Raw genomic sequence first — 71477 nt, 5'->3', positions numbered from 1 at the left:
GGAGGGAGGTCACTCGAGAGTTTTATCTTATATTACTTGGTGGAAACAAATGAAAAACAATGTTTTGTTTTATTTTTTTACTCACTTGCTCGATCATTGTCACATGCTTTATTAGGTCAGGAAATTACTACAGAAAATAGAAATGTCCATCTGCCTATTCATCTTAATGCTTTACATTACATGTCATTTAGCTGACGTTTTTATCCAAAGTGACTTACAATAAGTGCATTTTAACCGTAGAGATACAAACTCAGAAGAACAATCTTGGTAATTGGTAAATAAGCCAATTTACAACTTTCTGAAGTCTGAAGATGTAAAGGCTCTCTGTGGTCCTGATGTCATCACAGAGCTCCTTCCACCATTTAGGAGCAGGACAGCAAAGAGTTGTGATCTAGTCGAGCGTTTTGCTCTCAGAGAGGGCATCTGAGTCCCCAGCTCTGCAAGGACCCTCCGTTTAAGTTCTGGTTCTTCTGAGCTGAGTTCCTGAATGTTTCCTGGTCTTCTGGTAGCAGCTAAATGGATTATCATCCTCTGTGGGAGCCTTCATTTGGATCTACAAAATACTGTGGCGTGTGTGGCTGTAGAACAGCGTTGGACAGAGGGTCCATCGGTAATCACATACTGTCTGGCTTTCTGTGGCTCGGCTTAGTGTGTTTCTCTACCAGCACACAGCCATTCACAGAATACTGACAACATAATGGCTACCAGATGGCTCGCCATGCATTTACCTGTTCTCTGTCTCTCTTCCTCACATGAGGGAGAATGTAGAAATGGCTTGTTGTAGTTTTTCTTAGCACTTACACCCCCACTCCAGGAAGTGTGTGTGCATGCACATGTATGTGTGTGTGTTAGGTCAAAGCGGGAGCTGAGGTAGACCACAGCCTCGGGCAATGAAACTTCATCCTGTTTAGAAGAATAAAATTGAAAATTCCTAAATTCCACCGTAACCCCTTTTGAAGGTGTGTATTTGTGTGTGTGTGTGTGTGTGTGTGTTTGTGTGCTACCACATGATGAGTAATCAGGCGTATTTTTTGCTACTACTGAAATCCCTGCTGACTACTAAATCTCGTTTAACTTAAGTCAAGCCATGTTGGTTAAGTACTTGTCACCTTTTCACTCTTGATGTGTTGAGATTGGTTCACTACGGGACGATAGATATAAGAAAATAGTTTGAAGTGGTGTCTAAAAGCTCCCGGGCTCGTTTCTCAATGTAGTGTTGAAGTTATACTATGAATCCACTTGAGGAAAGTCAACTTCTGCTTTTGACCCTTAACAAACTATTTAGGAGTAGTGCCACAGTTGAGAAGTACAAAAAACCTTCTCCAAACCTTCAAAGATATCTAACTTGGCAGTGTGGGAGGTAAATGATGATGACTCATGATGGGAAACCTCTAGTAGAACATGCAAGCCCTAACATGACCTGGTTAAAAGTTAATGTGCTCATTTTATTTAGCTAACAAATACACTCAGAGATGATTATTGTGTGCTGAGTGAGCATTTATTAGCGGATAAACAGAGGAGGCTGGACGCGGATGACTCTCACCTGCGTCAGGAGGAGAACAGGATTCGGGGGGGTTCTTAATGACGTTTGTGTATTGTGGTACTGAGCTTGCAGTCTGCACCAGGCTGGAGGTTATGACCACAGAGCAGAACTCCCTCCTCCTACTCCCCCCCCCACTCTTCTCCCACCACTCCTGGGCAACGCAATGCTACAGTAAAAATGATCAAGTTGCGACACCAGTTGGTGTTTATATTTAGTGATGTTTGGGGCGGGGGGGGGGGGGGGGGGGTTGAAAGGTGGATTCTGGCTACACTTTGACAGACACTCTGAGGTCCAACATAAGCAATTATTTGGGTTGCTATTTTGGAATATGTTTTCAATGTACAGATATTGGTCCATATACAGTAAACATACTCAGCTTGCCACTACTTTAAAGTACAAGGTGTGTGGGCTCACCTTGGTGACAGGAAGCTCTGTTCTCCTGAAGCAGAGTCAACACAAGTCAAATCTCATGGGAGGGTCTTAACTCTTTTCATACTGAAAATAGTTACAGCAAAAAACAAATACAAAACCTGGTTTAAAAAAGCACCCCAAATCAGTGACCATAACATCCTGCTTGTCTTTTAGGATTAGCTCGGACCTAGTGCACCGAGTACAGGGGAGAAAGCGAAAGGAAGAGTTTGTGTTCTTAAATGGCTTCCAAATGGCTATTTTAAATGGAAAACTGTTCAACTTTTTGTAATAAAACCAAACTTATTTGCGTAGAATATTTGCCTCCAGTAAATTGACCCTGTTAGGGGAAAACTAGAGTTAGTCACACAACATACTAATTAATATAGTTCGGGTTCCTCCTAACCCTCAAAAGGACGTGGCGTTGTCAGGTTTGAAGGGTTTTATGCGGCTCTGGCACTACAGTAGGAAACACACTTGTAATCTCAGCTGGAAACAGCTATGGGTTGTGCAGAAAGAGCTACAGAATGTGACTCTGGACATTTGCACTACGGCCACTAGAAATGGATGATCTTCAAATGAGCGAATACCACCCGCTCTCTGGTGGGCATCAGCATTTCACCTTTCGACAGATCCTGCCTTCCTACTGGGAGAAAAATGTATCAAACACAAACCCCAAAAGCTTCTTATTGAATCTTAACCTTCATAAACAAGTATAATCACTGTAATATGCTGTACTGGGTAATTAGGCAGGCATGTTGTCAAATTAGAACCAAATAAGAAGTTATAAACTCTTTTCCTTCCGCCTCCACTAAGCCACAACAAGTATTCACAGCCCACCAAACGGCTCCACATTCAAACAACAAACAAGTGCATTTTTCTTTCTCACAAACACTCCCACTGTCCCTCTACCTACATTACACATGAGGAACACTGCGTATGAAGAGTGCTGACAGGATGGTTTACCAACCGCCTCAACTACTGTAAATTTAAACATGTTTATAGGTTAGTATTTCAACTAAAGGCCTAAACAAGGGTGTAACCTGTGAAGCCTTAAAATATATTTCTGTTCCACATGCTCTGTTGTTGTGGATGAAGCTTTTTTTTATCCATTCATGACAATGGCCAAGTTAGAGAAAAGATCCCCATTTATTGTCTAATAGGGTTCTAATTCTAAGGTTAAGTGTGAGTTTAATTTTTTCCAATTTGAAGAAACCCGAAATGTCTATAACGGAATCTATCAAGTTATACATAGGACAATTATGGACATAGCTAAAATTGAGTGGAGTGTGACAGGTAGGCTGTTTTTTTACAGCCTGTACTATTGTCCATACACACCTTCACCCACAGCTGTTGCTGCAGTGGCTACAAAGCCACAAATCTCATCAGATACAGTTTGAGAGAAACGGAAACATTACTTATTAAACAAACTTAGCTGGGGCTTTTATGGGCCAACAGCTTGATAAGGCAAACAGTCAGGCAGGGGAGTGCTGTCGCATGTGGTTCATAAAAAGGTGAACCCATTCAAAGGTGTGTGCATATTTAAGGTATAACAGCAGTGTTGGCGAGCATATTTTCCATTGTCTAGTTAAATCCTTCCAGGTGGTTTGTTGAGGATCTTCTCAAATGGTTTCAGAATATTGTACATACCTTGATAGCATTATGCAAAATATATGCAAATCTAAGCAAATATACGGACCAATAAGCAATGAATTCCCGGGTGAAGAAACTCTGACTCACCAGACTGGGCATGTTGGGAGCTGTTTTTGCAGAACTGGAGAAGGTTCCTTGGAATCTAGTGTATGCCCTGAGCCTTGTCAGAGAAATCCGCGTTTCTGGTCCTGGTGTCCAGCTTGTATCTGCCTTTCAACGGTTGGTAAACCCATTTCAAACAGAAGATGGATGTATGTGTGATGTGTATTTGATCCCATTTACAAAAGACAGTTGACAACAATATCTTTTTCATCTGAATTGGTAAATATTGCGGCACATCCAACACATTGCATGCCAATTAAAGTAATAAAAGCCCAAACAGTAACAAAAACTCTCTTTACATTTTTATTATTTGCTTTTTACAGCAGGTGTTTGGAGCCACATACGTTTGCATATCACAGGTATATTACTCACCTTTCCACTTTTCCATGCATTCCCATGACCTTAAAATGACAGTACAGCACATTGCATTTAGGATATAGAGTGATAAGGCAATCAGAAATGCATACATTTGTCTTTCACATGAACACACACAGAAACACACAAGCCACTGCTTAGCGTCATGTCCACCCAGGCAGGAAGATGTGGAGGTTTGTCAGTATGGAGCCGTATTGAGAGTGCAGTTATCTGAGCACCCTGAGTTAACACAGGTGTATATACTCATTTATACTGCGATTCTGGACCAATCAATGTTTACTGCTGCTGGGAATAAAGTGTGTTAATTCATTTTACACAAAAACCTTGCATGAATATTTGTGCAGTTCGGTGAGCCATAGTTGTAGTCCTAAAGATCGGCCTCGGTCTTAAGATCGATTCAAGACAACTTCTTGAATTTTAACTCAGCAGTGTCTTGTTTTCAGACAAAAGGCGAGTGGATTTTAATTTAAGACTAAGGGATTAATTGCCTGTGAATTTTCTCATTAACCTCTTACTCATTCTTCTTCTTAATCATTCCTATGAGAAAACAAAGATATTTATCTTACACAAAGTTGACCTCTGCAATGCCTTTGGATTATTTCAATCCAAGACACTATCTCAACACACATTCAGCATATACTGTATAACAATAAGGTAATAGGTTGTACAATAATAGGTTTCTGTGGGGGGGTTTGTTTGCTGGATGTGGTTCAAATTGTTTCAGGTGACTTGGATGCCTTTTGATTGTGCCGATATACTCTGATCTTGAACTGGACTTTGTCTCATGATAGCCTAGTCCTTCGTTTTGCGTCCGTCGTCCTCCTTAAAGCCTCAAACCGTAGCACTGGACACGGCGCACGCTGATCGCTTCAACCGCTGCTTCCTTTTGCTGAAATGCAGACTTTAGCTGCAAAACCGCTACTAGTGAAGACAACTAGCTACCAACGCCTGTAATCACCTGACCATGTTTAATCGGCCAATGGAAGCCGATTGATAATGCAGTAATTGTTTGAGTTCCTAGGAATGGTTCATGTGATATAAGGGAAGGACAAGTCGTGACTGCTAAGACCCGATCAAGTAGCCAACAGGCGTATCTACGTTGTTGCTTCCAAGCATATGCGCTTACGGCTTTGTTTTCAAATGGAAGAGTACTAGTGTGGACAATCCAGGTGGCCATCGACTCCAACACTGCAGTGATCAGACCAACCAACTGCCCTGGTCACATTCCAATGAGCTAAATGCTAACGAGTTATTTTGCATTCAAATGCTTGTGTTGACCAGAAGGGCATGCACGTTGATATGCGCATTGAGGCCTTAAATAGCCTGTGTCCTGTATCCTGCTGAGCCACGAGCAGGATAGCACTCATATTAACTATCGGCTTATTTGAATTAAATCCACAGGATGAATTCCTTACTTTGTGCCACGATAGAAACACCTAGCTGAGGCTCATTGTGAACAGCTAGCTGGGGCAATGCAACATGAAGGAGTTTGACACATGTTTTGTCAGTGATTTTAATAGAAATGACGGATGGAAGTTTCAGACGAAGATGAAAATGAGGTTTTGAAGGTATCAAAGCACAAATTCAGACATGTTTTATTAAAAAGTAGTTGGCACAATCTCAATCCAGAACACGTGTGTGTGTGTGATATGGGATGCATGCATTCCAAGCATCCCAACCCCCTCCCAAACCCCACTGACCCATTGTGCTTTTTTTTTTACTCTTTTCCTTGCCCTTGGCCCTATAGCACCCACCCATCTAGCCAGACCAGAGGTGCTTGTCGTGGTGCAGGACACACATACGGACACACACACACACGCCCGGATTGACCCCCGCCTATCTGTGTTCGCGGATCACTTCACAGGACAATCTCCCTATCCATCTTTACAGGGTCATTGTGGACCTGCCCTCAGCAGAGAAAGGAGCTTCATTCACAAGGAAGAAGCCTCTTTCTCTGCCTGCTCTCTTTCACTCAGTCCTTCTGGGTGATGGCTGGAGGAAGGGAAGCCCTCACACAGACACTGTGTGTGTGTGTGTGTGTGTGTGTGTGTGTGTGTGTGTGTGTGTGTGTGTGTGTGTGTGTGTGTTGGAGGTCATTTTTAGAATATGAAGAGGCATCAGACTTCAAAGCTGGACATTGAATGAGGGTGAAGACAAATGTCACTATTTGACCAGGACTATTCTGGACTATTTCTTTGTAGCAGAAGATAGAAATTACATTTTTTTTTTCTCAAACTGAGCAACAGAATTAGGAATCTGATAAATGACCCCAAAAGCACATTCTAGAGTCTGATTGCTTCCAGCGTAACATTGATATGTGGAGATATGTGTTTGTGTGAAAAACATAACATCCAACAGCTCTCGTGTTTAAGGTGAACTGAAGAAAGTGAAATTAGGACGTGGGTTTTTACAAATACTAGTAGATGGGTGTGAGGAGGGGTAAATGAGTGAGCTCTCACACACACACACACACACACACCTCATAGCCCACTGATGAATTGAGGTGACAAGGAATGAGCATATAATTGAGAACGAGAACATTTGATGGAGACAACTGGCATCTCTTTTACAAACAAGCAATCTGACTTCCTCAGTCGAGTCAAAGCAAGGAGCAACAAGCACAGAGGTACAAAATGAGATGTGCACGTCCACAGACCTCAGCCGCTGCTGCGAGGCCTGAAGCTGCCCACAACAAACCTGTCACTCCTGCAATGACCACCGTCGTTCCTGTCGTTGCAGGAAGGCCCATGTCTGATATGGGGGGGCATTTGGACGGCTTCTAAAGGGCTCTCAACATGTCAGTTGAGCATTGGAAGTTCCCAGTGGGGAGCCAACAGTGGTACCTGCGTGTGGGCCTGCTTATCAGCCCTGAGATAACCAGTTGAGCATGTTCACATGCAGCTGTCTTCTCTGCTCAAGTAAACATTACATGATCATATCTTTACAAAAGTTGTTTGCTGCTATGTTGATATTCAGACCGCTTGATACGTTTCCTTTAACTCCTGATGAGGCCTACTTTTCAAATCAACCATTAAGTGGTGGTTAGCACACAAAGCAAGCAGCCCTTTTCGGATCCACGCAGCTGGGCCGTTCAGATGATACAAGTTGACAGTGTTTCTATCATCCTACTACCACCGAAAGTTACAGGTATCAGTTTCATAATGCTATTATGATACCTGAATAGTTTTGATTAGTTCAAACTAAGTTTTTAGCTTTGCATCACTTTTGATTATATATACACACAAAATATACATATATAATATGGTTATCCATTGTTGCTACATAGCATTACCAGCAATAGTTGTATTTCTTTATCCATTTCTTTTCTTGGATCACGTCCACCAAGAAGTGCTGGTATCAGTTGGATATGTGGAAGAAGAAAAGAAACAACCTGGCTTTGGTCTGACATGTGCTTTATTTTCCAGCCACGAGCACCGTGGTGGTGCGATCAGTTCACTTCAGCTCTCTGCTGTCCCTTTAAACACTTCCTACCAGTTACCATAAAGCTACTAGAAGAGCCTCACTGCAAAAGTCACATGCTCCAGCTCCCTTTGTTTCCATGTAGAAAGCCTTTATCTATCTGTGCATGAGAAGCAGAGAGCACGCCATTGAGAAAAGACAAATATGAGGTTACATGAATTGGATCACAACTAGATTTCATCTCACTCCGTCTGCAGGATGTTTTACAACATCAGTTAACATCAGTTAAAACTAAATAAGATGGGAATTTGATTCAAACATTTATCTAGTTATAACATATATATGCTATATATACCTAGTACCTAGAGTGACAGACACTTTGTAAAGGGTATGAGATAATCAAAAGGGCTTATAGTAGTGAAAGGAAAGCTTGATTATAGGCATCAATTGTTTATAACATTGTGTTGTTTTATACCATGTACAGTTGTTTTCGTATTGATGGGAAGTCCAGTTGTAAAGAGGTCACAAAACTAAAGAATTGTTTTAGAATGTCAAAGGTGTTTATTTCACAACATATGACCATTTAAATGAACCATTTCATTGGTGAAACATTTTCTAAATTTAAAGTTTGGAAAAAGCATTTCTTAAGTCGCTTACAGATGATAATGCATAGTGAATTCATATTTTGCCGCAGAGAATCCTATTGGTATTTGGATCCCTTATAATAACAACAACTACCACAAAGTGGTGATTTGTTCTGCTGTGACTCCAGCCTCTGTCCACAGAGGTGTAACCCTCTGCAGACATTACGGTAGTCCACCCAATAGCCCAGAGAGGAATTCCGAGAATGTTAAAAGCTCCGATTCACATTGAAACTACATTCAAATGTTCACATCTTCACACTAAATGCTGCTGTTTCACTTGAGCAAACTGAATGCGCAGGGTGTGATTGATGTACTTTGTATCAAGTTGTAAATGTGATTAAATATATGGCTCCCGCTGTCCTTGCTCAAAACAACAGAGCAGTAGGGATATACGCTGATAAAGTGCAATCAGTAGTTAGAGGCCTTCATTGATCATGAAAGACTTTATTCCACTTGTTAATAACTGCCGATTTTTGAACTTTTCCCCACATGAAAAGTTAGGCCGACATCTGCCTAGTAACAGCAATTCCTCCCATTGGTGAAACTCCAGTCTCCTCCTGTTTGTGTGTGTGTGTGTGTGTGTGTGTGTGTGTGTGTTAGAAAGAGTCTTTTAAACTTTACTATTGGCAGTTCAGTTTTTGCTACACTGCAGATTTACTTTTGCAATAATCAGTATTTTACACACACAGACACGTGTCAATCATGATGTCCATGTTGCTTTGTTACTAAATTGTGCAAATGAAGCTTACAGTGCTGAACAGTTGATCTTATTATAAACAGATGTTATACGGCATAATAAGTTTACCTGGTTTATAGACAGAGCTAGGCCTACGCCCCCCCCCCCCCTAACCTCCTCTATGTGGTTTGAATGCACAGATGAATGAAGCAGTAGGCTCCAGTGTGATTCGGACTGCACTATTGTGTCATGTGCTCACCTCATGCTCAGCGCGGCATGGTGCGCGAGCTGCTTCTATTCAGCCTCGGGAGAGACGTGGAGCCGCGGTCGCCCCCTACCGACACCAAGATGACCCCCCTCACCGGCGACAGACAGTCCCCCAGAGTCGGACCTCCCACCTCCTCCTCAAAAACTGTGTGTGTGTGTGAGGGGGGGGCGTCCTCCCCTCACTCTTTTCCTTTATATATATATATTTTCCTTTATATATATATATATAAAATGTGTGTATATAATAGAATCTCCATGACAGCCTGCGTGTTTCTTTGATACCCCCTTCCCCTCCCCTCCTAACAACAGCCAACGTCATCGCATGCACTAGCCCTCCCCTTTCCTGCGCGTGTTGTGCGTGTGTGTGCGTGCGTGCGTGTTCTCTGAGCGCGAGGCAAGGTTTTGTCTCGCGGAGGGAAGCGTCCTGTGCTTCAGTGGGCTCGCGCACACCGGAGCAGCAGCAGACCTCAGCGGCAGCAGCCAAGCGAGAAGAAAGTGATCTCAAATAAGCGGACTACAGCCTTCAGTCCGCCGTAACATAGAGCCCGTGGAAAAGCGCGATAGTCCAAATTGCACCGACGCAGGTAGTAAGAATCACAGCACTAGTAGACTACTATGGAGGACCAGCTGCTGTGCTGCGAGGTGGACTCCATCAGGAGAGCCTACCAGGACGTCAACCTGCTCAACGACCGCGTTCTCCACACCATGCTGAAGGCGGAGGAAAACTACCTGCCGTCGCCAAACTACTTGAAATGTGTCCAGAAAGAAATTGTGCCCAAAATGAGGAAAATAGTTGCTACCTGGATGCTAGAGGTTGGTTCTTTCTTCACTTGAACTTTCGACTTTAGTGCCTGAGTTTGGCGGCTAACTTGGTGGTCTGTGGCTAGCTAGCGTCGCGCGAGCGCTGTCTCCCAGTTAGTGTAAAGGTGATAGCGGCTCTTTCGCACAGGCGAATGCGTCTTAATTCACTGTGCTGTTACATGAAGGCTGCGAAAAGCGTGGATTCGCGAGAGCACATATTTGCCACGGACTGCACTCACTTTATAAGTTACACCTTTTTGTTAGTAATTGTGTGTTAGGTTACGTGTTCCAGAAGGTTATGAAATGTAATTACGTGGAAAATATTCCAAAATAACAGCAATGTACACGTATGCAGTCTGGCCCATGCCAGTATTACGCGCCATCTTTGTTGTCGTACAAGACAAGGATTTTAATATCATTAAAAATCTATAACGTCGGCAGCAATGACAGTAAGTCGGTTGGAAGGGCCGGAAACGCGAGAGTATCATAAGACGGTCACACACGGTGTGCGGCGGCTTGTTCCACTGCGATCGATGGCAAAAGTTTGTTTCGCTTCTCTCGAGCCGCTTCTGTCTGCGAAGGTCGCTCGGGGGAAAAAGAGCATTTACTAAAGCTGCGAAAGTATTAAATACATTTACAGGGTCGGATTTGATAGATTGCATGTTTTTAAACATTAACATGAGCTATTGGATTGTAGTCTTTGTAGCTTTATATTTTATATTAATTTCTGAAACTGCGCATCCTAGAGCCGACGCGAAGTGTCGCGTTTCGAATAAACCCAGTCGGACAAATTATTTTCTATTTAATCAACGAGTGCCACAATTCGACACATCTTAGCCTCATCCGAACAGGCATTCGATGAGGATCATTTACATGATAATTGTACGCACCCTGGTAATTTTTAAATATTTATAAATATTTTATGAAAAGATGACGAAGTTGAAATTGCAGAGTGAAACTTGCATGGACGCCACCTTTGTGTCTCAGTCAGAAGGGACTGCTGACTAATTCCGCAGCGTGTTCAGGGCTGCGAGGAACTTAGAATTCATGTATCTGACCTTTAAATGTTTTTGGCTACATGTGAATTGTGTTTGCATTAAATCGCGTTTTAAGCAATAGTTAAACATTCAAGTTGAGTAAATTAGATGCACATAATGTTTAATTCCTTTTTTATTAATTTGCAAATGATTAAATGTAAACAGCTGTATACAAAACGACACTTCTGGGGGGGGGAGATACTTCACACTGCATGTGAACGGGGGCATTTTCCTCCAGCAACCTCTAAGTGCTTTTCTCACCTCCTAGGTCTGCGAGGAACAAAAGTGCGAGGAGGAGGTTTTTCCGCTGGCTATGAACTATTTGGACAGATTTTTATCAGTGGAGGCCACCAGGAAAACAAGACTACAGCTGCTGGGAGCTACATGCATGTTTCTGGCATCCAAGATGAAGGAAACCGTGCCCCTAACAGCGGAGAAACTCTGTATCTACACGGACAACTCGGTCCAGCCAGGAGAGCTGCTGGTAATTGAGTTCTGCACACATGGTGTTGCATAACACATACAGTAGCCTACATGAACAGCAATCATAGGAGACATCAGTACTTTTTCTGCTTTGTCAGTGTCGGCGTTTTCACAAAATATCCAAATTGTAGTGAACAATCAGTGATAAATCCTGTGGTTGACAAGAAAAAAAGGTAGAAACATGGTAGCTGCAGCAGTGTTCTGCCTGAGACTTTCCCATGGCGACTTGGAGGCCTCTCTGATTTCATGAATGGTCTCAGTGACTGCAGAGAAAAGCCTGATCACAGTGACGTCTAGTGGCGGTGACAGAGAGCTGCAGGTCGGGCTTTTCTTAGGCCTTTGCTGTGTGTCTCCACATAGTTGATGCTTATCATACTTATCACACACAATTAAATAATATTCCCCACTACCAATGGAACCTGAAACACGACAAAGAAATGTATTACTCATTAATGTTACTGTATTTATATTGTAGATATTAATTAGAAAAGATGGCTTGAAAAAATGAATTGAGCTAGTAGATCCATTAATTGTGCATCTGGTACAACTGCATAGCAATTAATTGACCTACATTTTTGAAAAAGCTTACATTTTTGGGCAAAATAAAAAAAGCCAGAAACATGAGCCAATATGTGTACAAAAAATAGTTCAGTAATGATTCATAACAGTGCAGTAGATGCAAGAAGTAAATGCAGATAGAAAGGAGGACTAACTGTCTCTGTCCGCCTGCAGCAAATGGAGCTGCTGGTTCTCAACAAGCTGAAATGGGACCTGGCTTCAGTCACGCCTCACGACTTCATCGAGCACTTCCTGTCCAAGCTGGAGATCTACCCGTCCACCAAGCAGATCCTCAGGAAACACGCTCAAACCTTCGTGGCTCTTTGTGCTACAGGTAGAATATAAACATTGTGACTAAATGACACTTCCTGTCATGTTACCGTAAATATACCCACTGTTTATGCTAAGAGAATTATGATAAATGATCATCATTTTATATTCCACAAGATGGTTAAATTAGCTGTTTTAGTGTAGATCGTTCTGCTAGGTCTCATCTGTATGAGTATTATTATTTGTCTGTATCTAGTTGTACTGTTCGGTCACAATAGACTGTTTGGGATTACTCTTTAGCTCTCTTCCACCTAGTTTGTTATTGTGATCATGGCAGCTATGTTGCCATTATTAGCTAATCAAGGGGCAGATGTGAGCATAGACATGTGCCGTTTTCCTGTGAGAGGAGGAAGGCAGCGATCTTTCTAGTCTGGGGTCAGTTTATATTTGTGAAATGTATCAGGAGCTCGTGTGCATATCTTTGGTGTTGCATGGGGATTGTCTGTCCTGGGGATGTTCTATGTTGTAACACGGGGCCGTGCTCTCTCCACAGACGTCAACTTCATCGCCAGTCCTCCCTCCATGGTGGCGGCGGGCAGCGTGGTGGCAGCTGTTCAGGGTCTCTACTTGAAGGGCCAGGACGCCTCCTTGTCCTCCCAGAACCTCACCAACTTTCTGTCGCAGGTCATCCGCAGTGATCCGGTAAGCAGACCCTTCTCTGAATGTTGAAAGAGCCTGTGGCTGCTCTGGGTGCTGTTTGCTCACTGTCGATCTTTGCCCACAGGACTGCTTGCGCTCCTGTCAAGAGCAGATCGAGTCCCTGCTAGAGTCCAGCCTGCGACAGGCTCAGCAGCACGGCAGCACAGCGGAGAGCAAGCACGTGGACGAGGACGTGGACCTGTCCTGCACGCCCACAGATGTCCGTGACGTCAACATCTGAAATGAGCGAGCGCCGCGCCGCGACCTGATGATCGAGAGAAAGGGGTCGACAGGATGGTGACGGGCGGGCTGGGGAGGGGGTTCCTCATCTGAACCCAGCCTCCCCTCCTCCTCCACCTCCTTCTTCCTGGGCTGCTGTCAAGGCCGACATGTCACTCACTTGCCCGCTGTCCACTCCAGCGGCCGAGACGAGACACAGAGTGCTGATACTCCCACCGCCCTGCAAACCCCAAGTCACATCTCCTGCCAGTGTCCTCCCCCATTCTGGGAAAAGAAAAGAACACTACAGAAATGTATGAGATGTCTCGAGATGAAGCCACAAAGACATTTTAGTAGATTGTTTCTGTCATTTCCTTAATTATTAACTAGGAATGTTTAAATGACTGCAGACTAAACTCGCCTACTAAAACAGCCCAAAGTGTCATGTGCAGTAGGTGCTCATAGTCTGTCAGGTCTTTGGACTTTTGTTAAGGAGAAGAAGCTGTTTGTGTTTTTAATGTTTTAGACTTCCTGTCCAAGCTCCCGTGTTTGTCTCGTTGCAGGTCAAACATTCATATATCCCTGCTTGCTTATGTTTAGTCACTTTATCGTTTATCATTTAGCCCTCTCTTTACGTGTAGTGTGAGATGCTCCGTTTTTTTTTTTTTTAACCCGGTGACTGTGGAGTGCTGAAGGCGAGGCTCGGACACGTGGCATTCTTTGTTAGCTCGCTTTAGCTCGCTGTAATTTGATGAGATCAAATGGATGCAGAGCCCCCCCCACAGTCTGCCATGTACCTTTCTCTATGTAGTGAGACCTCAACCATTCCAACTTTGTTATAAAAAAAAGCACTTTTGGGTCAGCACTGCTGGTTGTCTAAAAAGAAAAAAAAAAGAGGGATTAAGTTTGTAAAACAAGATGTCATTTGAATGGGGGAGGAGGGAGGGGGGAGCAGGAGTCTTTGAGCGACGGAGTCAGAGCAGCATCTGCATGCAGCTGGGTGTGGACCAGAGTCCTCTAAAGGGACAAAAGGGGCTCAGCAGGCGTTTCACAGCCGTTATTACGGCTCCTGGGAAGTATTGAAGAAGCCTCTACTATAGTATAGCAAAAGGCATTATTCATGCTGGCATTTTGTAGTTGCAGACCCGCCGTGTTCCCGTAGATCTGAAGCGCTGCTCCGCCTCTAACTGCATCTCCTCCGTCGCTCCACCTCAAACACTGCTCATGGCTTCTGGGAAGGGGATGAAGCTAAAAAAAGTGCTGAGACTATGATTTTGCACAAACCTAAAAGACCTGGGCTACATTTCTTGGGGACTTGCCTAAAATAAATGTGGAAAGCAAAGATGGCGAGGGTACCGAGGGGTGGATAGGTGGCAAAAAGGGTGGAGGCTCGACAGGGAGGGGGTCTCCAGGCTGCGGACTTCTAGCCAGGGTTCCTATGTTAGGCCCTGTGTGGAATCCTGTAAATGAGGTTTCTGATTGTACATTAAGGATAGAGAGTAGGAGAGAAACACTCCTTATATTCCGCTGCTATAGAAAATGAATCCCAGCTACGTGTTAAAAAAAAACAAGAAAAACTGACAAAAACGTAATGGATTAAAAATGATGCTTTTCTCCCGTTTGCTGCTACATTTTGGTGTTTTTTTATACATATAAATGTCAATATGCTGCCATTTTAGGTTTGAATTTTCTCATAGAAAATTGTTTTATTGACATCCTCATTTGTTGTTTTTGTGTAGATTCTATGTGATCCGTTTTATTTTGTATGTTTATAATTACATAAATCATATGAATTTCCGATCGATTCCAAAAAATATGGAGAAAATGTACAGAAATGCTTTGATCCACAATACCTCATGTGACAGTCCAGATGTTGTTGTTTGTTTGGTTTTTGTTCTGTTCGACCTGCCTGAGAAGAAGCCTCGCAGAGGGAAAGCCATGACAGAAACGTGGGATGTGTATAACTCTTTTGAGTGCTAAGCTGTCTCGGTAAAGAGACTTTTATCCCCACTTTAGGCCCGTGGAGGCCTTCGTTCCTTTCCCCTTTTGATATTTATGAAAGAAAAAATCGTTTTGCTCCAACCGTGGAACTGTCAGTGAGTTTGTACGTAGAGTCCGTGTCGTGCTTGGTAAGCCATAGACTTCTGTTGTTACCAATCATTCCACACAGTGTCGACTTCATGCCAGTTTCCTGCAACTTCTGTCAACTACACAATAAAAACATGAACTAGACAAAACAGTGTGGAAGAGGGCCTATTCTTGTCCACCCCTGATGCCACGGCAACCAATGAACTCACACAAGTGTTTAAACCCATGTGTGGGGACTACTTCCTGCTGCGGATTAACACAGTTTGATCTGCAGCAGCACGACTGACACAGAAAGGTACAGCTGAGACATCTAGAACATGAGCGGAGAATCCACAACTCTTTGAATGATCGACTGTGAGGATGAAACTAGTGGTCAGGATGTAGAAGGAACAGAGAATCCCACGTAGTGTGGCTGCAAACATCTGGACTACACCGATTGTCCCCCTGGGGAACAGCTGTTTGCAGCGGGGCCCCCGTGGGCCATCCGTGGCACCTCAGGGCTTTTTTTTGGAAGATGAACTTGCCCTCTGAGAACTGGAACGTCACGTGGGAAAGAAAGTGCTGTGTCAGCTTAACAGCTGCGTGCTCGTCTTCTTCCTCTTTCCTTGTCCATTCGCAGCACGGATCGCCTTCAGACCGGACTTCCTGTGGTGACACAAGTTCCTGTATTACAATGCCAGCAGATGCTCAGTACACTGTGGACTCGTCCATCTGCATTGGACAGCTTTCTCCAGTACATTACTGTAGAAACACACAAACACACACACCTGGAGCAGCATGAAATGTACCTCTGCTCTCAGCCAGATGTGATCAGCATCAGGGCCAACAAGAGCAGGAAGTGAAGTGCAGCAAGCCGGCTGTTGTGAAACAGGAAGCAGCTCAGAGGCTCCGCTCGGAGCATCGAGTCGTTTCCAGGTTACCGGGATGGATGATTGTCGTTGTGTAACTCAAGGACGCACAGCAGAATCCAACGAGCCCATCGCTCATCCCTGTGTCGCCGCACGCATGTTGGTTAAATAAACATCTGTTCAGATTTCAGAGGTGATTATCCACATGATGATGATTTATTTTTATATTTATTTTTTTAATTCTATACTGTATAGAGCAGTAAATTGCCATGTGCTAATTTTCTCCTTCCCACATTAAAGGAAAGAACAAGAAAGTCTGAATCATGAAAGTTATTGTTTGGCTAATGATTACCAGGATTGTGTGTGTGTGTGTGTGTGTGTGTGTGTGTGTATGCGTGCGTGACAGTACTCATTGATTTGTTATGCAAGGAATGTCTTTGATGGGGCTTCAGCGTGAAGGAAAAGGCGTGAAAGTCTAATCCTTTCCCACAGGCCCAGCAGCGCCAGCTCAACCAGCAGCAGACACACACACACACACACATCAACGTACACTTTGTAACAGCAACCTGCTGTACGTGCTACTTTTTTTTGCTATCTATGTAAAGACAACCCCCCTCCCCTCCCTCCCCACTCATGCACATTTTGGTATGTAGTCCACTTCCACTAAATCAAACACATTTTTAACTGAGGCTTTTCTTTTCTTTTTGAGCTCATTTAGGGTTTTGGGATATGATGCATTTGAGAAACGGTACATATGAAAAAAAGGGATCTGGTTTGGGAAACTAATATTTTCTATTTTCCTGCTGTGGGTATTGTTTTTTTGGTCAGGTCTGGGAGTCCAACGGAGCAACAAACCCGCTGTTCCTGTGTGTGTGAGAAACACTCACAAACCTTTAGGGCCACAGGGCTATGAAGTGCAAAGGTTCACACGGGGGCCCCTAACACAGGATCTGGGTCTGCTACCTCTGTTTTAGTGCTGTGTGAAACAAAGTCAAGTCTTGTGACTCGTCAATGGTCGGGGAGTCAACATCATCCGTGCTCTTTTACTGCTTTCATTCACAGTCAAAAAATGGATCGAATTGCAAGACAGAGGCTTTTTTTGACTGGTGGACACTAGAGGGGTACCCAGAGACACACAGCGTGGAGATCAGGGCCCCTGAGCCCCCTGTATATTGGACCTATTGGTGCGAGAATGGTTTTGCACCAGCACAGCCACCAACAGATTGAGGGTGGTGTACTGGAGACATGCCTGCAGGTGATCCAGGGTGGAGGTAATGATTGGTGGAGATGCCATGCTACGGTTCATCTAGAGAACATAAACCACTACTTGTGGAGAAGAGCCTTTTACAGTACAGGTCATAAAAAGCTATGCAAGGTTTATTAACCAAAAAGGATCCTGAACAAAGTGACTTTTCATCCAACATTCTCAGTAACACCTTCGGAAAGTCTTTTTTGGAACTTCAAACGACTGTGTTACAAGTTACAATGTGTAACTAAGTGTAACTAAGTGTTTTCCCCTGTTAACCACATGATCACACACCTGACAGGTAGGAGGGGGGGGGGAGGTCCAACCAACAGTGACCTGTCAAGGAGACCTGACTTTGTTGCCTTTGTTTGGTCACTGAAATTGTGTTCTTCAGCAGATTGCAACCCAAACCAGGATCTGTTTGTGAACCCAACAGGGGGATTCAGGCTCGTGTGGGTTGGACTCAGCCGAGCTAAGCTGATAGTGTGCTGGAGAGTCTTCTCACAGCACACTGAAACAGAAAGTAACAAAGTGCAGAAACGGAGAGGTGTCAAAGCTGCAGGGATGACACGGGCTCTGCAGAAGCAGCTCACACTACTCTGGCATGCTACGAACTATTCTGGTCCTGTCACAGCTTGGTGTCGGTGGTCTGAGAGCAGGGCGAGACATCTCAGCAGACCACATCAAACACGGACCAAGGTATTTCCAGGAGGATCCACTCTGTCCTGTGGGGGGGGGTCTGCTCCCGCTATCTGCTGACCCTTTGATCCTTCCAGGTTTGTTAATAAAAGCAGACGATGAGGTTTGTTGCTCCTTACACTGTACGGATCTGTCTGTCTGTTCCTCACCTTTTTGTTGTCAACATCAACATTTCCTACCAAATATGTAAAAATTGTCAAAAGGAAGTCTTCTATTCCAAATCCTTCACTTCTGAGATAGAGCCATCATGTGGAAAAAAGCACGGTGAGGTCCTCTGATCAGACGCCCCCCCCCCCCCTTTCTCCAACCAGCTTTTACTCCTTGGGTTACTACTGTGAAGAATCACAACTCGGTACAAAACTGTTGTGCGTTTCCTGGGAACAGGAAATGAAGCTTTCAGCACATCCCACGACGTAGCAGATCCGTGTCAATGAGGTAAGAAGCATTAAGTCCTTCAGTAGCTCACGCTAGCTTGCTAATTCCCCGTCACTCCTCGGCTTGGTTTCCTCCAGTCGTGAAGCTCCGTGTTGAACCGCTGATCCTCTGCTTGGACGGCTGTGTCCTCCACCCACACACACACACACACACACACACACACACACAGCCAACAGACAGACGCACACCGCCCTGCTGCCACAAACACCACAAATAGCACCAATGTTGATGTTAATAGAACTATTGGTTTGTTATAAAACTTTGGAGAAATGGTAAATAAACTACTGCACCCTTCAGGGGGAAACCGATGGAGCAACAAACACACAGTAGGGAAGTGAGAAAATATGAAGATGGACTTGGAATATGTTCTTGGGGGTTGTAGAAGTAACTCCTGCCTGGCCTTTCCGTGCATTTATTTGCATCATGTTAAAATACATGAAGGCATAATCCTATTTGATCGGAGTGACCACATTGTGGAGCATCAAAGTTCTCCCTGAGCCTTGAAGCCGTAGTTTGACCCCCAAAAGACCAAACAAAACAAAGGCCTCCTAAAAAAGGCGTGTGGGCCTGGTGCTTTTGGGAGGCCCCTCCTCCTTCTGGGGCTGCTGCTGTGCTGCTGGTGAAATCTGAAGCCACCATTTCATTCAGAGGGCCTTTCTGCTGCTGGACGGCAGCATTTGTCACCACTGCTTTTCATGTCACCACTCACCACCTGCTCCCCACATTCCTCCACACACTCTCAAAGACCTCGGCCCCTCCTCTTCTCCTCCACCTCCCTTTCTCTTATTTCTTCCACCACGCTATTACTCTAACTCTTACCCCCTTCCTCCTCTCCACCTTCCTGCACCACCAATGGATTCATTCCTTTCCTCTTTCTTTGGATTTCTGGGGATAATTGTTCACTCGGGCTGTGGCTTTGATTTTTCTTTTTTCCTTTTTTTTCCTTTAAGGGGGGTACAAGTCGAAATGAAACACTCATCTGAATGCATCATTCTCATTTGGGCCCCTGTCACCGCCGCCCCCCCCCCGGGCCTCCCCCATTCTCCTTTCTCTGTTTGTCTTCAGAAGCCGCCGACCACAAGACAGCTTTCACCTGCTGCCTGACGCTGCACAAAGCAGCTGCTACTGTACACACACACACACACACACACACACACACACACCGTCCTGTTGGGTTATTGTCAGAGGGAGTCTGGACGGGGAATAGAAGGCGGGCTGCTAGTCCCTTGGACCCTGATGCTGTTGTTGTTGAGTGTGTGTGGACCAAGCAGCAGCATGTATGCATTCTGTACACAGTAGAGGTCGCTGACCCCGTCTCTTTGAGAGAGGGGGGGGCACGAGTTCACCATTAACCAATCAGCAGACACACACGTCGGCGATCAGAGCTGTTCTCTTTGTTCCTTCTTCGTGTATCTCCACGCACATCACTGCTTTACGAGGAGCCTCGTGCTGGGATCTTGGAGACAGCGTCGGGTGCAAACAACCAAAACATCCGGGCCTCCGTCCAGAGGGAAGCAACCTGCAGCAAACGTGTCCTACGAGGCTTCAAGTCTCTGGTCATCAGTTATGATGATGTACAGATATGAACCCAAGTCACAGTGTCTCTACATGTAAACGAAGCGCCCTGTTATTCATTCCAGTGTGTTGTTGTTCATAACTTACAGAAGAGGCTCACTCATAGACATCGTATGGAAGGTTGGGGTCAGTTATCTGCCTTCTCTCCTCTGGTTTATCTTCCTGTCTCTCAGCTGATCTACTAAGAGAGCCGAGGGACCAGAGCCAATGTCCCGCGATGGCTTCTCCTACTAGAAGCTGTCTCTAAACTGGTCTGATTAGTCCACTTTAGAGAAATGTTTTATCAAGTTCAGCTGAGGCTGACATGAGCTTTATTGACGTACCAGAGTTCAAACAAATTACAGTGTGGAAAGTTTCTACCCCACCAACCTGCATGAAGACCGCAGAGACTGAGGATGGTCTCCCATGTCTCAGAGTCCCTTCACACGGATGAACCCAAACTCCTGGTCAGTCCAACAAGAGTGGAAGAAAAGAGATGGATGTGGGTACGTGGGTATGACCCAAAGTGTCCCCGACCTCCACCCACTGCAGACAGGCTTCTTGGATTAATACTACCATTCAGGTCAGACTCACTGCCCATCATTTCATTCAAACTTTTATTGTGGTGAAATAAAAAAATCCAACATTTATTTGTGTGCGCAAACACACCACCAATAAGCATCAGCCATTTATATGCAACAGCATCGACATGTACAACTGCAACAAAACTCCGCTAAGGGAAGCGTGAGAGAGAGAGAGAGAGACAGGACTTGACATGTGTAATCACTGCCGCCCTCTAGTGGTCAGCTGACTGTGTAGCTTCATCTCATCTGGCCGAGTGCTGCAGTGACATTCCTTTCCCCTGAGAATAGTTTCTGATCTAAAGGGCACAAGTTTTCAACACTAAACCTTCATGAAGCAGACTTTTATCTTGGAGGACCTGTATTGCTTCTTCTATCGACCCCCTCAAAACACACGCACACTTAAGACCACACGGAGCAACATATGTTCCAAGATTTTATTTTGATTTGCTGCTTTGCCTAAAAAACACTGCAATAAATCCCAGTGTCCATCTCCCCCTGCCAGTGGGTGGGGTGCTACTGGGGAGGAGCAGGCGTCCCCTCAGGTGCTCCAGAGTCACAGAGTCAGCACGCTCACAAACCACTGCACACCAATCAGTTGCCCGGGGGGGGGGGGGGGGAGCTACAGGGCCGCTGTCTCTCTCTCCGTGGCAGCACGTAGAGGTCGGATCAGAAAGAAGTGCCAGCAGAAGTTCTGATGTAATCGCTGAAGTCGGCGGGCACACTGAGCATGGAGCACACCTGGACATTAGCAGATAGCGGTTAGCATCGAGGACAGTTGCATGGGGATCAGTTTAGAGCTCCAACTTCTGTCCAATGCATTCATCGTTCAGAAGGTCATTTTGCAATGTTTCAGGGAGCATTCTGCAGACCAACTACTACAAATAGAAATTCTATCAAAAATAAAAACCAAGACGGCAGGAATAAGAAATGGTATGAAATCAACGTGGGTGGACATGTGATGAGGGACACGTCATCAGAGGAGGAAATGGACTACCTGTCTGAACTTGGCACGAAGCTTCTCTGTGTGCTCTTGGAGGTGGGCAGACTGTGGATCGTCATGAGGAGAAGTGTGGATCAGAGCCAGCAGAGCCTCCAACGCCTTCATCCGCTTCCTGACAGCACACACGGGGACAGAGAAGGGTCACACATGAGCTCAGGACAGTTTGTGCATGGACTTGTAGCTGAGCAGGGTGGTGACCAACAGGGTTTCCCACTAACTAATCCTTTCATAGAGGGACGATTGGTTACACATGTTCACACAGAAGCATGAAGTAGCCCAACAATGTAAAACATTCATGAAGCTGGACACCTTCTGGGCCTAGTTATTCAAAATGAGAAAGGTTGATTCCTGCATGTACGATAGGATATGCAGGGAAGACAGACCTGGATCTGACATCAGCGCTCTGTCGGAGGAGACATCTCCATGTGACAGCGAAGCCGTAATAAAAGGAAATCTGTGGGGGGAGAGACTGTAAACGATCCTGGGGGGCGAAAACGATTCACTTCTCCTCACATGAAACAAGCTCACAGGCGCAGTGTGTGTGTGTGTGTGTGTGTGTGTGTGACCTCAGTGGACAGCTTGGCCCCGTGAGAGGCCCCATGTCTGCGGCCCTCCTGCAGGCCTCGCCGGCTGCCTCTGTGGAAGCCCTCCTGGTACCCCTCCCCTCGGAACCTGGAACACAAGCACAAGCTCACTCAGCACCTGCTGCTGGACACACACACACACACACACACACACACACACACACACACACACACACACACACACACACACACTTCTGTGATGCTGCCCCAGCGATGAAAACTATGATGATCATCATCATCATCATCATCATTGTCAGAGTCGTTTTCTGTGTGGTCATGTGATGGTGTTTTATTGTGTATATCTGTAGGTACATCTTCAGTATTGACATGCTTAACGTGTGTGAGTGTGTGCTCACTTCAAACAAATGGATCAAACTGTCATATCATCACGAGGTAATCGGAATAATGAGAGTAACGTGTTAAACAAGACGGTAAACAAGACGTCACTCGCCTTCCAGAAAACTCACCTCTCATCCGCCAGAAGAATGTTGTCGAACAGATCTTCTCCCCCGCAGCGGCCCGCCATCGTCCCGACAGAACCCACGAGTCCCACAGCTCGCAGGGTTCCCGTCCCGGAGCTTTGGGAAGAACGCTGACTGCTCACTCTGCTGTTTCCACCGGCTTCGATCAGCCACACGAGCTTCCTCCTCCCCGCCGCGGTGCTGCCCCCTAGTGACGTGGAGGCGTGATTGCTCTTCTTCTAGCACGTTGAATTCAACAATGAATATGCGTATAGCGCCACCAGCGGCTATGGAAGGTAGACTCGGGTGCTTAGTAATATGTAATGTATATAGTGTACATACAGTGCCCACTTCCTGGTTTATTATTTGTATGCATGTGTGTTACACTTCAATGTTGCAGATCATCAAACAAATGACGTGATTTTAGACAAAGATAACCCAAAAATACAAAAAAAAACACTCACATGTCGCTTTTCGCTGTTTAAAAGCTGCACTCTTTGCTTCAGCCATCCAGTGTAGCTGAGAGTCTTTCTGTATGCCAGTGAGATTTCATTCATACACACTAGTGAGATGCTCTTACATTCACTAGTGAGATTACTCGTATGAATACATGTGAACTGCTTGCACGTCCTCATGTAAGAGCATAAATACATATAACTGGAAAATGTATACATGGACATTTGAAACATTTATACAAATACATGTGTAACTCTAGCATATTTATCTAAACTCTTTATATCTTTATAATCATATGCAAGACATTCAGTTATGAATGTAAGTGTTCAACAATATATATACAGCTTTTTCATATGTGCATGCAGGAATGTTTGAGATAGACATAAATGTTTCACTTGTATGCATGTAAGCATTTCACATGTGTGTGTACATACGCAGAGTGTGTATTTATGCCCTTGTGTTACTCATATGTACGTGTAAGTGTTTCAGATGTATAATGTTTTATACATGCGTAGCATTCACAGCTCACAGCAAGAAGCACAATGAACCCAACCTTTCATTACTCAACACTGGAGGTACTTTCAGTACGTTGGATTCTGATGAAAAGAAATCCTTCTTTCTCACAGCAGAGAGCGCTGGAGGACAAGTAGAGCGATGTCTGCATCTGCTAAGCTCACTTGTCTGAGGACTTCTACCCTCCTGGAGTCATCTGACAGCAAGCCAAAGGCAAATATGAGCAGCTTCAATCGGGTGAAGGCTTTGAAAACCAACTCTCCTCATTAGTTCCAAGTCCAGTTGTGTTATATTGATAATACCAGGAAAGAGGGGGTGTCACCTCAATGACCTGCCGTATATTGCTGTTTTCTCTCTAACAGCTGTGAAAACACAGCTGGATGTTTTGGATTTGACATCATCAGCAACATTAACATGGGTTAATTATTTAGTTCTACAAACATTTACCTGAGGCAAAGTTTCCCTGGTCCATCAGTGGGTGGGGACATTGGGGTCACGGTTATTATGGTCCTTTTTCCATGGCATGGTTAATGAGAGGGCCCTAGGGCAACAACCTTTCATCCGCCTTGTGTATGTGTCCTCCATGTACTGCACATGGCAGCTACGGCTGGATTACCAACTGGCAGAGTCCTCAAGGGCCCTACAGACCTTAGTAGGAATGTTGTTTCTGTTTAATATTTGTTCTACGCAGGAAATGGAAACTGAAAGGTGAGCGCTGTTCCTTCTGATCTTTAGGCATTGTCTTAAAGAGTGTACTTTTTTTTCACACATTGCTCTGTTAATCTCTGTACCACTCTCCCTCTCTCCCTGTGTGTGTGTGTGTGTGTGTGTGTGTGTGTGATGCCTTTTGTTGCTTCTGAGCACGTGGACTCAAATGACTGGCAGGACTCCAACGCACACAGCTGTGCAAATGACAGCTGCACGGCACGGTTTGTGTGCACTGAGATGGTTGGTGCAAAGAGAAGGAAAGGATCCCTTAGAATCCATTGTGAGGACTTAAAAAGAGCGAGGAGAAACATGTCCGTTAACTAGTGATGGACTCCAGTGAACAAGTGTCCCCTCTAAACACACCAGGTAGCGTGTTCACAGAAACCCTGTGACCCTACTGATGTCCTACCAGCTTCTGTTAATGGACAGCACACAGGTCTTTAAGGCTTTCAGCAAAGTAGATGTACCCGCTGGATGGAAGTGAAGCCAGTACCGTACATACCACGAGTAGAGACCACGAAGACGTGATGGATGGAACAGACGAAACGGGTCGTTTGAGGCAGACATTTAGTTTAATCTATATTTTTTACATCTGCAATTCGAATCACGACAAATGATTCATCTGAAGACATATTGCTGGAATTAAAAATGGAAGTAAGATCTGAAATCTGAGATTGTGGTGAACTCGATGTAAAAGGAAAAGGTTTCATTATGACATTTTGTCATGAACCGGGTATCTTCCTCTTTTTTCCTTTCCGCCTCTGGTCATTTACACACACACACAGACACACACACAGACACACACTCGCACACACCCTTCTTTCACCTACACACACACACACACACACTTCATTACACACGCTCATTCATTCCCAGCTGCATCTCATTCTCTCATCTCATCATCTTCTCTTCCCCTCACCTGTTCCTGCTTTCTCTAATTAGACTCCCTACTTCTAGTCTGCCACTTCCCTATGTTCTCCACCAGAGTCTTACCTACCTCACGTACCTGAGCTTGCTGTCCCTTATAATGTCCTGTCGGATACGTGTGGATAGTCTCCTGGCTAAACCTCTGCCTTACCCAGCCTCCTGCTGACGTGAGCCGTCTGGTGCGCTCGCCATCGGCCTGGACCTCGCGCCGGGATTCCCCGTTGCGGGCCAAGTGCCCCGTGTTCTTCTGTTCCCCGTTATGAGACTGTCTGTTTGAGATGGCCCCGTGGCAGCCTGAGTGATGTTGTTGCCTTGGCCTTCCTCAGATGATTAAAAGAGGCACTACTGTCCTTTGCGTTTGGGTCCTCTCTCCTGCACCACCAGCCCACATTGGAGCTCTACAGTCAAAGACAAAGGAACAAAGGTTATTTTTCATTAGCGGCTGGTAGAAGGTTTTAAAAGGTGTCGGCACATAGATACCATGTCAGAAGCAGGACCAGTCAAAGGTTTCGCTCGCTGTCAGGAGACAAGCTTTTGTGTTTCCCCCGTGACCTTTGTGAGAGGGTTACCCAACATGAATGCACCATGACAATAAGCAGCATGACAGCAGAGGGACAACAGGTACATTGTTACACTGTGACATGTGTTGTATGTGTTATCATATTTAGATGACCATGATTCAATGTTGCTGCACATTTCACCCTCAGTCTACATCCACTACTTGCTGAATATTCCCCACCAGAGTGTTACCGAGATGGACCTGGAGACACTAGCTGGACCATGTGGAGCTGTTGCGTGGGCATTTTCTTAAACCAAAATAAAGCTGAAATAGATCTCTGCTGTTGCTACAATTGAAAGCTCTCTAAAGCCTAGACCACCTCTATTGTAGACTATCAGTGTGTGCTGCAGGTCTGAGATGCTGCAGTATTCAACATACATGAAGTAGAAATAAACGATCACCTTGCATTCCCATTTAAATCAGAAATCAAGTTTAGATACTTCCACATCATCCTGTTCAGTGTTTGTTTCTCTTTCTCTGTTCTCTGCCATGTTGCTGGGGGTAGAACCTCATTGGTTTGGGGGTAGAACCTCTGTACCAGTCACTCTGTCCCATCTGCTTGTCGCTGGCCTGCAGCTGGAACCCAAAGTTTTGGCTCAGCTTTGGTCCAAGCAGACAGAAGAGCTGGATCAGGCTGTGGTTCGTGGTGGGCACTCACCATTAAGCCGGGGGAGGAGGACATGACGAGTGGATTAAGGTTTACATCAAAGCCTCAGTCTCCTAAAGCATTTCAAACTAAGTCATTTTAGTTCCACCAAAGTTTCAAAGGAAGAAACAACCTTTATTCATTTATTAACTTTCCACAAAGAGCTTGAAGACAAAACAACAACGGAGGACTTTGAACAAGAGAAACCCATGAAACACCATGTTAAGGCTTCTCCAGGGTTGTCGTTTAGATGACACAACACACACCAGGTACACACCTAGGCTTCTCTGCTGGGGGGTCACACACTCAACGGCCCTCTACACGAATATTGGTTCAACTAGTGTGATGAGACAAAACATCACTTAAGTTTCCCCAACATATGGAAAGTAATGCAGTCCCACTGTTGGTAGCATTGGTCACATGTGGAACTTTCCCTTGTGTCCCACATAGCGTGTTGACATTGAACCAAAGTAACCTCTGCCTATGTCACAGAGGTCAGAGGTTATCCAAGAGGTGACCGACAAAGCAAACGGACAACTTCAAAGACGCAGCTCTTCCTATGACATTCGAAGGGATTGTATGCTAAACAAGATATACCCCCCTGCCCCCCCCCCCCCCCCTTGACCCGGGTGAAGGGCCTGGCTGTGACAGGCTTAACAAACACAAACAGTAGTATTTGCCCAAGTTACAGATGAAAAGATGATATAAATGTCTTCAAAACGCACTCTTTATACACAAGCATGCCTTCAACCCACAGTTTACAGCCGTAGGGCTTATGTGACCAGCTGTGTTTGTGAGTAAGCGGAACATTTTCACCTGTCAGATGGGAAAAAACAGTTGTCAGTGAAGAGAGAATAGTTCTGAGATTCAGGTGATGTGGTTATGGAAGGATTATGACTTGTAGATAATGTGGCTTTGTGACAACAGTGAGCCTCCATGTGTGGACGCAGGCCATGAGATCAGGCAAATTCATTCAAACGCACTTCCAACTTCCAACCTTCCCCTGCAGGTGAAAAGATGCTTCACCTGTCCACCAGGAGTGGAGTTGCAGCGGTGTTTGGTAAATTGCTAAAACAAAGTTTGTAATGCATTGACAGCGATATTAAGAAACCTTGAGACATCTAGCAGAGACACCGGGAACAACAGAGAGAATAACACTGAGAGCCGTGAGATGGAAGACGTCATATTATTGTCCAAATATTGAGCATTTTACAAGAGTTCTTTGAAAAAGAGCTTATGGAAGATCTAAAGCAGTGAGTTTAATCACATGCAAAGCAGCTGTAAGTGGAGGTGCGTGTCAGTATGTCGCCCGCCTGAAATTCATTGAACCTGTCAATCCCAGGAGTGGCCTAGGTTACCGGCATGCTGAGATAGGATATGTTTCAGTCGTGCCACTAGATGGCAGCACATGATTTGACACCAGGGAACACCAGGCCGATGTTGTCAGTGCTCGTCAGTCTGTAGGAGCATTCCTTCACTCTGCGATGTCTACTTTATGTCTGCCAATGGTTACAGTTACTGCAATGCCTCCTCCTCCTCCACCACCCACTTCCATCATGTCCAAAAAATACCACATCCACCTCCTCCGGGAGCACCAACTCTACTCCACCCACGCCAACGTTGTCTGGGACAGAGGACAAATGTTTCTGAACTCCTTGGACACAAAGTTGCAAAAGGAACCTATTTGTGAACAGTTGAATGCGTCTGTGTTTTACATTAATATACAAGAATAATAATGATAATTAATGATTGAAATATATGCAGTTGACTCCATAAAAAAGGTCCCAGTACAAGCACGTTTGTGTGTTCATGGAGCTCAGTGGCCCTTCTTGCATGTGTACCCAACACCATGAAAACATGTCAGTGTCCATTAGGAACCAACTGGCGTTACCCTTTTCCCTCTCAGCCTCCCCAGACCACTGAGGGTTGTGAATACTTGGAGCTGCAGGGTCTCACCATCGCGGTCTACTGGGAGGTCTCTTCAGATTCCTGTCTGACAGCGAGGGTCCTCCACTCTCTGTGGAGAGCCCCTTCACCTCCAACTAGCAGAGAGCAAGGCCTGAGCCCCAACTACACACACATATGCACGCACTCAATTATTCCAGACAAATTATCGACACTGGGGGGATACTTCGGCCCCTGCACGGTCCGAGGGGGAACATTTAACTCATTGTTGCCCCCTAATCTTCACCTCCACTCTTGCTGTGACCCCCGCTTTCAGCCCCCGCTGCTTAACCAGCACCCTCCTACAAATATGAGGCTAACTTTCAGTGTTTGGTGTTGTCCTCCTTGAGGACAGAGACATTTTTTGTAATATTTAATACATTAAATGTTTTGAAAAGCAGTTGTTTCAAAATGAAACGTGCTGTCGGATCCCTCTGAAGGAGATTTGAATTCATCTGACATCCGTGGGCTCTGGGGCTCCTTCTTCTCATTCATGGGACGTGGCGTCTGACCATGAGGCCAAGCCAGGAGGAGGGAGGGAAACTTGATTGGCCAGAGTGAGGTAGAGGTCAGAGGTCAGACTAGGGAGTGCAGACATGGGCAGTAATGAGACTGACCCTCATTAGATCTCCTGGTGAGACGACAATGAGAGCTGATGAGGACAGTCAGGTGTAACGAGCAACGAAACAATACGTATCAACACACGGAAGCAGCAGACAGGAAGGAGAAGGGGCCTCGGGCTCGGGGGGCCGTGACATTTACTTTATAGCGATTGGTTGCATGAAGGAGTGTGTACGCATTGACGTATAGGTCCTTATGAGTGTTAGTCAGTAGGACAAACATTGTGATCTCATATTCTGTGTCCATTATTATTGATTAAGGTGACAAACGATATGGGTTAAAGGGAGATGTACATCTCACACGTTCCTTCTGACACTGGCGTCTAGAAACGGCTTCCCTTTTTATTAGCGAGCTTACTGTGTTTTAAAAATAAGTCACATTTGAATTGATTAAGAATAATCATCAAAACCATCAGCCACGTCAATGGTGCACAACACATCAAGGAGCAACACTTCAGTTAAGGATAGGGCAATATTTCACTTCTAATTTCAATAATGAGGAGAGCAGTGTTTGTGTTCCTGACTAATGCTTCCACTCCTAATAACTTTAGTCTTTTGTGTTGTAGAATTTTTTTTTTAAACATCATCAGTTAACACAATTAGGAGTGTGCGCATAAGCCCGGTCTTGATGCATTGCAATGACATCATTGTGCTCATTAGAGAGAAGCAAGGAAGGGTGTTAGGCAGTGTAGAAAAGAGCCATGCTGAAATAAGTGTAAGCTGTTGAGAGGGAGTGTGACAGGTGAAGGGATCAAAGTCCCCATCAGAAAGCTCTCCGTCTCGGTGAATACCAGTTTCTAGTTAACCTGCAAGATTCAGAGTGATTTTAACGGAATCGGACCTGAGCACCAATGAGAAGCATTGAAAACAACTGCATAGAAATAGCTAGTGCTCCTGCTGATGATCTCGGCTCATGTAAGGCAGGTAGATGCATCAGAAGCTTAATGTAATCTATTAGGTAGCATGCCTTTCATTGTTTGCATCACGCTTAAATGACCATATAGTGGTTTCCTAGCAATAAAAAAGCTCAGTATAATCCTTGGTTGTACGAAAAAAGATGGCCCTGTTGATAAAGTGTCCGGTTCAATGGGTTGTCTGGATCAGGGATGACAGGGAAGTCTACTCGTGGGTGATGGATGAAAAAGGCTCATTCATAAACCCACCGAACTGACTTGTTATAACCCTCTTGTAATATACAGTACATTCGTAGTAAGATTAAACTGTAGAGGAGGAGAGGGAGGATTAGTGGCTCCAGTTGTGACCCATGGGGAACACCAGCACTTTATCAACAACTTTTCCAATGTAACTCCTTTCAAGCATCATTTTTGCAAACCTTACCACTAATATCAAAAGGAAAAACACTCATCGTTAATATTTACATGTTTGACCTGCAGAGAAACACATCATCATCACATCATGTGATATTTTTCTCCCTTCTACTCTTTCAATGGTTGTATGTCATTTAATTATTAATTTCCATCCTGCATTAGAACAGTTACATCTGAATTGTTTCGCCTTAGTCCTGGATGTTCAGGGATGGCAGAAATACAAATGTATTAATCCAAACCAACTGCTCCCTGAAATCTCAGAAAGTCTTTTTTATTTCAGTCATTAACGTCTGAATTGTCTACTGATTTCTCCCTAAATAAGACCCTCCTGCGTGGGTGTTGATTCAGGCTAAAGTCCTATTTTCCTTCTGTTCCAAAATGCACCAATACCGCACATGTTGGTCTCAGCTGAACTCCTTGCCACTATTTCTCAGTCAATGTGTGTCTCTCTGAAGCGGCTATGTTCAGCGACATGTTCAGTCGCCCAATCAGCAGCCAGCCAGAAGAGTAAATGAGCTGTGAATGCGCCTAACGACCAATTTCAACCACCATTGTCTGGGGAACTCGTTTCTTTTCTTTGTTCTTAATTATTTAACTTGACTAGATTTGTTTTCTCTAATCTTTTCTTAAAACACACCGAATTTAAAATATTAACTTTTTAGTTCCAATGTCTGGATCTGTGATAATGATACTTTATCTCTGCATTCTATACAACCATCCATCATCCATAAAACCAATAAGAAATATATTAAATATAGTCACGTAAAGTTAGACAATCTAGTGTCAAACTCTGATGTCATGGAAATCTGGTCGCACCAGTGACTTTTCATGCAGACTTAACGTTCTATTGGAAACAGTCGTTAACATTAGCTCTTCTTTAGCTCCTTCTTCATTTCAACTGAGTTGAAAAAAGTCATCTTTTTCATAAAGCCAAGTGTAAAAAAATCACAAATCTGCTTCAAGTCACTTTACACTCCGTACTAGGTCTGATACCCCGTGTCCTTTCTTTGACCCTGGCTTCAGATGAGGATGAACTCACACAAGCAAAATGTGCAGACAGAATTGCAATGACTGCTGTGAAGTGTAACCCAGATATATATATATATATATATATACTTAATAAATAAATGATCTGATGAAGAATATGACCTTGCGGCTCTGTGCTTGTGATTTAAATCCTTGAGTTACAATACAGGACTGTCTACTGCTCTAAGTTCTGATGATCTGGTATTTTCCATCCACCAGGAACCGAAACAACAACATGGCTGTATTGCATAAGGAAAGTGAGTTTTGTGTCACATTTATTCCTATCTCGGTGGTCGTACATCCATAGCAGACGCGCCGGCCCCCAGATTGGGATCCAGTGCTCTGGCCAACGGATTTACAGCAGGTCCTCTTTCGACCTGGCTTCCTGCCGCCAACAGCTTACTTACTTGTGAGTGACAGCGCTGCATGCTTGGCTGATACAGTCTTAAGGTGGGCTTGATGGATGAGCCGACGTCCAAAGATCTGTTTGCCTAGTGGCTTTCAAAGGCCTGGCGTGACCCGCCGCCATGGATCAAGATGTGAGCCTTACTTGGTCCACACCGGAACACCAACAGGTTGTGACCTCTGACAACAAGATCCAACATCATGTGGAGACTGCACACCAATAATCACTTTGAAACTGCATCGCCGCCCTCAACAGCCACCCATGGCCCAAACAAAGCCGTGCGGTGACACAAAGACAACACAATTGGAAAACAGAAATGCATGAGTTGAGAAAAGGAAGGGCAGGGTGGGAGAGAGGGGCAATGTTGGGGTGAGAGGGGGGAGTTTGAGAGACCATTTGGAATGATTTGATGCAGAAGCTGAGCAGCGGACTACATGGACTGTGACTTTCAGGCCTGTTTTGAAAGGGCCCTCTGAAGTGACAGCTTTTTCTCTCTCTCTGTCCCTGTGTAGTGCGGGGGACCAACTGGGTCCCAGAGACACTTCTGCCACTGGCCCGTGACAGCTACACACATACACGAAGACACAAACACACACAGAGTAGTGGCTCCAAGCCTTTTGTTGCTGGGTCCTGGTCCACTGATCTTACTTGTTGCTGAAGGACAATAAAAGGGCAGTCAGTCAAACAGGCAGTCAGTCAGCTACTGTCTGCTTCCCAGTAACATAGCACGCAGTCGCAAGGGCAGAACTAATCTGGGAATGTCTCCCCAACTCTTCAACAAAAAGCATAAAACAAAAGAAGCACATGGACCCACGGCTGAAATCACATAAGGACACTGGTATTACTTTTGGGACCGCATGAAACCATAATTGTACCAACAACCTCTGGATACACCTGGATATTTCATTCAACACTTGATTTAAATGTCTGTGACAAAATGTTGCTGTTAATTTCAATCTCACTGCATGTCCAAACCATGTATGTGGGAGTATTAAAAGTGCAAATGGAAAACACTATTAGCTTTAAACTGGAGTCTGCTTTCCACAGCGAGATTAAATAATGAGCTGCTTATCTGTAAATGGAATAAAAAAGATCTGTATGGCTGCAAAACACAGGCGATCATGATAAATAATAATAGACCGTCAGTAAAAAGATTGTATTTTCATTTGGTAAAGGAAACACAGTACATTCATTTTCATTTTGGAATGGCAAAATGTTTATTTCATATTGCATGCAACGCTCAATAGTCCACATTTTTTTGTAGTCCACAATTGATTGGATTGAATTCCTTTAGAACTTTATTCAAAAACCTTTATTCAACCTGGGGGGTGGGGGAACTCATTTGTCACCAAAACCGAATCATACACACAACTATAAGTATAATTTCCACCGACAGAAAACACATTACAATGGGATTCCCGCCCTATGAGACACATCAGGACAATGTGTAACCCACATGTTAGAAGGCTGGCTGATAACCTGCTGCAGTGCTTTGTTGCAAGGGTTCGAGACCTGTGGGGGCACGGCTTCAATTTACAGAGAGAACGGAGGAGAACAACTAACAAACCACTACAGTGTTGTGTCAGGACATGCAGAACAACAGGAGACAAGCACTCATAACATGTAACATACAACACATGCTGAGCAGTGATGAACAATACACCAATATCATGCAATAATCATTTGGATAGTTAACATTTTTATTTACTCATCCAGCATCCCTGTAGAAAACATTTATTTGGAGTTGTGTCCAATGACGTCAGAGAAGACCCAATAACCCAAACCCCCTATTGAGTCCAGTCATTGGTACCAATTGAAGCCATTCAGGCAGTTGTGCTCATCTTGAGAACTACAACATTGTGAGACGTAGTCCAGCTACTGCGTCATGATGCATCGGGTTACTAGTGTAGCATGTGTCCTTTTGGGCACACCTGCAGTCCACTCCACTGATGAAACATAGTCATGGAATTATATTATAATATATATTTTTAATGGCAATGTACCGCATTCGCTGTGAATCAAAAAACACATTTATTAACTTGTATTCAAGGACTTCTTATTTTTCAATAGCGTAGGTCGGATACAAGCTATTTTAACTGTAAATTAAGATATTAATGAATATGTGCAAGCTGAATGTCACCATTCACATCGTTCTCCTTAAGCTTGATGCTTCCTGCTCCATAAAACACAACTAAATGAGAAGTTTACCAACGTCACGTAACTTTATAAACTAAGATGTCATGTAATATATTATATTAACATTGAACAGCGGAATCTGCCTTTGCATTCACCCCTGTCCCTCCAAGTATCCAATACAGTACCACTTTTTGTGCAATCTGATTACAGATAGCCTGCCACTACCCTTTGGGAACCGAGGCAGAATGATCCCTTTGAAAATCTCCAAAAGGCCTTGGAGATGCCTTCTTGGAGCTTCGGAATCGTAACTTACCGTTTGCTTTTTTCCACCTGGAGATATTCATGCTATCCTAACATGGCCAGTCGATAACGCCAAGCACATGATCCCTCACAGGTCTCACACTTTGCCCCAGAAGTGTACAGCTGGCTGCTGAAGCAGCAGCAAACAGGCTGCTTGAAGGTTCTCTCCCAGAGGACAGTGTGTAAACCGTTAGAGCAGATGCCAAGGTGATCTGGATGAACAAGACTATCGCACATGAACAAAAACACTGCGAATGAGCTCGACGGTGTTGCAGAGAGGAGAGAAATGGTCAAACACAGTGAGAGAGCTACCTGCAGAGATAGCGACACGTTTGGAACATGCCTGCCAAAGGGTTGTGGCAGGAGGTCCATTCTGGAGAAATGTCAATCAGCCGCCCTGAGAAAACCGTGAGGAACAATTCTTCAAAAGGCAGGAGGGAAAAGGCCAGTCAGTGGAAACTCTGCTGTCTCATCAATAAAGAGTTTGGAGCATTGTTGTTTGACAGTTGGCGGGGGGTCGAGGACCGCCATGAGGGGGACGGAGTGTGTGTGTGTGTGTGTGTTTGTCAGGATGTCAGCGGGAGACCTCTCAATCAAACTTTAAGACAGTAATTTGCCACCTCATTACTGAACTTAAGCCCACAGGAGCCGTGAGAGAGACCCAGGTGGCCATGAGCGAGATCAGCATGAGGAGGCTTAGAAGTTAAGACGTTAACTCACAAAATCATGAAATCACACTGATCACTTCTCATCATGGTAGTAGTAAAATGCACAAATACACAACAAATTCATACAGTTTCTCCCATTTGCATCTTTTGCATTCTGCTCTACTGCACTATTGGCTTCTTTTTCATTCAAAGTTATGCTTTTTATTTCCCTCTATTTGGTTGAATATATATTTTTGTGAGTCTGAATGGACTGCATAGGAAACCCAGAGTAAAATTTGTTGTAATAGTTGAGCATACTTGGCCAATAAATAGTTTGTCTGAATATTGATGTTGGGCACTGCAAAACACAAGATTACATTTGATGGCAAGTGAAGGTTTTAAAGATTATTTTCTTTCCTGGGGGTCAGCGGAGGACTTTTGGTCCAGAAAGTTGCTTGACCGCTTCGTGTTATTCTACTCTGGACTTCTTTGTACTGGCTCCCCATTAAATGAAAATTAAACCCCAAGAAGAGTAAATGTGGGTACTCAGTGTAGAGGAAAGGTTAATTTGTGAGAAAATTAAAGGCAAAAAGTCTAATTTATTTGCAGTATTCTTGACCAAATTGGGAATTTAGGTGATTTCAGGGACCCTCCCTTTGGTTGTTTGGATCTGTATACCAGATGGATCGGTATGTTGAAAAAAATGCTGTGATAAACTGACTCTTAAACTGTTGGGACTTTCTTCAAACATCCTACTGTGGATGATTGTATAGCTACGACCCAACACATGGCAAAGCCCTCCTATGGTTCCTAAATCCACATCTATGGTTCTAAAGACAATCACTGCAATTTGATTTGGCTTTAAAAATGAATTGTTACCTTCAGCTTTCTTGCTTAGTGTAGAGTGTCAGAGGCAGATGTGAACCTATTCACTCATTGACTCCCTCCTTCATTTACTCACGTTATCCCACAGTTTGTGTGTGTGTGTGTGTCAGTGTGTGAGAGAGAGAGGACAAAAGAGAGAAAACTTTGCATCCAGTTACAGGTGGTGGCATCTCAATAGGCCCAAAGAGGAAAGAGCCGCCTTTGAATGCCACATGAAAGGACAGGGTGGGATGGGATATCTGGGGATACCTTCATTTCTCTGACGGCAGCCGTGCATACAAATGGGAAGCTATGTAAGGAATCTCCTCTTCCTCGTACTCTCTCTCTCTCTCATGCCTTTGTGTAGTCTCTCTGTCTCAGTGAAGCGAGGAGGGCCGCTCTTCTGTGGTTTGATGCGCTCACTCTCCCATGCCACTGGGGTGTTAGGAGTCATGTAGGACAAGAGTGATGACACCGAGAGGGGCGCCGCTATATGTGCGTGTGTGCGTGTGTGTGTGTGTGTGTTTAGAGTGAGAGGGGTACCATGTCCAACCTTTTCACCATTTGTCAATGCCATCTACTGATCAATTAGGGGAGAACAAAAGAGCAACTGAGTGAATGCTACAGGGCTACACGCACACACACACACACACACACACGCGTGTGGTAAACACATGGGATGTCAGTGTCGGTACACTGATATTTCAAACCATTCCATTCCTAACTTGACACTAAGGACACCTATCAAACTGTGTGGCTCGCTGTGTCGCACTTTTAAACATGATATTGGGAATTTAAAGAATGGATCATCTCAGATCAGCCAAATGATGCCTCTGCATCTGTTGTATATTATTTACATACGACTTCATAGTTGTATTAATAGTCACTTTAAATTTCTCAGATTTAGAGATCTAAGGGTCAGTTAACCAATTAGTTTTCTACATCAAACACTTTTTACACATACAGAATATTTTCAATATAATATAATCACCCCTTCATCAAAAACACTAACTCGTAAGTACCTGTTAACCATCAAAGAAAACAACATCCCTTTCCATCCTAACAGCGAGCGTGGCTGTGTACAGCTGCATGTGCATGCAGATAGAGCTTCAGTACAGACTAATGCCTGATCCAACCTGCACTCTGACACACTCACGGACTCTGAGGCGCACTCCCGCTTAGTCTGGGAGGGTTTAGGGATGTCCCTTTGTCAGATCCTTGAGTGTTTGAGGGCTCGAGGGCTCGAGGGCAGACATTTTGAGACCTTTAAGAACCCTTTGCGTAAGTCAGCATTGGATGCTGATTTAGCCCAAGAGAATTACCCACAAGTCATTGCAATGTGACAATAAATACGGGGTGCATGCACAGAAGTGTAAGATAAGGGTCAACAAAGAGCACAGCACACATGTGTTCAGACTGTCGTAATAAAATGTATCCAACGGTATCCGTGGTTAGGAAACATATGAGTGGCACGACCCTGGCTTCCATCCCGGCAGGTGTGGAGGTGGGCCGATCAGGGGACCATCAGGGGATTGGACACACCTGAGGAGGCCAGTGGCACGCGGGCCCTTTGGGCCGGGGCCTTCTGTTAAAAGCCTTCTTGTGTTGCTTGCTCCATTTTGGCTATAGTTGATGGTTATAGTTGGTTTCTACACAATACAACATACACACTTTCACGTGTACTGTTACTGACACCACTGTTGGTCCAAGTTGCACTTTTAGTGTATTTAATCTAATAAATACACATTCACTTAGTTGTGTGCATCTCCCTCTTTTTTCATAATGACATTAAAGCAAATTGGAGAAAACCTGTGGTGTTTTGCAGGAACAGAAGTCGAGGTGCTCCTTGTGAAAACATTTAGAAGCAGATAAGACAGGCTGATGTGATCCCTCATTCAGTTCAGGTGGGAGCTGTTGGTATATTTAGACCAGCTGGCTCCGCTCTGTCTCAGAGTTATTCTCTCTTGTTATCATTCACGTATCTTCCAGTTTACTGATTTTTAAAAGCAAATACAGTAAAAATGTTTTATCATCTTTACATGTTGGTAGTTGTTGCTTTTGTCGTCAGAACTGACCTTCTTGTAGTTATCCTGATTACTTCACTAAGAAAACAATTAGTTGACCGTGTGTGTGTGTGTGTGTGTGTCCCCAGAACAGAAGATTTATATCAAAGCCTTTCAGCCCCAAACACACACATCATCTGCTCCACGCCTGCCTGTGGTTTGGCCCGCCTTCCAACTTCCTTACAGTGGGATCAACAGCAGGTGGAAGCACTTTGAACTTTGCTGCAGGTGGAGCTGCTTTGAACCTTCACACAGTCTTTCCTAACACATCTACAATATGTTAACACACTTTTTAAAGGCACACTTAGAAAGGTGCTAAAATGAGAACGGTGCACTCAGCGCAGTGCAGATCCCCACCCCCCCCCCCCCAGGTGTGTCTGCAGCAACCAGTGGAGTATTGTGTGAATGAACGAACACAACCCACAACTGGCTATCCCCTCCCCTACAAACACCATTGGGCTTTAAGGTGTCAAAGAAATACACCTCATTTAACCTCAAAACCATGTGCAAAGACAAAATGGAACTCAGCAAGCTGTTTGTCCTCGTAGCAGCAGGTGAGTTTCCGAGGTTTGTCGGTATGTGTCCCAGAAAGCTCCCTGAGTGGTTTCCAAACACATCATACAAGTGAATAAAAGAGCCGTAGAGTAGGAGTGGAGTGGCGCGGAGCAGTATGTGTACTCCCAGCCCCAGTAGCTGAAAACACTGTCCAATCCATTAGCTGTTAGCCATCCACAACGCAAAAATGACGCAGGTGCATGCAGCGTTAATTTCGGTGACGAAAACTATGACGAAAAATATTCATTAACGACCTTTTTCCCATGACTAATACGAGACGAAAACGGATGTTAAGACATAAAAACTATGACTAAATCAATCAATCAAAGTAAATCAACTTTCGATAACGAGACGAGATGAAAATGTTGGTGACAAAGTCACAGTACTCCAGAGAACTATGTGCTACTTAACAGCTCGGGGCTGGTCGGCCAGCAGAGATGTTCATGCGGACCTGGGCACTCCGTTTTCTGGCAACGGAAGTCAATGTGAGTAAACCAACATGCATTTTCCTCTAAAAGACTAAGACTAAATCAAAAATAGCTGCCAAAATGAACACTGGGTGGAAGATGCAGGTTCAAATCTGTTGTACCCGATCACCCCCCTTTGTGGTTTAGAACTGAGCCAGACCCGACTTCCAAAAGGAATGTTGTACACTCATCACTAACAACTTGACATGTAATTTATTGTTACTATATGAATGCTTCACACCTTTCGAAACATTAGAGTCTTGACTAAAATGTTCACTTATCCATTTGAAAAATGCTCCTAACATAACTCCAAAGTCCAGAAAATGTACACATGGTGCTGCTTCTGTACATTTTTCCCAGCAAAGCATGAAGCTAACAAAGAAAACAAGATAGCAAGATGAAGCAGAAGACGCTATTGTAAGTATCATTTCTCTCAGACAAACCTTGCCAAAACCAACCACCAAACATCCAGCATATGAATCATAGATGCCCCTTAAATTTCATGTTTTGAACATTTTTTTTTTACTTCTGAGAGGCAAAGGAATGGATTTAATCACATCCAATAAGATCAGACGATTAAAAAAAGTGGTAGAAACAGGCAAAAAATTCCAGATATTGAAATCTCCCATTTCTTTGTCTTCAGGCGAGAGAAGTTCATCTTTACTCTGTCAACGTGAACATTCCATCTGTCCTGTCCACACAGCCTTTATATAGTTTTGCAGTTACCTTCTTGAATCCACTTCATCTATTTCAGTAGTTTGATCCATCTGTTAAATGTTTTTTCTTGGAGGGGTGACGATTTTTCTCTCTTTTGGTGGTGTTTGGTCCGATGGGTCGGGCTGGTCGGTTGGCCGTGGGCAGTGATCCATGATCCTGCTCTACCACTAATCAATAGTGGCCGCCTAATGGGTACCCATGATGTTGTTGGCGGTGTGAATCACACACTGAACAGCCCAGTTAATAATGTTTGAGTCAGGAATGTAATTCAATTTATTTTATTTTGTACAGCCCAAAATCACAAATTTCAAATTTGCCTCAGAGGGCTTTACCCGTCTGTAGACATGCAACATCCTCTGCCCCAAAACCCTCACATCGGCACAGGAAAAACTCCCCAAAAAATGAAAAAACCCTTTGATGGGGAAAAAAGGGAAGAAACCTCAGAAGAAAAAGAGAGAACGTCAGAGGAGGGATCCTTCTCCCGGGATGGACAGACTGCAATGGATGCCATGTGTATAGAATGAACAATGTGAAAGATGTAAAATACATTAACTTCCTCTAACAGAGATGATTCAAATAATTGCGAGTAGTAAGCCAGGTGTATGGCAGGACCACTGCAGGGACAACCACCATCAGATAGAACCACCATCAGGTAGAACCACCATCAGATAGAACCTCCATCAGGTAGAACCACCATCAGGTAGAACCATGCACGTGAAAGTTTCTTCATCATATCTATTAGTTAAACTAATCCTGATGCATTTTTGAATGAATTTTCAGATAAATGGAGTGATACAAATATGTATCCAAAATTGCCACTGTACGCTATACTATATGAACTCCATTGTACCCCATGATACAGTCTCATAGCAGAGATGGAAAGCTTTGATTGGCTGATACCTGGTGTTTAGTAACAGGACAGTTCAAGGCAAATAGATGTAGAGCTCTGGCCTAGTCATAACTAAGTAAAGAATAGAGAGCATCAATGAAGAGAGACAGTAGAGAGACATAAAGGCAAAGAGAAGGGTTGTCTGTCTCTCCCATAGATGAAAGACCGTCAGCGACAAGGAGGAGGAGAAGTCTTTTCTTTTGCCGATGAAAACAAGAATCAGCCTGGCTAAAGGTAAAGAGGGTTTTCATATGGCGGCGGCCCGTGTTCAAAAGACACACCTGTTGTTTGGCCTGTTGCAGTCTATCCGTCCATCCCTGTCTGTCTGTCTTGTCAGTCTGTCTCCCCACACACAGACGCAACAAGCAAAAAACTTCAAACAAGCCACCACACCCACTAAAACACGCACACACACACACTTGCACACAGATAATTTAACCACAGAAATCAACTGGTGAGGTACAGGTAGGCACCAGCTAATGAATGCAATGTATGCAAGAAAACAAGCACCAATGAACACTGACTTACACACATTTTTGCATATTACATTATTATTATCTCACTTTTATCCCATTTCAGTTTCATAAATTTTACTGAAAATAAAATAGCAATAGAATAAGTGCAAACATCACAGATCATAATGTTTTTAGTCACGTGATTATGTTCACATCAGGTTGGTGGGAAGTGTCATTTTACTGGCCTTCATACTCTCTGGAGCCAGTATTTTAAGACACTTGTTTTTGTGTCAGGCTGGGGAAGGACACCTTCCCCTTTCCTGTCTTTGGATTTCTCTCTTTTCTCTCTTTTCTTGGTGTTTCTCTTTTTCCAGATGCAATCTCGGTCATTGGGTTCCACCAGTGCTGGTCAATCAACGAACCCACTGTGTGGTCCAACAGACTGGGACAAAATGGACCTGGCCCACAGTGGAGGATTTAATATAAACCCCCCCTCAAAAAACGGACTGCCGACCTCCAGTGGAGAATTTTACATGGTGCTGTCGCCTCCAATGCTTTTATCTCTGTTATTAATCCCTCTGTTCTTAGCCAGTGGCCATTCTGTGATCTTAGAGAGACTATTTATCATGTTTTTACTCTAAAACATTGCTTTTTAGTCTTTTCAGAGTGGTTTTTACAGAACAGGTATTTATTATGGGAGCTGTCTACAAAAAAAACAGAAAAGCAAAAATGGCAGCTCCTAAACTTTTTCTGTAGGGAAGCAAAGATGGCCATTTATTTATCAAGATAAAAAAGAGTGGAAAACAGGGAGGGTCAGGAGGCCCAGGCCATCTGGCTGTGTAACATAAGAGCAAGACTCTGGCTAGAGTTCAGGTTTTTTAAACACATTGGCGATTTGGATGCTTTTAAACTGCACTGGTGTTTTAACAACATTATTTGCTCGGTGGCTCATGATGAGCTGGAATTTGCACAAATTTTGATGTGAGTGTGTGTATAAATATATATTGTTTTTTTGTGTGTGAGAAAACGCAGTAGCACTTGTTTTGTCTTACAATTGGTAAATGAGTAAATAAAGTGCTTTCAAAAAATCAAAATAAAAAAAATCTCTTTTCTCTTTTTCCAGATGCAATCCCGGTCATTGGGTTCTACCAGTGCTGGTCAATCAACGAGGCGGGGCTCAGCAATAAAAAGAGGAGGACCGAGTTGAAGGGGAGGCTGATCTGTTTGACTGATGTGTATGTTTGAAGTTGTTGTGAAGGTTAGGGGTAGCAGGTTGAGGAGCAGGTGAGTCTGGGGTAGCCTATACATTGCTCATGTAGTCAATTTCTTGTATTTTGGGGTTTTAATTACATAACCTGGTAAAAACAGACACAGCGGACTTGGTCCACAGTATTTCCTTCACCAGCTTCTCAAAGCTGTTGAGGGAGGCATTGATTCAGTCAAAGGTACTAAGTGTCTTTTTCCATGGTTTGAACACATTTTTGAATCTGTTACATCCGTTACATACCTAAAAGCGTACTACTTATGAAAACCTCTGCCTTGTCACAAACTAAGGAATTAAGAAAATAGAGGGGCACCAGATCAGCGTTGGATGGTCATACGGAGTCATGTAAGTTACAGGCCCTCCTCTGCTGCTTCACTAATTGCAACCCTGCAAACCACCCTGACTGCAGTCTAAACCGTCCCACTGTGCACTTGGTGGCTAGAGCAGACCTCCGGGATAAGACTTTAACCAAGCCCATCACTATGCACAGCCTCTCATTATCCGTTGATCAATGCTCTTTCACACAGAAGCTTCCGTTATTTACCTGTTTTTTTTTTTTAATCGAGTTTGCCATAAGATTTCACTCATGGGTTGCAAAGAGGTGGGGCTCAGAGTGAGTTAAATGCAGCCATGTGGTCAGTCTGAATACATTCTTGGTCATTAATTACTCGCACTGAGACAGCCAGGGTTGCTTCTGATCTAAATTAACCGTATCCGTCAGCAAGCAAAGGTCGCTAAGTTTTCCGTTAGCTCCCGCGGTCGACTGCGCGTGCGTGGTGACCCGACGTGATTTAAAAAAAATAGAATGGCAGGCAATCTACCGGCACTGCCTTGGCCATCAAATGGTCAGTCGTGATTGACCTACTGGGAACCCCTGAACTACCATTATTATTTAACAGACGGGAGTGAAAATGTGCCAATTGTAGGTAAATGTGTGAAAACAACCACTCACAGCCTGATGCTGCATTTCCAGTTATTTGTAGACATACAATCAAATACATGGGATTCCTAATACCGGTCGCCCGAGATACACTGAGAGCATTTATTACATTTGACATGTTCTCATGGACCCTTCCCTCTTACTCTACATTAAATCAAATGTATGTTGCTGTGTCCAACCTGTTACCAAAACCAAAGATGCTGTCATGTATTAAGAAGCCAAACTGAGCCTAACCCTATCCTTGAATCTTTCTCTTTCATGATTGGGATTGCTCTCCCAGATCTAATCATGCTCTGATAAATTTGCGCGTGTGTCCAGATTGTGTCAATCTGCTGTTGAGTAGCGCTCAAATCTTTCGTCATCAATATGCTTCCACAACCTCATGCAGAAATGAGGCGGAGATTCATGTGGCAGACATTGGAAACACATACAGAAGGGGCCACCACATCACAGACAGGAGTGAATAGCTCAATGCTGGTTCCTCTTATCATCAACTGGAGATCTATTGATTCATGTTAACTCCAAGAGTTGTAATACAAGCTTATTTACACACTTAACTAGAGCTTTGTTTGGCACATAATTAAAGACCAGGTACTTCAAGGGATCACTGGATTTGCATCCCCATCCATATTTATTTGAAACAAAAATCTTTCAGTGGGTCATACTCAGGTAGTACTATTCTTGGTGCTGCTGTCGCAAAGACAAATCAACCAGATCGCTATAGCAATTACCAACAACACACAGTGAAACACTAATTGGCAGAGGTGTGGACTCGAGTCATGGGACTTGGACTCGAGTCAGACTCGAGTCATGAATTTGATGACTTGAGACTCGACTCGACAAAACGTACAAAGACTTGCAACTCGACTTGGACTTGAACACCGATGACTCGTGACTTGACTTGGACTCGAGCCTTTTGACTCGAGAAGACTTGCTACTTCCCATGAAAACTGGGGGATAACATTTTAACACCACCGCGCCGCTCTGTTTATCTGCATCTGTCAAAAAAATGTGCGCCACCTGTATGCAGAGAGCGCGCGCTGCCTGCACGATATCCAACCACTGCAGTCCATTTGACCGTATCAACGAGACAGCTCATTCATGGTTACAAAAATCGGGATTTTTGAACCCGGATTCAGACTCCGATGGAAATCCTCGCCAACATTATGTTAACGTCCGTTTTAAAGTAGTGTAATGAGCTGAGTTAAAGTTATTAGTTAATCAGTTATGCAGATGTTGCATGTGTTCATGTTATGCTCTGTTACCAGCTGTAGTTACGCGAGACAACCCGAGTTTTGGGGGGCCGTGTATGCGGAAGTGTTCGTTCGGCGTGGTGACGGCCAACAGTGACCGAAGTTGAGTTGTTTTATATAAATAAATGCAGCGGAGTTGCAAGCCAGTCATCGCCTCCTTATTTACGCTGCAGCATTGGGGTGAGTGTTACAGTACTATAACACAGTCACAGTCGATCCACCATTACCCTTCCCTTCGTAGTCTAGGTCTGTGAGGCAGCGCACCATCACCCAGGGTTCCCCGTCCCCACTATAATAAAATGACTTGAAATGACTCAAAACTAAAATGCTACGACTTGTGACTCGACTTGAGACTTGTTGGCTTTGACTTGTGACTCGACTTGCGACTTGCTTCGTCTTTGACTTGACTCGGGACTCGAGGGCAATGACTTGAGACTTGCTTGTGACTTGCATAACAGTGACTTGTTCCCACCTCTGCTAATTGGTAATATTCATTAATGCCAGTTAGGTTCACTCTTGTTTTTCTTTTTCTTTCTCTTTCTCTTGGCCTTCTTTTCCTCCAGGGCTTCCAACACTGTCACAACTGAAAACAATAAAGACAAACATAATGCTTCTCTACAAGTAACTTCCACTGCACTCGTCAGAAACAGAGAAATAACAATGTCCCTCGTTTGAGGCATTGAAGGCACCTTCAGTCTATAACGACTCATCCAAACAACCCCACAGGTACTACAAAATTCATAGTAACCGCTGTGGTGGAAGATTTTGCACAGACAATCATAAAGTAAGAAACAAAGGCTCCGAGTCAAATATGTCTTTCTCCGTTTATTTCCTTGCAAGGGAAGAAAGGTCACAACAGCTGCATGCTCTGCAGACTGTCATGAACCAACTTGCCCCCTAACAGAATGAGGCAGTTCTTATACCTAAGTTCAGTTATCGGTGGCATCAACAGAAACCTTGACCATCTTGTTGAGTCTCTACAGCCAGGATACTCAGGACAGCTAGTCCATGTAAGACACATCAGTTCTTTGACAATGGACTCGCCCTCCTAACACTTGAAAACAAATCTGGTTACACACATACGACCTACTTTGTTTAGTCTCTAGAGCTAGGACGCTGAGGACATTTATCAGTGCAGAACACTTCAGCTCTCATACCATGGCCTTTCCATCTCAGCACTTGCAATTAATAAACTGGTTATACAAATGAAGCATTTAAAAGAGTTACATATATTTTTGCCATTACACCGCTCAGCTCTCTTCTTCCCAAGTGTATCTTCTTTAGATAATTTGAGTCATGAAACAAAGCTACGTTGATCTTAACAAGACAGTTGGGGCTCCTCAACCTGAGCTCGACCGCCTTCAACACATGTGAGGTCATCGAAAGCTTGGGGCCATAGGTCACTACAATCCACAAATAGAAGAATTCTTACCTATACAAACACTAGCAGAACAAACTACAGCAGACATGCTGAGCGAGTCAACAGTGAGTGCAAGAGGAGAAACTTGAGGGTGGGCGCTATACGTCTGCGACAACACCCTCAGCCGTGGAGAGCAGTGAATAGTGGCAACTTCGACCTAGCCAAGGGGGCACGCGCACTAAAAGCACGCCTTCCAGCTATGTCATCAGCAGGGAGAGTTTGGATTACAGCCCACGCAGGGGGAGGGCAACCGCATTCTCTCCTCAGAACGCCATGTCTGTTGCTCGTATGTTAACACTCTAAATATGGTATATTAAACATTTGAAATGTTATACCTCTAGATGTGTTGTATACGAAAAAAAACGTTGAAGAGCGGACAATTAGTAATGTAATAAATTCTTTTTGATGCCAGCCACCGTGTCACTGCGATATCAAGAGCAGCAGTGTTGCATCTGTGTAGCATGCAGTCACAAAATGATAGAGCTGTGTAGCAGAGATTTAGTAGGAGCCTGAGAATCATGGAGGGGGAAGGGGCCATTGACCCCCCAATTTACAACCCCAGTCTGATTTGTTGTCCTAAAACATCACAGGTTCGCAAAATCTTCATAAGAACTGACAGTAGCTGGATTGGAAGATTTTAGATTGGACTCTTTGCCTATTGTACAATATATGAAAAAGCAAAGTATGGATGTGAGTGTGTCCACAGTTTTATGACAACCTTTGTGGCCCAGTGGACGTGCAGGAAGAGTTTTACAGAGTGCAAAGTAAGAAAAGCCTAGAAGAGCAGGACTGATATGATGGAACACACAAAAAAACACACACATGCGCGTTGTACTTTGAAACTGAAGTCAGCCTGGCTTGCAACTTTCAATAGCCTCAGGCCTTAAAGTGTCTCCCCCCTAATCACACACACTGTCTGGTCAGTCTAATCACCCAGAGGAAGTAGTCTGGAAGATCTGGTGCCCATATCTGCTCTATGAGAGCACTGATTGGCCTGGTACACACACACACACACACACACACACACAGAACAACAACCCACACAGTGTAGTGGCAGGGCAATGCCTTTGACCTGGTTCCCTGTATTTAGAGCCTTTGATTTCCTGACTCCACTTATTGTTCTGGTCCCCAACCACGTCAACCATTCGTGTCCCACCCTACGCCTGCTTTAGTCCTTTACGCTGTCCCTTCTACAGATACACAGAGCCAAAGACAGAAGGAGAACGAGATGAAGGGAGTTTGAATGACATGCTGAACAGGGGTGGTGTGCTGCATTGACACATAAAACCAGTGATTCTCCATTTTCAGATATCTCATTGAAGGCTCCGTCAGCTTTGATATTTTAAGTAGGTATCACAACAAAAGGGCTTACAATGGCTTGAGCGGTGCTGCAGGACTATTGGTGAAGCTAATGGAGAAGCTGGTGTGTGAGGAATGGACAAGGGAGGAGGAAAGCTCTGTCCTCAGGGACATGTAAGGTTACCTGCAGAGGGAAACTCAGGTCCTCCCCTTCCTCCTCTTCCAACAGGATTAATCACTGGAGGGTTTTAGCTTCGCTATTAAACATTTTCGTAATAGGTTTGGACAACAATTGGAAATACTTTTTTGTATATTTTTAAGAAGCTGACATATTCCACACAGGGCAGGCAGGAGGCTTGGTGGATGGGCAAAACAAACAAAGGTCTTGTTGGGTTGTAATGTCAGACTGAAATTCATTTAATTAAGGGAAGTATGCCCAGATCTTTCAAAAAAATATCTTAAATATATTTTTCTTTGATGTCGGTGTACCGACATGACATTAGCTCCCCTATAAAGTCTACTGTTGGGATTAAGTCTGTTAACAGGAAGTGTCTTTTGTTTATTGGGGAATAATAGGCATAATAGTGTGAAAACTTCTTACTGAGGTATGCAGCTCAACAAGCACACACACAGACACAGACACACACATACGCAGACACAGGTCTGTTCTTCATTAGACAGCCCACCATGCTGCTCGGTACATGTAGACCATGTTAACATGACTGTGGCTTACGTCTACTAAAACATCTCTGTGATCGTGATTCCTCCTGTACCATATTCACCCCAAACACACATTGTGGGAGTGTGGGGAAGAAAAGCACTAACACACGGAGGCAGAACAAAAATAGTGGTGTTCAACTATCTGCCTTTGCAACAGTGATTACACCTGCGGCATCTCTCTTTCGACCCAACTAAAATTGAAAACGTTGACGCTGGTGATTTTTGGTTTACCCTGTTCCAACGTCAGCAACGCACACCAAGTAATTTCCACTCACCCCGAATGGTGCTGTGAATCTGTTCCAAGCGAAGGTCTTAGGTAAAACCACCTCATCCGTCTTCCACTCATTTAGCCAGCAGCTTCCTCGCATCGCCCCCTGTGGAGCGGCCAGGGTTTGTTTTCTATAGTCCTAAGGAAATGAGGCAACATTCTGTTTTAAATGAGCTCCTTAAAAAAGCTACTTCATCAATGTCAGCTGGAGGGAGTATCTAACCATCCATCACACGCTACCACTGTTTGTTACCTTCAGAGGAAAGAGACGCAGGTTGTATGTGAGCGTTTCTATGTGATAGCATCAGCTTGAGTGCCAGGTCTTACCAAGAATGTAAGCAATTAACAAACTGCAGGTAACTAACATAAAAATAAATTGCATTTAGATGATGTGATGTGGATCCTTTGTGGTATTTCTATATTTGCATGTGTGCATAGTGAATATACATAACTAAGTTCTGCATTGCATTATTTATGGTTAGGAAACATTTCTGATTAATTTCTTTGACACCCAACCCAAAAGGGTCTTTAGTTTGAGTGTGAATAAAAGAAGGAGTAAATAACAATAAAATAAAAAAATCATAGACAACAAAAGTGTTTTTTAGGTCATTGTGTGATGTGTGACAGACTGGTTCTGCTGGAAGACAAATGTTGGTGTTGTGGATCAACACGCATCCTGACACAACAAGTGTTACGGTTATTAGTGCATTTTAGATGTAGAATCAACTGTCAAACTGCAGAGTAGTAAAGGGAAGTGTGGCATCAGGGTTTAAATACTGAAGTCTACAGAGAGCTACAAAAATGGAGCCGGATGCCAGAAGAAGAAAAGAGTAAAACCAGAAAGGCACAGACGCTCTAGCGGAGTTTGGACCTATAGCCAGAACCGCTCTGATCAAACGCCCTCAGGTCGGCAACAGGGGCTCGACTTTGAGGTAGCCAGGAGGGTCTTATCTCACTGGAAGATGACCACAGAGATGGAAGCCATCTATGTTCTCTTGCCATAGAGCCATTATGAATAGTACTGCTGATAATCTATTACTGACCTCCTCATGAACTGAACAAAGTTAAGGTAAGTCGCCGGCTTTGTCGTGTTGACTAAAACGAGCAGCGGGAATAACAATATTACGTATGAAGAGAAAGAGTATGAAAAAAAATGAAAACATGATTCTTCATGAAAACTCTTTTTTCAGCGGTCAAAGCATATTGTAAATGACCAGATGAGTAACAACTTTGTTCAACTAAAGTTCGGTGTTATTAATGTGCATTAATTAAATCATGGCTAAGTAGTTAGCTATTAGCTAGACGGTTAGCTAGATAACTGTCTAGCTAGCAGTGTAGCATTAAAGCAGTGCTTTAATGCTACACTGGTTAGAGAAAATGAGTAGCTCACTGGTGGCCAACAGCGTCCATCTGCCCCCCAGAGAAGGACAAGCTACCTCGCTAACTAGCCAGCCAACACTTTAAGGCCCCACTGTGTTGTCTCAAAACAACACTCGACATTTGACCATGGAAAACTGTTGAGCGTCTGTTACTCACTTTCTATGGTACTGATTGTGTATATGCGTGTGCATGTTTGTGTGGATAGTGTGTACACCTGTATTTGTTTGATGAATGTGTGTGTGTGTGTGTGAGTGTGAGTGTGTGTCACAGCCATTGATGGCCTCTAGAGTTTCATCCTTCCACAATCATTTGCCTGTTGGAAGGTGCAGCCACTCTGCAGGCATCTGAGAACCTGCAGCTAACAATCACTGAGCTGTAGGAGTATAGGACAGACCTATCCGGTTTCAGAAGGAAGCGAGTGAATGAGAGACAAAGAGTGACAGTGGGAGAAGGGGAGAGAGAGAGAGAGAAGCTAAAAGAGAAAGCGTGTAAGAACGAGAAGGGGAGATAAACATTGTAGGTTTATTCATGGCAACGCAAATGGCAAAACATAACTTGAGCGCACTGAGCTGCGTTTTTTTCGAAAATTATTTTTATCATATTTTTACAACTATCAGAGGCAACAAGGATAGAGGCTGGTATTCAACGGTGTGTGAGTGTGTGCGTGTTGAGAGAGGAGACTGGAAGGGGGGACTATATATATATTTTATATACTTCTGTAAATGGTAATAATTCCCCTTAAATGCTCTTTGTGACAATGCACTGTGATACTTTATTGTAAGCTCATCCAAACCTGCTCGGCTGTCAGCGGGTAATGAGTTACTCTGCCCATTACTAATGTTTCCCCTACCATTAAAACAGCGACCCCCCCCCTTGAAATTGAGTTTACATTTTTCCATTCTGACTTGAATATGTCGCGAAAATGTCTGTGTGGCGCTTGCAGCAGCGGGGCAGAGAGCAACGGAGTGACCCCCTCGAACTGAAAATGTCCAACCCTTGGTTGCCTTTAAAAGTTTGTTTAAATAAATAAAATGTATTGGCATTGAAAAGTAGCAGTTAATATGAAGATGTCTTTCTTTCATGAGAGTGACGCAAGAATGGACAACAGCCACCTTTGAACTTTTAATGCCAAAATATGTTTTTCTATACGGCGGCGTTATTTGAGTCACAATAAACGGGCACAGCTGGCCCTGGGGGTGGAAAAGGTTCTCCCCAATAATGTATTTTTGGGGAGTATTAATGAAAATAATTCAACATACCAACTTCACCGAATCAGAATATCCAACTTTATATTATTGTCTGTGCTGTATAATTTACAGATGTTCATGTTATGGTGACACTCACTATCTTGCCGCCACTTGGAAAAAATATAAATTTGGTCTGCCTCACCTAACATTTAAATTGGCATACAAATGAATTTAGAAAACAAAGATCTCTCTCACACACACACACACACACGAGCAGCATCATCTTTCTCATCTTTCTCATCTTCATAACAAACGGCTGAGAGACGTCAACTCGCTAACTGTCTTGTTGTCTATGAAATCTCTGCCCATATTTATCACAATGAGGTGTAATTATTGACCAATGTTTGATAAAGGGATCGATGCTATTGAGCAACACAACGTTTTTGAGGCAATTTGTGTGTACATGTGTGTTTGTGTGTGTGTGTGTGTGTGTGTGTGTGTGTGTGTGTTCATTCTGCTTTTTGAAGAAACCAATAGCATAGGACTTTTTGAGGTCTGCTATATAATAACAAGAATGTATTTTCTCTATAAATAATATTAGTATACAGTGTTAAAGATGAGAAAATATGGAATCCTTAAATAAGTGAACGTGTATTTGTTTAATCAGTATAGAAACAGAAACTGTCTAAATGATACTCACATAATTAATTAGTCATTCCCATTGTGGTTCTTTAAAGAAAAGCTGACATCTATTTCATTTCATCACCATTTTTGTTCCGCACCGGTCAGATTCTTTTCCCGTGCCATTTCCAATTGTTTTTTTCTCCACTTTATCACCAGAGAAGACAATTCTTATTTTAATGGTGTTACGCTCGGGAAACACCATCGACCTATTCAACACATCAGTGTTTAACACAGAACTGGGTTAAACAAAAAGAAAAGAAGGCGAGCAAGAGGGAAGCAGAAGAAAATAGTTGCCAATTTGTTTGCTGTGTGCTGGAACTGTACGAGGGCTCTTTGTGAAGCGCCTGACAAGCAGGTGAGATCAAAGTCACGGGGACAAAGGAGGCTCAGCAGCGATTTGTCAGGAGACGAGAGGCAGCGGCTGGGTTCAGCCCTCTGATCACCGCCTCACCAAAGAACTCTGTCCATGAGAAAAAGTACAGCAGAAAGGGTTCAAAGGTCATTTTGATTTGCTCTGGATTACTGGTACCTCCTTTTTCCTCCGCTAAAAGGGGGGTGGGGGCGGGGCAAGAAAAGGACCTGGCTAATAACCTTTGTATTATTGCAGAAAAGAATCCCTTTTGTGCCAAAAGGGTTTGTTGGGGTGGTGGTGGGATTTTGGGGGAGGTCAATTAAAAAAGGAGCCCTGAAATTCTTGCTTTCATTCATGCCTGGAGGAGGGAAAAGGGGAAAGTTAAAATGTATGCTTTTGGCTTTTGTCCTGGAGCACTTCATGTGGCCGCCTTTGGATTCATTTGTCAAGTGGATGATGGCAAAAGTGCTTTAAAAAATATTCCAGTTGTGTAAATTGTCAGGAATCGCCAGAGCTTTCCTTCCCACACAGGTGTGAATGGCCCCCGGACGCACAGGGACGCACCGGGACCTGATCACTGCGGCCACGGTGGGAGGCGGTCAGGAATGCAAGTGTGCAGTGTAATGTGAACTCGAATGGCTCCCTGGCCGCATTGAAGGACCAATTAGTCAACTTTGTATTGTGTGGAGCGCAGAACAAAGCTCGGAAACACAGTTGATTTTACTCTGCCAAACCGGGACGAGGTTCTGAAGTCTGAGGCCGAGCCGTCAGCAGCTGCTGCTCCTCCTCTCCCTCTATGGCCCGGTACAAATGGGTATTCTTTGCAGTTTGGCTGCGGTTGAAGTTTCCCGACGTTGAAAAGTGAGCAGGGAAGTGAAATCAAATATAAGTGACCTCTCGAGATGCATTTGAGATGCCCCCCGATGCCCTCACCCGGGGCTGGTCTTCTGGGGGCTCTTAGTAATCGGGGAGCGACCCGGCACTCCAGTCGGTCCAATCCGGCTGGGCAGGGTCCTGTTTCACTTCCACAGGTCTCGGGTGTGTGTGTGTGTGTGTCAGTGTGTTTACTTCTCAAGTGGATCCGATCTAATCAGACAACAGATTCATGGCTAATACGATAGAGAATCTGTACTTTATGCTGAATGACGAGGCTTCTTTCGGCTGGTTATCATCCAGATTGGTGGACTACAGATTATTCCTGTATTAATGTAATTAACATTATTCTCTGCCCAGCTAAAAGGGAGAGCCGACATAAGATGCAACCCACTGCTGAACTTCTACAAATTGGACTTTTCCACTAAGCATTGTGTCCTGCTTTAGAACAACTGGGCTCCCAAATGGGACTTCAGAAGAGGAACCCACTGTGCAAAGAATTGGCTCTGTTAAATAATTGACATTTGAACCCTAAAAACTACAAACGTTTCCTAATGTTAATACAAGGGTGTGTGTGTGTGTGTGTGTGTGTGGGTCCTCTTGAGAGCGCTTGCCCTCCTTATTGATGGGATGCTGTGTGGGCGGCGTGGAGGGGAGCATAATTAAAATAGTTTCTGAGAGAAACAGCAGGCCACATCTGAGCTTCCACCCTCTTCCAGCATCTAACCACATCAAGAGTGTCTCACTTAGAAACGGCCACCAGAGCGACCGCTCGTACACACGGCCCGGCTCGCGCTTTACTGGCTCGTCTGACTCGAGAGGGGTCTGTGGGACATAACGTGCGCACATTTGTAATTAAAAGAGAGCTGCCTTTTCCTGATCATTGGGGTAAATAAAGTGACAGAGGCCGCTGGCTGGGTGATGTATGGGAGGGGAAGACAAATTAACCGGTGAGCCTCTGGGGGATTGTCAGCAGAGGCCTTCACAGCAGCAGTGGAGCAGCGCCAAAGGGCACAGAGATTTGTAGATGATGGTGCTAATTACCAGAATGCAAACCATAATGCGACCAAGATGGAAGCAATTTAGGCAGTAGTCATTTAGCCTGCTGCTCTTCCGCCCACCGGCTGCTGCCTAGCCGGAGCTCAGCATTAGGACGGGAAAAGTCTGGGACAATCCATTGCTCGGGTGGAAGATGAAGTATTAACGCATGGCAGAGAGGTCCGTGGCGTGAGGAGGACACGGAGACGGATCTGGGACAGACCATTCATTTGTCTTTTCCTCTTAATCTAACTTCAACAGAAATGACCCTTAACATTAGCAGGAAATGCAGGTCAGGAGCAGGAAGGAGCATCTGAATACTTGAGAACAAAGACGCCTGGGAGCTTTCAAACTGCTGAGAAGTTGTCTTTGATTGAGCCGGTGGAAGAACTTTGTGGATCTCTGTTTCATGTACACATACGTATGTACAGAAACACCCGCCAGCTTCGGCGCCACAGCAAGCACCTGAGGAACGAGGAGGAATCAACCTGTACTGCAGGCGGATCTGTACTAGCCAATAACAAGAGGTGTGTCTGGATCCGACAGAGAAAAGAAGTCCGTTGAAGAGTTGTGTTAAAGGTTAAGACAGCTCGCTGATACCCAGCAGGCTTATTCCTCACCTGTTGCAGTGTCTGCCACGGGCTGGCTGTGCCTGTGTAATTTGGGATGTCTAATTGCTCTTTCAGGACATTTCACAAGAGGAGTTCAGAGGAGAGAGCTGTTCCGCACTCAGCCACTGTGTAATTTTATCCACGCCGCAGTCTCTCACTTCACACAGGCCCGATACCTTTGGCCTCCCCCCCTTCCCTTTGTATCAATTGGTTGGAGTTCAGCCTATTGTCGCCACAAGCTTCTTTTATATGTGCGCTGCGTCTGAGCGGAGGCGCTCAGTCAGACCCGCAGGAGGGATTCACAGCAGAGGCGAGGAGCCGATCCCACCTCGAGGGCGGTATCTCTGCGCACGGCTGGAGCTCTCGAGCGCGGGGGCCCCGACACTTTAATGGGACCCTAAGAGCCAGAAAGAAGGGCTCCGTTTTTTTTTTTTTTTTTGAATACAAGCGTCGCTCTACGGCCATGCCACAATGCTGATGATTTCTCTGCTGGTGTTGCTGAGCGTGTTGCAACCCGTCTGTCTCCAGGCCCGCTGCTCCACGGGCCAGGCTGGACAGCCCCGGCAGCGCAGGGACGCCGGGGGCCGCGGAGGAGTTTATGAGCACCTCGGTGGAGCGCCGAGACGCAGGAAACTCTACTGCGCCACTAAATATCATTTACAGATCCATCCCAACGGAACCATAAATGGATCACTGGAGGAAAACAACAAGTATAGTGAGTATTTACGCACAGACAACCGTGACACAACTAGCACAGAATAATATTTTGTGGAATGAAACATATTCACTTTTCGGGTAAATTAATTATATTGGGTTTGAATTGAATTCAGGCTGTGCTTAAAATGTATGGGCATGTGTAGTATTCACTATAGTTGCGTGGTGGTATTTATTGATATAATTGAGCATATTCTGATATGATTATTCACTGTCAGTCACTCTGTGTGTTTACGTATCCGTCTGCGTTCATGTGAGTTTGTGTCTGTGCGACAAATCGCGCAGGTTAGTCTCCATTGGAAGTATTAACATCCAGGCTGGACAAAGGCGCTGTCCAAACGGATGTATTTATCTAATCAGCGACCATTAGAGCCTTTCTACAGCGCTCAATGGGCCATTGACTAATCAAGCACTGATTAAAGAAGCCAATAAACACACTGAATGGGGCGGGACTAAGTGTGAACACAACAGGATGTTCATTTCTTCATTGAAAGAGTAGGCAGAGATTATTCAGTTTGATGGTGAATAAATCCACAGTGCAAATAAAGAATGATGCTTATAAGAATCCAGATTCGTCTTTTATTAAACCTCCCCTGCAGCCATATGCCAAACGCTATCTTAATATCCACTATTTGTGCCGATGTGAAGGTTTCAGGACAGGGGATGTCGCATGATTCAGACTGTAAAGCCTTCGGAGGCAAATGTGTCATTTGCAATATAGGGCTTTACAAATAAAAATAATTGAATTGAATTATTTGTTTATCAGATGTTTCTCTGTTTTGCAGGCATTATGGAAATTACAGCGGTGGACGTGGGCGTTGTGGCCATAAAAGGGCTTTTCTCCAGCAGATATCTGGCCATGAATGATAAAGGCAAGCTGTATGCTTCGGTGGGTACAGATGTTATCTCATCCTTTATTGTGATACCTTTTCTTCACCACACAGATGCTGCTAACACATGGCACAGAGGTCTTGGTGAAGGCTGTGACTCTAATCTGGCCTAGCCTAAACTGTGTTATTGTAGTGCTGACAGTGGCAGAGGCTGCTGCTAGAAACCCTCTTAGTGCCTTTCAGAGGTCGCCCTGTGAAACCATACACAAGCTGCGAGACAAATGTGCCTGACCGTTTCCTCCTCTCTCGTCCCCCCAGGAAGTGTTCAACAAAGAGTGTGAGTTTGTGGAGCGGATCCATGAGTTGGGGTACAACACCTACGCGTCGTGCCACCACTCCACCGAGCTGCCGCTGCCGCTGGGAAGCGGCAGTAAGCGGCGTGCCAGTGTCAAGCGGCAGTGGTACGTTTCCATCAACGGCAAAGGGAGGCCGCGGCGAGGGTTCAAAACCCGGAGTACGGACAAAGCATCACTTTTCCTGCCGCGTGTGCTCGGACTCACGGACCACGAGATGGTCACGAACGTCACCGGAGGAGAGCGGCGCCGACGCAGACATCGCGCCAGGAAAGGCCGGGGCCTGCGGCCAGATGACTGAGCAGATTTATATGGCGGGAGTTTACCCCGTTGCCCTGTGACTCAAACGTGGACCCCTGGTCTCGGCACATACTGTAGCTTGATAGCCGCGGAGGATGTGAAGAAACTGTTCGGATTCTGCCTGGTGGATTAGCAGAAGTATGTTGATGCACGGAGAAAAGAAAATCCAGAGGAGAAAAAAAGGCACAGCGTTGGGGCAAATGTAGGGCCGATCAAAACTAACTTTCAGGAGACTTTGACACACACACTCACTCACACACACACACACACACACACACACACAGCTAAATAATCTACCACTTTCAGATTTTGACATATTTTTTTAAATGCTTTTATCATGTAAACAGATGTATTAATATAGTTGAAGTTCTACTTTTGTAAAATAAATAATTTTACCATCAACATCACACGGATCAAAAACCCTTTTAACGTGGTTCTATTGTAATTATGGTATGCATGTACATCATAGCGTTTCTTTTCACAAACAGGATCTAATACAATATATTTCCTAATTGAAGTGCTAACAAATATTGAAGAGAGGACTTTAATCAGCAAAGCACTTTTTGTCAGATTCACATTAGGAGAAGTCAATGTGAGGCGTGTGTTACCATGTGATGTCTACTGCTAGTCAACTGAAAGATGGACTTTTTATATTTTTACTAATGAGATGAATATTTATTTGGTGCCTGTGTTGTAAGTTATTGATAATTCTATTTCTGCATTTTACCAATGTTGCTGTTTGTTTCATAGTTTTCACTCACCACCTGGTTCCAATATAAAACATGATGGGACTGACCCAATGAAGCAACTGGCTCATTTGTTCCAACCCTTCTTTGATTTGTTCTAACATGTCTCTAAAGTTTGTCTTCTCTGTTTTAGAATGGAGCACTTTTCTCTTCCTTCTGGAAAATAAGTGTTATTATAGTAAATTAGAGAGATACATATGTGTGTTAGTCATGTATTAGTAATGTAAAGTCCTTATGAGCTCCTGTGTTAAAAACAATGTTTGGACGTCATGAAGCAACCCAACCTAAAATGCCCAACAAGTTTTTATATTTAAAGGTAAACCACGGTTGTAGTAGTTGAACGGATCATTATTATTATTTCAGCTGATGAAGTCTCAGGTTCCATTTTTCTTTGGGCCACATCTTTGTGAAGCCTGACACACACAACAGCATGTTTTGATTTCAAAAACAAGTGACAAAAAGCTGGACCCAGGACCAATGTGCTTCTCTACTTTTTCTTGATCACACTTTATTTTTTACCCATTGCCTCCTAATAATAATAACAACAGATAAACAGTCAAATAAAATCCATGATAATGTTGATACACTGTAACTGGTGTGACCTTTTTGTAGTGTTAATCGTAGCTTTTAGTACTACATCTCATATTGGGACTTGTGACAGCAGATAACAGCCTGCTGTGCCGTATTTCTCCGATGGATAGCAGTTGTAGACAGGTGTGGCTGGTTCATTACAGCTTAGTGTGTGGTGTGCCTTAAGAGTTGTACCCAGCACCCCCACCCCTCTGTCCATGTCCCTCGACGTTGGACATTATCCTCTGTCCCTGCTATAGCTCATTTGTTCAAGTGCTGCACCTGTTGCTGCAACACAACCATCAATGTAAAAATGGTCCCAAGCAGCATTGGGACTATTTTGGATGTTCAGGTTTTGCCTTGCCTCGTTCCCATCTATAGGTAGCTGCATATAAAGCCTTGTTATTCTATACCTGCGGGGCTGGGGAGGCTTCCTGGCCTGGACAATAGCTCCTCCCAAGGGGGGCCTGGGAAGCAATGTCGCTTGAGACTTTTGGGCTTCATTTTTTTTAAACACCGACCAAAAGCCGACAGAGTCGACAAACAAGGCAGGCCCAGCTGTAAGCAGAAACTGTGTCAGACAAAGTGTGACACCTTGCTATGGCTTTTCATGAATGCCATACTCTAATATTACTCAACGGGAATGTGGCCTTCAGAGAGGCTGGGACCTTTTGTGGCCCGTCTCCCTGCCTCTTTTTCATTGAGCAACATTTACCTTCATGATCTTTCTATCCATGGGATCCAGCTGAAGGATAGACCTTACCACGACTCATCAGCTGGGCAATAGTCACAGCACTCGTCAGACACTTCAGCTGCGCTAAGACATTTCTTAAATCATTCTAAGCCCTTTGTTAAGAAAGTGAAACACCTACGGTCCCCTTTGACACAACTTGAGTAAGTGGGATACATTTTTTCATTTAGATGTTCTCTAGAAAATCTGTGTTCATGTAAAAACCTCATAACCTTTACAATCAGGCACGCCTTGTATAGGTTTACAAGTTGGCATGGCTTTTAAAGACCTTAATAAATCACTTACACATCTTCAATGAATGATATTCATTAACAATGACATAGTGAAGCCTTTAAAAATTGATTGCCAAGCTGCATATATTACTGCGCATTTACCAAGATTCCGTTCGCAGTCCATTTTGTATCAACAGATTCTTTTCTTACAGAGTGATATAAAAAAAACACTAGTTATAGACTATTAAACACGGTTAAATTATTTAACCTTTTTTTTAAGTGCCTCATTAGAACTTTTCCACACAAACTTCACACCAATGAGTAAAAGGTGTTTTTCATGCTGTCATCATCATGTTTTAGGCGTATGAAAAACCAGACAGAATGTGTGTTGTGTTGTGAATGTGTCAGAATGGGACTTTTTGTCTAACTCTCAATCAGAAAGCAATCTTCTTAAAACATGTGAAAGAACTGAGCACAGTTGAGTTATTAATAGGATTAGAAGTGAGGATATTTCCTGAGCTCTTAGCTGGTGACTGCAGCGTGTTCACTTGTAAATAGTGACCCCCAGAGGCAGATAGCTGTCCCTCTCCTTCACACCGCAGTGGTTTGTGCGTTATTTGATCACACTGAGTTTGGCAACTGTTCAATGCCCTCTGCAGGCAGCCCAGCACCAGCGAGTATTTCTCGTCTTTAGTTGTAACCAAACATTAAAGTACATCAAAATGTTCACCAACAGAATGAACATTTTTTCCAACACTCAAACAGAGGAGCTGCCATTCTTCAAATTGAGGACCATGGTTCGTACTCTAACCCTTGGGCAAGACACATAACCCCAACCCGGCCCCCAAAGCTGTGGCTCTGGTGTGTGAATGTTAGCTACCGATAAAGCATGTGTCACTCTGTGTGCTAGCTCCTCTCACCGGTGTATGAATGGGTGAATCATGACATGTTGTGTAAAAGAGCTAAAGTATTACTCAAAAAAATATAGATAAGGCTGAATAACCATTTTTTTCAGCAGAAGGCCTTCAATGGGCCAAACAAAAGGGACTTTACCCATTTCCCCCCGGGAAATGTGAAACATGGCCATTTATTTTATAGCCTGAGTGATTCCGGTCCGGCAGTGGTCAGTGACAGCTGGCCAGCACCCAACTGGACAGGAAAGACATCATCAGATGAAATGTCTCTCCTCTGTTTGGATACACGACATGACTCTTTAGAGGTAGGACACGCTGGTCCAGGTTGATGTGTGAACAGATTCATGTTTTGTGTGTGATACAATTTGGACAGACTATTTCACTGCAGCAGTTGATTTTTAATGCAGCAGGTGAGCAAGGAATGAGGGGATGAAAGAAGTTTTGCCATAATAATGACCGTGTGAGGTTTTGACAACATTGAGAATATCAACTCACCTTCTGTTAAGTACATCCTATTTTTAATGTTGGAAAGTAATTTTACCTGAGGTTCTTAAAACTTGCATCGTTGAGTTTTGGTTCAGAGAAAGAACTGTTTATATACTGTATGTGTTCATATATTACCAGAAGATGCAGTGCATTGTTTTAGAAGTGTTGAACAAACAAGTTGGAGAATGAATGCTTGTGTGGATGTTGAGACATTTTAAGATCTGCATTGCAGCTGTCACCCAGTGAAATCCCAAACCTCTCTCAGCATAATTCATTACGTACATGCAACCTAAAACCACAATGGCTTCAGTGCAACATAAAGAAAAACTTAAGCTGTGCATACAGTAACTCACAAAGTAGGGACGCATCTAAACATTGTTTTATTTAAGAATGATAATTGGAGATTACAGAACCATGGACAGTGACAGCGCAGAACCTGCTGGGTACTCGGTTTACAAATGTCTTCAGGTCTTTCCCTCCAGGAACACGCTGAACTAGCCAGCCAGGACCAGTATTCCAATGTCCACAAAAAACGTATATATCCTGCTCCGAGGATTTTCTATCAGATTCCCTGAAGGTTTCATTGTGTGTCAGTCATCCTGTTTTCAACACGTGAGGTGATCCAGTTCTTTCACTGCTACGGTAGAGCTCAGAAGTCCATCCATTTTCCTGCTGGTCCAGTATAGTCACTGAGCCCTTGAGGTCCAAGTAGTCTAGTGGTGCATAGGTTATCTTTGCTTCCATTGTCAGATGAGTTGTTCTGGAGGTCCAAAATAATTTGTACTTTTGTTCCAGTGGTCAGAAAGGTCTAATAGAAAGGCAGGCGTCAATCAGTTGTCATAGACGTACAGTGGTTAATGGGCTGTTCTGAGGAGTCCAGCATGGTCAATAAGTTGTAATGGAGATCAAGAAGTCCATCTGTCATTCTGGAGCCAATAAGTTATGTGCTTGAGAGCCAGTGGTCAAGAGTTTTAAAATGTTCTTTTCCTGGTTGTTCCACATCCGGGCAGGTTTTAATGGACCACCAGCATTATTTCGGTCCATGCATCCTGAGGGTTAATTGGGTCTCCCAGACTGAGCTCTGTCTGTTGGCTGGTATGTCAACCATTTTTTTTAGGGGGGGGGGCGTAACACCACAGGATTGTCTCTAAGATTGAACTGCATTCATGGAGCCATTTTGCAGCACACAAAGAAACAATGTTGTTGAGGATTGAGGACATTGAGGATTACCCGAATGTGAACGTGAGAAAACGTGTCATGCGTGGTCAATAAGGAGCGTGAGTGAGCCACCCCAGAGATCAAAGGATTCTATCTCTGGTCTGACACAGAAGAAGACCTTCAGTGCTCCAACATAGAGATGAGTAATAGGACACTTGACAGAGAGGGCAAATGGCAGTGCTCAACATACATTCAAGCCGGAATAATAGCATTGATGAAATGGTGAAGTTAAGGGAGGGTACGCCATTAAGTTTGGTTTATTTCTAAAGCAACGCACCAGCGCATCTGAATGACTGTCATGGATGACATATCAAAGACAAGCCTCCATGACAACAGTTGGTTAATGACAACAACACAATAATTTGTATGTAAGCAGTGCCTAAAAAGTCCTACAATTCCTGTGTTTGCCATCAACACTAGAACATAAAACTGACAGAGCAGCATGCTGAAGAGCGACAGTGAAATAACTGAAGACAAATGTCAAGATGTGTATCAAAATACAATTCACAAAATATTTAGCTATAAAGTCTTGTCAAAAGGTCTTTATTAGTACAAAAATGCTGACCCAAATTACAGTTCACAATCCTTCAGTTAAGACATCAAAACTGTGCATGTTGGGGCCAACAATGACAGCCAACTTATCACTGTGCAAACTCTCTATTTAGTCTTACCATTGTTTTCTATAAGGGCTGAGGACATGATTTCCCTTCTACCAGTCTTAAGTTAGCGCTTTTTCATTCGGTTCAATTGGACCTGTGTTTTTTCCTGTTATTGTTCATTTATAGAACTGTCTCCTGTCTCGACACCACGGTCTGTTAACTTGGCCGTTTCCTATTTTACATCCTCCCATACATAAATTATGATATTCTGCTGCTGATAATGAAAGCCTTACACAAAGAAGTATTTTTTATCATAATACCGCCTTTATTCGTGTATTTTCTACAAACTACTGACTTTTCTCTCAGATAAGACAGCTATTATTTGATTTCAATGACGCCTCAAGCAGTGTTTGGTGCGGCTGATTGTGGGGCTAATTCCTTCTAGGTGCAGAGCTGTGATGTAATGTCTCTGTAGGTATAAATATAGAGGCATGGCCGCACAGCGTCTAGATCAATGTCGCTCCGTGCGCTCCAGCCAGTGCGCCTGTCGGGTCCGGGAATGAGCGCAACTTGCAGCCGCTCCTCTCTTCCGCTCCGCTGCACATTCTTCTTGTTCCCGCCTCACCGGGAAGGCAGAGCCGGACCCGGGATGGGCTCTGTGGGGGCCCTGCGGACTGTCCTCGTGTTGGGCCTGGTGACCGGACTGGCGGGATGCGCCCCCGGTTTGAACGGCACAGCGGACCGCTGGGAGGCCCTCTACTCCCGGTCCCTGGCGCGGATCCCAGGGGAGAAACGCGAGGAGGTTCGCCGGGACGGCGACTATCTCGTGGGCATTAAAAGGTTGCGTCGCCTCTATTGCAACGTGGGGATTGGCTTTCATATTCAGGTGTTACCGGACGGCAGAATAACGGGAGTACACAATGAAAATCGGCACAGTAAGTCGCGTCAATTATGTATTAAATGGATCGACGGTGTGTGGCTTATTACTTTTATTACTTTACATTTGTCACTTTTTTTCTAACTCAGTCTCTCATAGAATATACGACGGCAGAACAACAAAAGCAAATTTACAGTTTAAGAAAATCATATAAAAGACCAACAAATATCAATTTGCGCATGTTTACAGACATTGACTATGAGGACGTTTCACCACCTGCTGATCATTTACTTTTCACTCCATCCATGCTCGGCATGTTTCATGAGATTCATGAGAACAGTTCAAGGACAGAGCGATGATCCATGCATTAGGTCCAACATCTGGACTCATGTCCTGGTTCCTCTTGTGTGTAACCAGAGCTCGCTGTGATCCAGACCAGCACCTAAAGTTAGGACACAGTTCACAGTCCCATCTGTTAAAACGGATTAACCCCAGCAGCCCAAGACAAAGTCCCACTCTGCCTTACATTTGCAGACATGTAGAATAACAAAACAAGAAATTCTCCTTCATGACAAATGTAATCCCTGTCATCCCGACAGGCTGCCTCGGAGAACTCAAAGCATGTTAAGTTTTTTTGAGCTGCCTTTGTACTATTTTGAGACAAGGCACAAAGATTCAGGAAGATACATTGCAGAAAAAATCTGCGTGGAATTTAAGTTCCTGTAAAGCATTTTAAAATATTAGCAGGAACAAAGGAGACACACACAGTGGGCTGAATGCGAGCAGCTTATCAAGGCCAAGTGATGAAATCAGTGAGCCCTCAAACATCTCAAAATGTATTACTATTTATCTCTGCAGACTTACTAAGGAACGCAACAATGACTGACATGATATACGGTCAGGTTTTACATGTTAGCACACAAACATCAGAGGAATTTGATGTATTTTTGTGGCGTCTGAATTATCATTCATATCAAACCACATGAGCTTATTCAGAGATAAATGTTTAAACCCAGTTAAGGCATTAGGACTTTAGAAGATCAACCCCAATAAGGTTGAAACCCAAATGTATCTATTTATGTTGTGGAGCATGAAACGTGTAAAATGTTTAGATATAGGTTATAATCGGCATTCACAGCTTAATTTAGCTTCCTGATGAGTATCCAGCTCGTCTTCTGTTACACATGATGTCAGTGTCTCCATGTGGAGCAGCAGGTCTGGTGTGTTTCAGCGTGTGATGTGCTTCCCTGAAGGTGTCCTGCAGATCTCTCCGGTGGAGAGAGGAGTGGTGACTCTGCTGGGCGTTCGCAGCAGTCTCTTTGTGGCCATGAACCAAAGAGGAAAGCTGTACGGATCTGTGAGTGCACAAATGACGACTTTCACACTGTACATTTGTTTACTGTCATTAAGTAACTAACAATACTGGAGAATGCCTATGAAATCCCCTGGTCCTGGTCCTTCCAAAGTGGTTCAATGGTTAAACTCAAATCTCAGACAAGAAATAGGAATTAAGGTGGAGCTCAGGAGCAGGAGGCACCACTTCATGTTGGACCATGTTCCAACAAAGTGTTAATCAGATGGTAATGTGCACATCCATGAATAATTAAGCAGTGCAATGAGAACGAAGCGAGTTGCACCACAGAAAGTTTCACATAGACAGACGTTAATACCAAATATTATAAAGTAGCTGTTGCTTTTGCAATGGAAAGATGATGCATGGCCCGTTTGGATTAAAGACATAACCCTTAATCAAAGCGAAATTAATTAATTAAAATATTTACACACAATATTTAAGTAACACAATATATCACAAATGAAGAAGATGGATGTCAATAAGCTAAATATCAAGGACTAAATACCAGATATTTCCCTCTGACATTAATTCTAAACTTCATGAATACTACAAACTCACACAGACAGGCAAAGTTAACGCGTTATTACTACGTTAACACTAGAGCTGCAACTAACGATTATTTTAATAATTGATTCATCTGTCGATTATTTGTTCGATTAATCGATGAATCGGATAAAAAAATAAAAAATGTAAAAACATTCATTTCCAACCCTTTATTGAAAAATAGAACTGACTGTGCACTTTCTAAATATGTTTTGCACTAACAGATTGCTCCTTGAACATCCCTAAGTAAGCAAATAAAATGGACTAACACAAAAAACATACACACATCGCATGATGTATACTTTACATCCGCCAAATTAAATATATTAGGCACAAAATCATGAATCATTGCCGTGGTGCTCCCGTGCCAGGCCATGTCGCTTTTGCATATCTTACAATCAGACATGTCAACCCTCCCGAATTTCAAAGCCCCTCCCGAAAATATCCCGGACCGACCTTTATCCTGATTTCCACCCGGACAACAATATTGCTGCACCATCCGTCACTGGGCGCGCTGTTTCAGACCGAACAATAATTAAGGTTACACCTTGAAGTCGAGCGCGGCGATTAGAACGTAAAACTACTGGCGCTGCAAAGAAAACCGCAGCACCCCCCCCCCCCCCCCCCCGTTGCCCGCTAGGACCCGCACCCCCCATTTCAGTGTGAAATATTTAGATCGCATTGGCTTCTCTTCCTCCGCATGTTTCAGAACAGTAGTACGGGTCTCTCCGATGTTCTGCTGCGCGAGTGCTCAACTTTTTTTTTCTCAGCTCTGCGCAACTTTCTTTTAATACTCAAAGATAATAGTCACGCGACACAACGAATCGATAATGAAATTCGTTGCCAACGCTTTTAATAATCGATTTTAATCGATTTCATCGATTCGTTGTTGCAGCCCTAGTTAACACATTCATTCATTGACGGGAATTTAAACAAAAATGTTTTATTTAATGATTTTGTTTTAGTAGTGCAGTTTAAACAAATTGTGAAAGTGTGTTGCTCACTGGCTATGACTACACATGCAGACAAACAAGCCACGGGTCACAGGAGAGGGGTGTTGGGTCAGTATTTGTTTGGGAGGGGGGTCATCACAGGCCTCAACCACTGAGATCATTTGGGGGCGGGCTTAAGACTGCTACTGTGGCCCACTGTGACCTGCATCACCGTTTCTTCCTTTCATTGACTGAAGTTCGCCAAAGGAAACCCAGTACAAACACGGACTTCACAGACTGAAAAGTCACAGTAAATCCCAGCTGAGAACTCAGTGCTGGACCACTTCCCTCTAACAGGGAAACTGTTTTACAGTAACTGACTAGCAAAGCTAAGCCATTTATTACATTTGAATGGTGCGGCACAGTGAAGTTAATAATTTAATGCCTGGTTAGACTCCTGCCAGTTGGTACTAGTTGAAGGATTGAGAAAGCCTGGCCTTACACAAAATTACTGTGCAAGTTATGAACACCCGATATGCGGCAAGCTACTTTCTGCGCTAACATGTGTGGACAGACAGCACTTCTTGCTTCTTTAAAAATGCAATGATCTGTCCAGGATTTGAGTTTTAAAAAGCATTACATTAGGTAACATTATCAACAGAATGTGAAGAGGTGCAGTTTTGACATTACCTCATAGTATTGCCTTATGTAGTGGGTGTACTGAAAACTAGCTAACTCGCTAACTCGCTAGCACTAGCTTGTCCTCTCGTGTTAGCCCACCTGTTCCTCAGGACGCGAAAGCTGCTCACTGTAGATTCCAATCTGCCAAAGAAGAGCTGTCCTGAGGACTTTTCAATAATAAATTAGTGTTTTTTGTTCATTGGATGAAATCCAAAGTGGCAGAAAGGAGAAAACAACCTCCGCCCCTCCTCATACACCACCAGCGTCTACTTCACCAGAACTACAGCATGCGGCGGCTCCGTGATGTGGTCAGACCTTCGGCTAGCGGTTAGCTCAAACTGAAAGTGAAAACCTTAGCACCGGGGTATCTATTCCTGGGGACAATGAGCCAACTTGGTGATGCCTTGATTGCTGCCTTACACAGGTTAGGCCGAGCGCTCTATCAGAATCTATCAGCATTATTGTCCTGCTGCCACTTAGTATTGGGCTTTTTTTTCTACTGACACAATAGAGAGGAAATGCTGCCCTTGTTTTGCCTGAGTAGGCAGACAGATACACCTTTACAGAATATAACACATGTAGCAACAGTCAGAAATAAGTTTAAAACTCTGCATCAAGGTTCCCAGATCACATACTATTATTCCACTTCCTGAGAGAAAATAATGCAACCAGAGCCTGGTGTCCTAAGTCCTGCCTCATTCACATCATTCATCATTTGACAATCAAATTTTGGGTCAAAACCTCTGAAGAAACAACTGCTGTACAATAGTTCCGTGGTAAGAAACAAAGCAATTGTTTGATAGTAATCACAAAGAACAATACGGACATAACCGCCCCCCCCACCAACCTCATACAGTACACGTACAAATGTCCCGGGATCTCTGTTTTGTCTCTGCCTTCAAACAATCGGCATTTCGAAACAGTCTCTACAGCGTACGTCTCCCTCTCTTGTCTTTCAGTTACACTACAACAACGAGTGTAAGTTCAGAGAGAAGCTCCTCGCCAACAACTACAACGCCTATGAGTCAGTGGCCTACCCGAGGATGTACATCGGCCTGAGTAAGAACGGCAAAACAAAAAGAGGAAACCGAGTGTCACCCGCCATGACGGTGACACATTTCTTGCCAAGAATCTAGTGGCTTCATAAATAGACTTCACCTCGATATGGAGACAGAGGGGGGAGGGGCACTTTCACTTATGCAACTGTATCACATGTCTTTTGCATTGTATATATTTGTTTTTTTTATTTATGTCTAACAATTTTTAAAGGGGGGGGGGTGTCTTTTCCCTGTTAAGAAGGGGGGGTCAAAAAGGCGAAACATGTAATTTATGTTGTCATTCTCTAACTTACCAGTTATTTGCTGCTACTGAAGGGAATCCTTTCCACAGATGTCGGGATTTTACTTTGCACTGATGGGAAAATATGCAACAGTGCAAGTTTGTTACTGCAATGTTTTTAAAATATGTTTTTAACTAAACGGGAGATTTAGAGTAAATATTAAATGAGGTGCAAGTGCGTTTGGTGTTAGAAATGCCACAGATTGACAAACTAGTGTGGCACTGGAGCCTGATTGAAATAATATCCACTCAGCGCTGGGGGAAGAGAGAGGGGGGGGTGGACGAGCTGGAAGGAGACGAAGAATCCCCACCACCTCCACTGGTCTGTTTATAGATCTGCGGAGGGGGGGGAGGGGGTGGGTGTAGGGGTTGAACTCTGAACTTTTCTGCTGTCCATCTGAGTCAGACCTATAAGACCGCAGATAGAGAGCGGACATTCTATGAGTGGGGAATTTGGGCGTTTGAAGGCGAGGTCAAATAACTGAAATGCGATGGAAACGCCGCAGCCTTGACTGTGGAACAGGATCATTCTTTGTGTCCAGTTCTGTCCGACTGTCAGGTAGCTGCTGCATTGGGAGGAGTAGGCCTTTTACCACTGTGCCGCTGGTGTGTCAAACGTTGTCTCCTCCAAATACCGTCATTCAACACAGCATCTAACCTTTTCTCTTTGAAAAGAAGATTTGTCGATTTTACTCTTACAACTGACAGCTATTCATAAGCAATAAATAATGTCCTGACTAAGTCCAGTAACAGATTAACTTTTGCTGCTGTGATTTTATATCAGCCAGAGAGAAGCAGAAAGCAAATAAACATATGATCTGATCGTAGTGTCTTGAAGCACAACGTTGTGTCACCTTGGAAATGCGTTTCTCAGGCTATACGTCAGTGTCGTTCACTAAGTGCATTTCCCCCGCAGTCATTTCCTTGGGCAGTGATGAACAACAACACACTCAGGATAAAATAAGCTCATTCGGTCAAGGACACAACGTTTGGCACAGTTCCGGTATAAATAATTCCCTCTCGTTCCCCCTCTTTTACTAAACCAATATCCCTTTACAAAAGCTGTCTTTAACTTGCTTTTAACCTCCTCCAGCACCAGTTCAGTGTAGCGTACATATGTCACCTGGGTCTCCATCTGTCTCTCTGTGAGTCTCTGCTGTAGGAGCCATGTTGTCCTAGTTGCGCCTCGTCACATTCTGTCTATCTTTACCCTGCAATTTACTTTTAGAATGGATAATCACGGGAGAAATATTTACACACAGCTGTTGGACTGTACTATACGCTACGACCAGTAATCCTATATTTTCTTTATATATTTTGTAAATATAACCTTAAAGTAACTGAAGGTGCTGGTATTCCTTGCGCGGGGGGGGGGAGCACAGTCTTAAACCAACAAAGCTCTATCTATCATCAACAAGCCATATCAAAAAATTGACTGGTGACCTTTGAACTGTTTTTTATTTTTTACTATGCATTTTTTCTTTTCTTATTCAGACATTAATCCAAGAGGTTTGAAATCTCTGCTTTCACATTCCACCAAACATGGTTTATTTTTTTGGGATTCTGTGCTGTTCTCGGTTAAGTGAGAGTGCCTTGAGTGGACGTCATGATGCATCAGAGCGGAGCCCTGCCGCAATAGTTCAAGCAAATATCATGCAAACTGTTGCTGTTGTGGCTTTAGGCTACAATTCCTGCACATCAGCATGAGAGGGGAGACCGAACCAAGCCAAAAAGACTACAGCGACTACTCGTCAAATACTCAGAAGAAGTCCGCCAGTCACTGTCTGCTGGTCATGTGGTGTCTCTTGTTACAGGGAGTGCGTTTAAATCTCCTCCCAAACGTTGCAGCTGGTCAGCAGGGATGCATGCAGGTATACTGGTGTGTATACCTGCATGCTCACAGCTGTGCTCAGTGTTCTCATGTATCACTGCTTTGCATTGTGCCCATCATGTTTACAGTATAATGCCTTTCTGCCCTCGGCCACTGATCCAGGGCCAGTCCTCTACTCCAGCTGCTCATTTGGTTATTCAGCTACAGTCAAAGCGAGGCCAATGTAGTTCTTGAAGTGTGCAGTGTGTGACTGGCGTGGCAAGCTCTTGGCTTCCACCCACATACATGTAGGCAGAGGCTGCTGACCAGTAGGACCAGTACAGAAAGGCTGCTGTACCCTGATCACAGAAAACAATCCTTGATGTTATTATACTGCATATATGTGTGTTTGTGTGTGTGTGTACACTGTAGGTGATGTGACCATTTTGCAGTGAAATGGGTTGTGTTTCAGAAAGTGAGTAATTGAAGTCACTGACTGGCTGGATACGTGATAAATGTCTCTCTAACTCTGCTCCCTGGACGTTTGTGTTCAGGGAAAGGACTTCCCTTTGTGACGTGGTGATGTGATACTGTACTGTCTTTAAATCTGAGTCCTGTGGTCTTATGACAATTTGTTATCAACAGTTTTTATTAGTTGTCCTGTAGTTTTATCCAGGGCCTCATAAAATGTCCCACTGTATGTGCTATGCACATGGCTTAGTCAAACGTAAGGCGAGTTGACAATAAAATCCTGCTCCCATAAATGTAAGATGTGTTCTTATCTGTGCTTTTGTAATAAGGTTATCTTTTGTCCTTTACTTGTTTTACAATTAAAAGATATGTCTTTCCAAAAGTGTATTCCCTACATTATGCAAAATATTGGTTGTTATAAATAATACAGATTTTGCTACAGAAGTGTGTGAAGATCGGCTGTGTTTATGAGACATAAACAATTCTACCGCATTTCAACCTTGTGGAAGCACATTCTCTGGTGAACCTTCAAAGGATACTTTAAAAGATCAGTGGTAAATCATCATCGGCTTGGCGTTGAAACAAAGACAATTAAGTGATATTTATGAACAGACATTCCGAATATGTAGCATTCTAACGCTCATGATGGCAACACATCCATCTACCCGTGGGTTCTTGTCTGTGTTAGATGTTTGGTCACTCCTTCCTTGGACAGACTTGGGCCACTTGCACAGTCTTTTGCAGAGCTTTTAGTTACAGGAATGATGGTGGCTGTTTTGAAAATGTCACTGATGACATCAGTTAGCTGGTTGTGTCCTCAGTACACAACCAGAAGTGTTCCCTCATGTTCCCTCTAATCCTCACATCCGCTGCAGGTACTCGCAGTGAACCGTCCTCTGGAGGTGGCGCCGATGTGATGGATGACTTTGTTCAGGAGATAAAGGAGAGCATAAAAGCTGTTCAGCACATCTAACAACGTGGCCTCCAAGGTGATGGCGGCGCTTCCACTTTGGTAGACTGTGACGTTCTACATAGCCTGCGTCTTCAGGGTTCAGAGGTACACCACATTGGGTACATTGCTTAACTACCCCTTTAGAGTTGCCCTAAGGCTGTTTAAAGGAAAAAACTTCAACATGTCTTTTAGGCCTTTTTATGACAGAAAGATACTGTTTTTATGTAATAAATAGCAGCTTAGATAATGTTTGGATCCAAATGAATAAACCAACAAAACTAAAACAACCTTGGAATCATCTAGATCCAACGAAATGCTTTTCTTTTCTCTATCTGTCTGGCATTCTCTAGCTTCCTGGCACTTTGCAACGTGGCCTTGGCCACAACAGGACAGGTGTCCACACAGCTTCCACATATATGTATTTCTGTACCTCCATTGAGCTGCAGCCAAGGCTGTAACAGGCCACTGCCTTAAAGAATGACAGCTTTCAGCGCTCCAAACCAAGAGTTGCCTGGTTAAAGACTGTAAAGCCTGCCCACTGCGTCCTGCTTCCTGTTGTCTGCAAGCTGTACAGTGCGCACACACACACACACACTTTGCAGCACACACACACACACCTGTGGGATGAAAAGCTTGAGTCTTTCAAGCTGCGCAGTT

General features: G+C 44.0%; 4 protein-coding genes across 5 annotated transcripts; 3 read left to right on the top strand and 1 right to left on the bottom strand.

Annotated features, from left to right (window-relative positions):
• Window positions 1-9426: 9426 nt before the first annotated feature.
• ccnd1 (cyclin D1) lies at window positions 9427-16266 on the top strand. The gene is made up of 5 exons (XM_037452766.2): window positions 9427-9901; window positions 11195-11410; window positions 12142-12301; window positions 12791-12939; window positions 13022-16266. Exons 1-5 carry the CDS (start codon window positions 9704-9706, stop codon window positions 13175-13177), a joined length of 879 nt encoding a protein of 292 aa, XP_037308663.1. The 5' UTR covers window positions 9427-9703; the 3' UTR covers window positions 13178-16266.
• Window positions 16267-21029: 4763 nt separating this feature from the next.
• On the bottom strand, window positions 21030-22853 carry lto1 (LTO1 maturation factor of ABCE1). Its single transcript, XM_037489409.2, has 5 exons — window positions 22661-22853; window positions 22176-22281; window positions 21993-22063; window positions 21604-21721; window positions 21030-21347 (listed from the first exon to the last, which is right to left on the bottom strand). Exons 1-5 carry the CDS (start codon window positions 22717-22719, stop codon window positions 21276-21278), a joined length of 426 nt encoding a protein of 141 aa, XP_037345306.1. The 5' UTR covers window positions 22720-22853; the 3' UTR covers window positions 21030-21275.
• Window positions 22854-54618: 31765 nt separating this feature from the next.
• On the top strand, window positions 54619-57661 carry fgf3 (fibroblast growth factor 3). The gene is made up of 3 exons (XM_037449227.2): window positions 54619-54884; window positions 55669-55772; window positions 56032-57661. Exons 1-3 carry the CDS (start codon window positions 54641-54643, stop codon window positions 56365-56367), a joined length of 684 nt encoding a protein of 227 aa, XP_037305124.1. The 5' UTR covers window positions 54619-54640; the 3' UTR covers window positions 56368-57661.
• A 4731-nt stretch (window positions 57662-62392) lies between these two features.
• On the top strand, window positions 62393-71229 carry fgf4 (fibroblast growth factor 4). 2 transcript variants are annotated; one of them, XM_037481595.2, is made up of 4 exons: window positions 62393-62797; window positions 63993-64096; window positions 67209-67308; window positions 70744-71229. In XM_037481595.2, the coding sequence occupies exons 1-4, from the start codon at window positions 62422-62424 to the stop codon at window positions 70839-70841; spliced, it is 678 nt and encodes a 225-aa protein (XP_037337492.1). In that variant the 5' UTR covers window positions 62393-62421; the 3' UTR covers window positions 70842-71229. The 2 variants fall into 2 exon arrangements, with proteins under 2 accessions (XP_037337492.1, XP_037337502.1); XM_037481605.2 differs by lacking the exon at window positions 70744-71229 and having other exon boundaries at window positions 67209-67420.
• Window positions 71230-71477: the final 248 nt, after the last annotated feature.

The sequence above is a fragment of the Pungitius pungitius genome, chromosome 4 (assembly GCF_949316345.1).
Source record: "Pungitius pungitius chromosome 4, fPunPun2.1, whole genome shotgun sequence".
Taxonomy (NCBI): Eukaryota; Metazoa; Chordata; class Actinopteri; order Perciformes; family Gasterosteidae; genus Pungitius; species Pungitius pungitius.
Note: the sequence above shows the minus strand (reverse complement) of the source record. Positions and strands in the feature narration are given on the sequence as shown.

Bases quoted from the DNA above. Each gene is read 5' to 3' on its own strand.
- ccnd1 (XM_037452766.2), top strand. From the start codon at position 9,704: ATGGAGGACCAGCTGCTGTGCTGCGAGGTGGACTCCATCAGGAGAGCC. The intron at 11,411-12,141 runs GTAATTGAGTTC...GTCCGCCTGCAG, and splicing joins TCCAGCCAGGAGAGCTGCTG to CAAATGGAGCTGCTGGTTCT. The intron at 12,302-12,790 runs GTAGAATATAAA...CTCTCTCCACAG, and splicing joins CGTGGCTCTTTGTGCTACAG to ACGTCAACTTCATCGCCAGT.
- lto1 (XM_037489409.2), bottom strand. From the start codon at position 22,719: ATGGCGGGCCGCTGCGGGGGAGAAGATCTGTTCGACAACATTCTTCTG. The intron at 22,282-22,660 runs GTGAGTTTTCTG...CTTGTGTTCCAG, and splicing joins ATTCTTCTGGCGGATGAGAG to GTTCCGAGGGGAGGGGTACC. The intron at 21,348-21,603 runs GTAGTCCATTTC...GCTAATGTCCAG, and splicing joins TTCGTGCCAAGTTCAGACAG to GTGTGCTCCATGCTCAGTGT.
- fgf3 (XM_037449227.2), top strand. From the start codon at position 54,641: ATGCTGATGATTTCTCTGCTGGTGTTGCTGAGCGTGTTGCAACCCGTC. The intron at 54,885-55,668 runs GTGAGTATTTAC...TCTGTTTTGCAG, and splicing joins GGAGGAAAACAACAAGTATA to GCATTATGGAAATTACAGCG. The intron at 55,773-56,031 runs GTGGGTACAGAT...TCGTCCCCCCAG, and splicing joins AAGGCAAGCTGTATGCTTCG to GAAGTGTTCAACAAAGAGTG.
- fgf4 (XM_037481595.2), top strand. From the start codon at position 62,422: ATGAGCGCAACTTGCAGCCGCTCCTCTCTTCCGCTCCGCTGCACATTC. The intron at 62,798-63,992 runs GTAAGTCGCGTC...GCTTCCCTGAAG, and splicing joins ACACAATGAAAATCGGCACA to GTGTCCTGCAGATCTCTCCG. The intron at 64,097-67,208 runs GTGAGTGCACAA...CTTGTCTTTCAG, and splicing joins GAGGAAAGCTGTACGGATCT to TTACACTACAACAACGAGTG.